The sequence below is a fragment of the Rousettus aegyptiacus genome, unplaced genomic scaffold (genome assembly GCF_014176215.1).
Source record: "Rousettus aegyptiacus isolate mRouAeg1 unplaced genomic scaffold, mRouAeg1.p scaffold_m13_p_2, whole genome shotgun sequence".
NCBI classification, from domain to species: Eukaryota; Metazoa; Chordata; class Mammalia; order Chiroptera; family Pteropodidae; genus Rousettus; species Rousettus aegyptiacus.
Genome location: NW_023416295.1, coordinates 169,430,926 through 169,500,073, shown reverse-complemented (window position 1 = coordinate 169,500,073; position 69,148 = coordinate 169,430,926). Strand labels below are relative to the sequence as shown.

Below are 69,148 nucleotides of genomic sequence, written 5' to 3'. Positions count from 1 at the left end.
CCCCAACCAGGGGGTTCCCTTGACCCCTTTCTCCCCTTCCCTGCCGCACGGGGTTAGGCTGTGACATCCTCCAGTTTGCGTCTTCGATGCTTCTGAAGCTGATCCCCTCCTGCGCGGCCTCCTCAGGCCGCGTCTCTCTTGCGATGGCTAGCGGAAGGCGCAGCGGCACGGGAAAGTCCACTCATTGATTCTCTACTGGAGGCACTCTCCAAAGTCCCAAGGCTTCAAATACCATCCATATGTTGATGACTCTCTGCTACATATCCAGCCCAGACACCCCCCCACACACACACTCGGGCGGCACCCCGACACTCCTGCTTCCTGTGTGAGTGGCGCCGCGCAGCTGCGCAAGCCAACGCCTTAGGCGGTCTTTCCTGAGCTGTCCCCTCGCTCCCACATCTGATGCTGCAGCATGTTTGTCCTATTGACTTCACCTTGAAGCCTAGCTCGAATCTGACTGATCCTCTCCATGTACGCCATTCCCCCTGTGGTCTAAGCCACGCCACTCTCCACTGCAGCAGCCTCCTAGCTGGCCTCCCTGCCTCCTCTGTGAGCCCGGCACTCTCTCGGCAGCGGCCCGAGGGACCTCGGCGGGTATGCGGCTAGTCGTGCCCTTATCTGTTTAACTAATCTTACTGCTGCCTTCGGTCGGGCTGAAAAGGCCCTTCGCCCAGCCACGCACGTGGGCCTTTGAACCTGCTGTTTTCTCTGCTGGGGGTTTCCCACTAAACCTCTGTTTCTTCCCTTTACCTTTCTGAAAAGAAGCCTCGTTTTGTTCAGGCCCGCTCTCCCCGACACACAGCACGGGACGGTCCCACCCCGAGCCCCAGACTGGATTGGGCGGAGCTAGTCATGGTGGTCCTCCCCCCCTTGCCAGTGATTGGTTTAGGAATGGCCACGTGACCCAGTTCCGCCCCTGAAGGGAAACCTCTCCATCAGTTTCCAGGGAAGGGTCTGTCTTCCTCCGGGAGCCTTGGCGAATTTAGCCGAAGAACAGATACTTGGACTGCTGCAGCCTCGTGGCCACGAAGACCCACTCTGAGCAAAGTTGACACACTGGAAAGGCCAAGTGGAAAGACAATAAAGCTTGTATTTGAAGAAATGGTACGACTGGGGATCCCACCTGGCCTGGACCTGCGGGCCTCCGCCTTCTCCTGTGAGATGATGCCTCTTTTGCTTGAACTTGAGTTGGGGTTTTGTGTTACTTGCAACCATATGCAGATGCACACCATCAACGTGTAACTCTGATTCCAGGAGACGGCGGTAGATTTGGGCTCACTGTGCTTTCGTAGAGTGACAAAGCTGCTTCGAGGGCCGATGGCAGCCATGGGCCACAGGGGTCAAGGCTGGGGGAAGTGACGGTTTTATACTCTTCTGTTCTGCCCAGACCCACCTGGAGAAGCTGTGGTCACTTTGGGGTTGACTCTTCCAGGAGGGAAGTTGACCCACCTGGGTCGATGTGCTGAGAACAATACCATATGGAAGAGTCTGAAAAGCCTGTCACGTAACGGACAAGTGAGAAAATGGGGCTTTTTAGTTCGGCAAAGAGAAAGCGCAGGGGAGGCCTCATTCGTCCCTTTGGGACACGTGTGGGGCAGCTGAATGGAGGAGACACCAGCCCATGCTTGTGCTGCTCCAGATGACAGTGACAATACGTCAAGTTAGGGCGTCATTCTCTCCTGTGGTATTTGGTAAAACCACAAAGGCCCAGGCCCTGGCTTTCCATGAGGCTGGGCCTCTGAGTTCTTAGCACTCCGGGGGATTCCGATGTACTCTGGGCGGCCCCGACGTAGGGGAAGGAAGCCAGCTGCGGGGTACCCAAGACAAGCCGGGTGCTGAGCTGCGCCCGGCACGGCGTCTCCCATTTGATTGTGACACTAATCCTTGGAGAAGCATTGTTGTTACAGATTGTTTTGGGGAGCCGTGAGTTCCCCATAAAAAGCATCACTAAAAATAAGAAAGGGATAATCAATGCAATAGAAATAGGAGAATATGAAAGATAATTCTTAGGCAAAGAAATAAAAATGCCCAAGAAACCTATGCAAAGATACTCCTCCAGTGTGGCAGAGACCACAGCTGTTCTGCAACATCCTCCTTCCCTTCTTCCATAGGAGCAGAACCCTTGATTTTGGGCTGGGCACATGGTCATCCAGAAGAAAGACACTCCCCAGCCTCCCATCTAGCTAAGGCCATGTGCCCCAGGTTCTGGCCAATGAGAAGTAGCAGATACCAGGAACCTTCATGAAAAGATAGGTGGTAGGTGCCCTTCGTCCCCTTTTTCTTTATTCCTTCTTTCTTCCCGTGGATGGAAGACAGGAAGTGATTGGTGGGGGGTGGGGGAGGGGAGGGGCTTCAGTAGCCATATCGGACTGCGGACTGCGAGGAAATCTTAGGAATGGAGATCACACCCAACAAAGTAACAAGAGAAGGAGCCTGGATGATTGACGCCATCGAGGGGAGCTGTCATACCAGCTCGGGACTGCCAACCTCAAGATTTTACTTGAGTCATAAACTCCTGGCTTAGATTTCTTATTTGTACCCATGCTTAATCCTAACTGATAAACTGACGATAGAGAAATGCAAAATAAGACAACGAACTGTCTCTTTTCTCTCATGACACTGAAAAAGATTATTATATCATTAGAGACAATGTGGCAGTGTAGTTAATATCCCAGGTGAGTTGGACCCTGCCCTGAACTTACCATCCAAGCTATGGAAGCTTGGATGAAGTATGCAACCCCTACGCCTCATGCCTTCTTCAAGTATTTCCTCACCTGAACAAAATGATTGTAAGAACCATTACTAGTCTGTAAAGTCATGATGAGAAATTAATCCTTAGAGACCAGGGTCCGGCACAGAGTACGCGCTGAAGTGCCTTGTTGCTCTTTTCCCTTAGCTATCACATTGGCTGTTGGGGTGCCGGCACGGCTAGGGCGTGTTCACAGGTGGTCCGAGGGAGTGTAAGATGTAGGCGGTCATTTCAGAGGGATTCTGGCCATATCTGGTAAACCTTTATGAGTAGATCCGAGACTCTTGCCAATGTGTCCCCTCTAACCCAGCAATTCTACCCCAGGAAGTCTTGGGGCCACACGTGCTCCAGATGTTAGGAAGATAATTTAGAACACATGCCACATTTTGTGTTCTTCTCCTACAGGGTCTGGGGTGCCCCATGCTGCAGAGTCCTTGGGCTTTTCAGCCCGCCTCTTGATTTCAGCCTCGTGCAGACAATGCTGACCTCGGCTGTAGCTGGGAAATTGCCTTTGGGCAACCCTTAGCTGGGAGGGCCTGGGGCAGGTGGGTAAGTGCTCAGCAACCCGCAGTCCTCCAGGAGAGCACTCCAGGCTTCTCACCAGGTCCCAGAGGAATTGACCTTCCTCATTGCCCCATTGTCCTTCGCAGTGACCTTGACAATGACCCTTTTCCCTATCCCTGTCTCACTTCGCCTCCTACTTCCTGGCATCACCTTCCAAATAAATCAACTGCACCCAAGTCCTGTCTCTGGCTCGGCCTTTGGGGAGCCCAGCCCCAAACAAACCCCCTAATGAAACACATAAACATTTCTTCAGCAAGTTGCATACATATTCACAGTAAGTGAGATAAACAGAGACTCTAAATAGCCCGACTTCAATTTGGATCAGGTTTGCTGTTAAATGTGTAAAGAAGAGGGGTTTGGTTTTCTGAGCATTTGAACTTCATGGCTGTGGAGAAGGGACTGACCTGTATTGACCCGGTGCACAGAGGCGCACTTTCTCATGCTCGGTGCAGTCAGTGGTGCCACAGACTGCTCCCAGAAGGCCCCAAGGACATAGCAGTGACCATGATGTTGCAGCCCTACCCTCAGGAAGCTGACATTCAAACAGGAAGAAACGGTTGATAAACCTAGGTACATAAGGGGCGAGGCCTTCAGCAACACAGGGGAAGGAGATTCCAGGGTTGGGGGACAAGGCTGCATTCCATGGGGTGCTCAGGGAAGGCCCATGTGCAGTGGCGATGTCCAAGCAGGGATCTGACTGATGAGATGGAGCCGGGAATGCTGATCCAGGCACAGGGAATAGCAGATGCGAAGGCTCTGAGGCAGGGTGGAGTTTGCCCTGTTTGAGGAAGGGTAAGCAAGCTGTAGGGGGAGGCACAAGGCTGGCGGGAAGGTGGGAGCAGGCCCAAGTGAAGAGTTTCTAATTTTTACAGCAGAGAGGTGTGCTGACAAACTTCAAGGGGAAGGGGTGTGGGCGGAACCACCACCTGGTTTGGAAGAGCCTTCTGCTTGTTGCTAAGGGAGTGGATGCAAGCATCGGCGGCAAGAGAGCAAATTCAGAATCAGCAGAGCCCGTTTGCTGTCCGCCCGGCACCCACGCCACCCCTCGTGCGCTCACCGCATCCATGGCCCCCACAGAGCCAGCGCCCCGAGGAACGAGAGCTGCCGCAGCTGCGGCGCTCCTGATTGGTCGAAGGGTGACCACGCCCCTGCCAGCGATAGGTTGGGAGCGGGCATGTGACAGTCCTGGATAATGAAACGTCAGGGAAAGTTGGCGGGAAGGGGCTCTGCCACGGAGTCCTTGGACACAGCTGGCTTGAGGGTGACACCTGTGACACCAGTGAGATTGGGGGTGGACAGAATGAGGGAAGAAGCTGGAACTCAAAGCTCACGCCCTGCCTCCTGCCGCACGGAACCGGAGAGTTCCTTGTGGTCCACGCCAGACTGAGCAGGGGTTCCGGTCACTTGCAGCAGGAAACCTTTGGATGGCTAACGAGCAAAACGGCCATCAGAAGGGAAGGCTTAACAAGCCAGGGCATGTCTGCACTACGGAACACTCCGGAGCATGTTGCACAGGCTGAGTGGAGGCCTTGTGCTCTGAGAGGGAACCAGCCATCAGAGATACTGCTGGTTCTCAACTCGGATGATTTCCGTCCCCCACGTAGGTTGCCACATGAAGAAAATAAAAATGCAGGAAACCAGGGTACATTTGAGTTTGAAATGGCAGATAATTTTTTAAAGTAAAAAAAAAAAAAAAGCCCCCAGATAGTGCATATTGACTGGGTGTCCTGTATTTTATCTGGCAATCCTACCCCCAGGGGACATTTGGCAATGTCTAGAGACATTTCCGGTTGTCGCACCTGTGGGGAACGGCACTGGTGGGTGGAGCCCAGGGATGTTGCTGAACACCCTACAGTGCAGAGGACAGCTCCACCGCAAAGAGCGGCCCAGCCTAAAATGCCAGTAGTGCAAGGTTAAGAGCCTCTATGTTAGATGAAAGACAACAACCCAATAAGATACGGTAGAATCCCATTTGCCTTTTTTTTTTTTTTTTAATCCCATTAAGCTACGCGATTGCATAGAGGAAAATACAGAAGGTCACACTCCAAAGACATGCGGGGCAGGGGATGGATAAACCTCTCACTCTAAATCCTTCTGCAGGGTTTTATTATATTTTTAAAGTTAATATATTTGAAGTAAATATATAGGCGTGCACACACACACACACACAAAGTACACAGATCAAAATGATAGATTTTTCACAAAGTGAAAACACCCACGACACAGCCTCAGAGGATGACTCAGAAGGCGACCAGCACTCCCGGAGGCCCCTCGGGCCCTCCCAGTCTCCGGCTGCCTATCAGGATCACAGCTCTCCTGCCTTCTATCCTGCTTTGAACTCCACATAAACAGAAGGGATCGTGCAGTATGTATTCATTTGTGTGTCTGGCTTCTTTCCCTCGACAGTGTGTCTGTGAGAGTCATTCATGTGAAGTGTTAACAGTAGATTGTTCTCATTGCTGTGAAATATACCGCCACTTACTCATTCATTCCGCCGCTGATGGACATTTGGGTTATGTCTCGTTTGGCACTGTGACGAATCAAGCTGGGATGCACATTCCTCTGCAAGCCTTTCTGTAGGCACGTGTACTCATTCCCGTCCGCTACGTACCTAGACGCAAATAATTGAGTCATAGGGTGCGTGTGAGCTCAGCCTTTACCAGATATGACCAAAAAGTGTCCAAAGTGCTTGCACCAATTTACACGCTCCCACACCAACTGTGTACCAAAGTTTCGGTGATGCCGAATCCTCGCCAACACTTGACGAGGTCTAGCAATTTTATTTTAGTCCTTCTGGTGGGTGCGTAAATTGGAAATCCCTGTGATTTTCATTTGCATTTCCCTGATAATGAAGTTGAACACGTTTTCATTATTGACCCTTTGGTTATCCTCTTTTGTGAAATGCCTATTCACACTGTTTGTCCATTTTTTCTCTCAGGGTATCTCCTTTGCTCTCATTGATTTGTAACCGAGTCTTATGTGCAAATCTCTTTTCTACTGTGCAGCTTGCCTTTTCCTTCACTTACAGTGCTGCATCCTTTCCTGGAGCCTGTCATCACCCAGGCTCAGATAATAGAAGGCGGACTTTTAGTAAAGTGACTAAAGGCTGAAAAGGTAGCAGACACTCTTTGCATAATAAGGTGCAGGACAAAGAACAGCCAGAGGTTAATCTTTGCAGTGTGGAAGGTCTGGTTGTCTTTTATATGTGCCACTGTGGGACTAGACCCAGGGAGGGCTCTGCTCCTGCCCTCCCCTGAGGACCTGAGGTCTCCCTTCCCCAGGGGGGCAGTCACACCTAGATACAGCTGCGAGGGATTGATGACAGCCCATGCTGAAGGCTGGATGCAAGAGGAGATGGGGCTCTGGTGGCGAGAAGGAATTCAAAAGAACCAGGGCGCAGAGTGGAGGGAAAAGGAAATGTGAAGCGGGGAGAGGGTCCCAGGAAAGATTTTTCTGCTCTCATAGGCGAGACATTCTATTCGTCAGAACCACTTCTCTCCACGCTGCCACCATGCCTGGGCCACCAGCGTCTCCTGCCTTATCTCTGGCCTCCCAGCTTCTCTTCTTGCCACGCCGTCCTCAATCACCCATTCAGTGACAGCAGCCAGAGCATTGAGATCATTTAAGATGAACAATAGACCACTTTTCTCTTGTGCTTAAATCTCCAGGGGCTGTTTGCTGTGCTTAGAATGCATCACCCACAACTCCCAGGGCTAACCAGGCAAGACGCGATCTGGCTCCCACAGTATCTCCCGGCCACTCTCCTGGTCCAGCCGCACTGGCCACCTGCTCCTCAGATGACCATCTGTCAGCCTTGGGGACTTTGCACTAACCTTTTCACACTGGCTTCTTCTCATTCAGCCCCCATCTCGGCGTCAGCTCCGCCGAGGGGGTCTTCCCAGAGCCCTCGAATGTGGCCCTGCCCTGAGTCCCTTTCCCCTCACTCCGTTTTATTTCCTTCTTAGCGCCGGTCACTGTGAAGTAAGCGATCTACTTTCCTATTTGTTCGTTTGCTGACTGTGAGATAAGAAAACTTGTCTGTCGGATTCCTCGTTGTGTCCCCAGAGTCATGGCATGCACCTGGCACACAGTAGGTACCTGATGATGATTCTTTCCTGCCGTTTGCTGGGATCGGGATGACAGGAGGTCCTCTGGGACCCTGTGTAGGCTCCACCAGCGGAGGGAATGTGTATCCTGTGCGAGATGCTAAGAGGCTACTTGTTGGGGTTACTTATTACCTGGGTAATTAAAAAATAATTACCTAAAGTAATAATTACAAAAAAAAAAAGCTATCAAGCTGGGTGAGACATCAGTGTCCTTGAGCCTTGCCAACTTATGACATCCGCAACGTCTGTAGAACCGACACCGAGCTGGACCCTGCAGCCTGGGGATGGCTTTTGATGGGAACAGGTAGGGGACAGGGGCAGGTAGGCAGCCACTAGATCTGCCTGGGAGGAGGCAGAGGTGGGGCTCAGGTTACCTAAGCGCCCTTCGGCCTAGGTGGCCGCCGGCTCAGTCAGGGAGCCCAGGGCCCCAGGAGGATAGGGATGCTGCCCGTTCAGGGCCAGGTGCCCGCGAAGCTGAGTGAGGAGGCCTCGGCGGCAACAGAAGAAATAAGGGATGAGAGGGTCTGTGAGGTACTGGAACTCTGTCCCCGGCCCAAAGCCATTTGCAGTGAAAGCAAAACCAAGACAAAAAATGTGGCCAGCCGCCAGGACAGGCGTGGAGTGAACTGCTGGCCGCCTGTTGCTTCGGGTGAAAAACTAAGTCCTGGGGGCCACACGGCCCGAGCCGGAAGGGCTCAGGGGAAGGGCAAACTGAGGCCCAGAGAGGGGGACTGGCCAGGACGAAGGCCTCCGGACCACCAGCTCAGGGCCCCATCTTCCAAGCTTCAAATTCTGCCCATGGCCAGAGCGCAAGGGAGGGAGGATGGTGGAGCATGATGGGTGGGGGAGCTGGCTCCCACTGGGGAAGTGAGAGGAGCCCGCAGGCCCGGGAGGAGGGGGAGCAGCAGAGGGAGTGGGGTCATCCCCAACCCCGCACCCAGCCCTGCTAATGGCAGGGAGAGGCCAGGGAGGAGGAGGGTAGCGCCTGGGCCATTAGGATTCTAGGCAGCTCCAGACACCCAATTTTCCAGCTGGGTGCCCTAGCAGGCTCTCTGAGCATCCTGCCAGAGCCTGTCTAATTGATAGGGAGAGAGGAGGCTGCTGGGGGTGGAGGCAAGGGTGGGAGAGGAAAAGGGGGGAGAGGGACAGAGATGGAGGGGAAGAGGGAGAGGAGGAGGGGGAGAAGAGCAAGAGGGAGGAGCTGGGGGGTGGAGAGGAGGGGGAAGAGGGCCCAGGAGGAGACAGAGAAGGAGGGAGGAGGTGCGGAGGAAGGTAGGAAGGAGGGGGGCAGGAAGAGGCCGGACCCCTTGGAGCGGGCAGGTGGACGCGGACACTGGTGAGAGGAGGCTTTACAGGGTGCTGCAGCTGGCAGAGCGCGGAGAAATGCCACCCCCTGTTTCAGGAGAGGGGGCGCAGCGAGAAGCACTTACCTGGGGCCTCGCAGCCAAGCAGCCGACGGGAGGCAGAGGCAGGATGAGAGGAGCCAGCGGGTCCTGATTCTCAGGCTCAGGAGGGAGGAAGAACCCTGAGGGGGCGGGAAGGGGGCTTCTGGGGCGCCTGGAGGTGGGGTGGCCCCAGCCTCCGCCCTCGGTCACGGCCAGGGTCACGGGAAAGTGCTCGGGCTCCGGCTGCCTGCCGCCTGCCTCCCCGCAGGCCCTCTCCACCTGGAGTGGCAGAGTGCTGTGGAGAGGCATAATTGGCACTTCTGACACTGGGTACAAGCCGGGGTGGGTGCCAGAGCCGCCCCCTCCCCCCTTCCCACGGTGCTGATTGGAGTAATTAGCACTAATGGCAGGATTAGGGGCTCTGTTATCACACACACTCAGGCCTGCTGGAGCGAAACCCCAGGGCGGGCAGGCGAAGAGGCCTGAGGTGGGGACAGGGTGAGGGGGTGAGGGGAGCAGGGGAGGAGGGCCGGCCAGCTCGCTGCAGCCCCCGAGGGGCCCTGGGTCTGTCCCACAACGCTTCCCAACAGTGCTGGGTCAGTCGCGGGCGTTTTCCTCAGCCAGCTGGGCCCAGAATGTCCACCCTCCCCTCAGACCCCACGTCCCCAGCAGCGGCTTAGCTGAGCGGCACCCTGGACTGTCCCTCAGGTGGCGAATCCAAATGGAGTTCACAGGAACAAAAGGTCACCTCTTCCTTGGACCCCCACCTCATTCCTGCTTTTTATGTGGTTCTGCTCCTTAGCCCCTCCTAGACAAACTCAGTCCCCATGGGGATTCTCCTGTGACCCACTTCCAGGGTTCTGTCTGGGTCCATGGGCTCTGGCTCATGGATATGGGCTGGACAGTGTCCCCTGGGTTGGTGCTGCCCGGTCCTCCCTGTCACTGTGTTCTTCCCCAGGGAGCCCTCTCTGTCCCCCTGTTCCTCAGCCCAGGCGGCACCCACACCAGGAGCACCCTACACTGCAGGGTACCGTACATCCCACTCCTCAGGCAGAACTGGGGGTTTCTCCTCACCCCGGAACCCACGGGGGCTTCTCGCTGGGTAGGAGCCCCCCCTCCCCCCCCCCCCAGCACTGAAGCCACATCAGCCCTTACTCCTCCCCGGCCTGGTCCCCAACCCGGAGGATCCATTGCTCACTCTCTTTTGGCTCGGTGCTGCTCGCTGACATAAGTTTCAGATTTTTATTTCGAAACTCAAAAGCCGAGCCTTCACTCCTGTGGACACGGCTACGTTCTGCAGGCGGCGAGCCTGGAATGTTCTGAGCTGGAGAAGCCGGCAGCGCAAGTCGGTTGTGGCGACAGCAAGGTATATGCACGGCACGGGCTGGCACGTGTGCCTTGCAGGGTCCCCCATGCATTCGCGCCCCCCCGCCCCAGGCGCCTGGCGATTCTCTGACAGATGTGGATGGCGGGGGAGGGGGGAGGGCTGCGGCATCCATGTACCTGGGAGGGAGGAGGGTCCACGAAGGGGGTCCCCACGCTTGAGCTCACCTTGTGCGGAGCTGGGCGTTGAGTGGGTGGGTCTAGGACAGAGCTGAGGCTGGAGGTGGGGGTGGGCGGGGACCCTGGGGGCTTCTCAGGAACCTCCAAGTATCCTTGAGCAGAAGTAGGCCGGTCGGCTGAACTGGGGCAGATGCGAGGAATCTGGGCCAAGGACCTGGCCGGTCCCCGGGGCTGCGCCTCGTGTGCTGGTGGCTCTCTGCTGCTCGTCCCGATGGGGGTCCAGGGCAGGGCCGCCTGGCCACCCACTGGTCAGTCCCTGCCCCTCTCAACGCACAGCCCTTTGCTGACCCGCGGCTCCACCGTGAGGGAACTGAGGCTGGGATCTGCACCCAGGCCTCCTTGAGTTGGGGCTTGGCCTTTTGCAGGCCGCCACATGCTGCAGAGGAGCCAGGGACCTGGGACTCCCTTCCCTTGTCTGGTGAAGCCACTCGCCCCTTCCCTCCTCGATGCAGGGCCCTATGTCCCCTGTCCCCTACCCCTGTGCCTGTCTCTGCTGAGTGTGGAAGGCTCGAGTTAGGACACGTGGAGGAGGCTCCGTCCGCGGTTTTGGTTGTGATTTTTGTCCAGCCAGGCACTAGGGAGCCCCTGATGGTTAATGAATGAGGCAGTGATGACCAATTATGAACACCTGCCACTTCAGATCTGGAATGGATCTTCAGAGCAGGCCTGGAAGCAAAGCGCTCCCAGAAATAATGAAGGTGAGGTTTATGCCAGAGCAGGATTCACTGGGGTGTTGGGGGTGGAGGCAGAGAGAGCTGGGGGTGGAGGTAGTCCAGCTGTGCGCCCCCTGCACTGCTGAGGGGGCAGCAGGGAGAGGGCCGGGGATCCCGGAGGGGTGTACAGCCTGTTCGCTGAGTGGAGGGTTGTGTGTACGTGCGCGCCTGTGCACGCCCGTATGTGTGTCGTGCATGTGTGACGGCGTGCCTGTGGTGTGTGCGTGTGGTCTGTGTGCATGTGATGTGCACGTGTGGGTGCTGGGGACCTGTGCCCTCCTGTGTACACCTGTATTCTGCTGTCGCAGAGATGCACGCAGGCTCCACCGTCCCTGGACAAGGGCAGAGGAATTTTTTATTTCCGTGGCCTTGCGTGGTGATTAAGTCTCCAAACTCTTCCTTAACCATCATTTCTTCAAAATGAAAAACCAAATTGCATCTTCAAGCAGCTTGAAAATCGATTTCTTTCAAAATGAACTTTTGGAGAAGTGATTCCAAAGAGAAATAAGAGGAAAGAGGTTGGGAGGGGTGCGAGGTGGGGACAGAGTGGCGGCCAGGGCTCCTGAGGGCCAGCAGGAGGCGAGGAGACATGGGGCGGTGGCCAAGAGCGGGCAGGAGGCGCGGCCCCAGGCCCGAGGGCGCTCCGGGCTGCTGGGTGGCTCGGCTGGTCCCTCCTCCCCAGCACCAGCCAGGGCACTACCTCCACCCCTGTGGGTCCTCGGTCAGGACCCTCCCCCAGGGCCCTGGTGCAGGAGACTTCGGAAGTGACCCCCTCATGCACAGGCGAAAGGGGTCCCAACAATACATGCAGGAATGACGGCGGCTGCCAAGTTTTCATGTGATTCTTGTATCAGTTCCGGGTCAGCACTACCATCCCATTTTAACGATAAAAGCAAAACGAAATAAAACACCATGGCCCAGAGAGGTTAGTGGGAATTTTTTTTTTTTTTTTTGAGGAATTCGCAAAGAAGGTTCTAGCGAGGACAGGTGTGGAATGCTTAGCACGGCATGTAGGATCAGTACGGAGGAGTCGGCAGATGAGGGGGCCCTCTGTGCCTAGGAGTCACAGCCAAGTCCAGGATAAAAGGGAAAACGGGATGGCCCTTCCTGGGGGAGAAGGCGTGTGCTTCAGGGTTTGTTGAGCCCCTACTGTGTGCCACGGACGTTGGCATTCATCCGTCCATTTTACACATAACTAACATATAAGGCTCAGAGAGGCGGAGCAACTTGCCTGAGGTCACAGACAGGGAGAGAGCCCAGGTTGTCCTGGGTCCCAAGCCAGTATGCCAGTCAGGGTCACCCTACAGAGCATGTGGGGAGGGCTTTCTGGAGGAGGTGGCATCTGACGGTGACAGGGAGTGAGCAGTGGAGTGGGTGTTCCCTGCGAGGGATCAGGATGAGGGCCTGGAGAGGCAGGCAGCTTGTTTCGGGGCGGCAGAGGTGGACTCTAATTTCCTAGGGTGTGACAAGGGCACCCTGAAACCAAGCCTTGTCTGTCTGCTCCCAGCGCATTATCCGCCTGGCGGCTGTGAGCGGGCAGTGCCCGGGGCTTTTGTGGTGGGCTTAGACCTCCTGGGTGGGCGGGGCGTGTGTGAGCGTGTGTATGTATGTGTGCGTGTGTAGATTTACATGTGTTTGATGTGCAGGTGTGTGTACGGACATGACGCAGCCAGCCCAGGACAGGGTACCTGTCTCTCAGGATGGGCAGAGCGTGGTAGGCTCCGGTGACTAGACAGTGGGGGTGGGGTGGGGTGGTGGCTGTGCCGCTGTAATGTAGGAACTGAGAGTGGCTCTCAGAGACCCTAGTCCTGTCAGGTGGCCCGTGGCTCCCCTCCCCCACCCAGGGCAGGTAGTGCTCGGCCCTCCGCCCTCCCTCCCCCTCCCCCCCCTGCTCTGCCCCACCTCCTGGTTAACAGCCCTAGGGACCCAGAGAACTGAGGTGGGAAAGGCCTGGAGGGGATTAGGGTTGAGAGACCTGGAGAGGGCTAGGAGGCTGGAGAAGCCTGGGGGTGCCAGAGGGGACTGAGCATTTGAAAGGAGGCTCTGGCTGGAGGATGCTGGGGACCGGAAGGAGCTGAGAGGCTGGAGGGGGCCGGGGGCGGGGCAGTTGGCGAGGCCGGGGCGGGGGACTGGGGGACCATGGAGATTTCCGAGCCAAGACGGAAAGTGCCGGCGAGGCTGGCTGCTCGCTGTCGTCTCTCCTTCCTCACTGGTTGGCAGCTGGGGTTTTGATCGTCTCCGCAGCACTGAGCAGCAGGAGCACTGGGGAGGGGGCACGCGGGGTTAGCGGCGGTGCGGGAAGCCCGCCAAGGTGGAGGTGGAGGAGGCAGGAAACACAGACAGGGAGCCACGGGGCCGGCCGAGAGACAGACAGGATCGCAGACTGGAGGCGGGCTGACAGGGGTGAGGCGAGGTGGCAGGCGTGTCCTTACAGCAGACGGAGAAACGGGCTGGCGTGGTGGCCAGCGTCTCCGGGGAAACGGAGGCTGGGGTGGCCAGGTGGTCTCCAAACCATCTGGTCAGAACTGGGATTGCAGAGTCCACAGTTTTGGTGGGGGGAGGAAGAGGAAGAGGGAGGAGTGGGGAAGGGGATGTGTGGATTAGACTTTGGGCTGCGGACAGACACCTGCCTGGGGATTCCTGAACAGGGGAAGGAGCCCTCAGGCCAGTCCCCATCTTATGAGGCCTCACTGTGTGTCCTCAGCAAGTCACTGCCTCTTGGTGGGCCTCAGTCCCTCTATCCGAGAAGTGGAGGAGGCCTAAAACTAGACCGTCTGCCATGTTTTTTTCAGCTTTTGTGACCTAAACCCCAAGAGACCCACCTTGCCAGTATTAACGGGAGTGGAAACAGCTAAACTCCCTACCCAGGACTGTCCCTTAGCTTCTGGGGACCTTGGACAACTCTTTCAATCTCTCTGTGCCTCAGTTTCCCCTTGCTCTAACGGGGGCTTGAAAGGGACCTGTCTGCCCAGGCCTGGCACAGAGTAGCCATATGGATGCGGCTTCCTTCCCCCCCCCCCTCCTCCTCACCCCCACCCCCACCCCCTCGCCCTGCCTCCAGCTCCCCCAGCTCTTGAAGCCTCTGCAGGCTGGCTCTGATGAAAGGTTCATTTTCCTTTCATTGTGCAGGTGACAAATTCTGCCGCCAATAATCACTTGTGAAAAATCAACAGTGAAGCCCAGAGGCTCCTGGGCCCCTGGAGAAATTCGAGTGGATTTCCGGAGGAGCGGAGTGGAAAAAACCCAGGGGCGGCTGTGGGATCTGGGGGAAGGGGGGCTGAGGAGAGACAGCCACAGTCAACAGCGTGCTCCCTGGACCGGGCTGGCCCTGCAGAGGGAGGAACCCTGACCTTCTTGTCACGCAGGGAGCCTTCGCACACACAGGCTGGACCGCATAAGGGGATGGGGCGGCCCTCGAGGCTGGGGAAGGCCCTAGGGTGGTATGATTGACAGTGCTCCCAGGATGCTGGGGAGGCAGGCCTGGCTAGAGGGGAGGGGAGGGAAAGGGGATGAGGGGGGAAGACAGAAGGCAGCTGGGGTTCTGCTCGGAGGGGCCTGAAAGGCCAGAAGGAGTTCGGCTCATTCGGAGGACAATAAGGAGCCACAGAAAGTTTTGGAGCAGAAGATGGATGTGAAGAAAACTCGGCCTCGCCCGTCTTGTCCGCACCCCTTCGCAGTGGTGGCCATCGAGGGAAGACTCGGCCTCCAAGGACCCAAGTCCGAGTTTTCTCCTGGGGGAGACCGGGGGTGGGGTGCATGGAGCAGAGGGAGGGAGGCTGGGGGTGGCACCCACCTAATAGAGGGTACCACCCTCGTGCTAGGGCTCCCCACACGCGGATGTGAGTGGTAGCTAGCCGAGCCTGGCTTCGGGTCGAATCTGTCTGACTTCAGAGCCCTGGCAGGAAGAGGATCTTGGCTACGACCCATCTAGGGAAGGAATCCCCCTAAATGGCCTCATTTGTGCCTCTCCCTCCCACATTGGCCCATTTTACAGATGAGAAAACCAAGATTCAGAATTGTCAAGCGTTAGAGGTCACCACGGACACCAGTATGTCTGACTTCTGGACCAGTGGTTGGCACATAGTAGGTGCTTAGTGTCTAGGTAAAGTCAGGATTCGAACCCCCGATTTGGACTCTGGAATCAGTGCTCTTCAGATGGCACCAGAGAGTTTTCTCTGAGCTGGTGCTGGCATCAGACAACGCGAAAGCCCCAGAAACAGAACCATGCGGGAGATGTCCAGCCATCTCGGAAGCACAGCCCAGAGAAGGAAAGTGCCTTGCCCGAGGCTACACAGCAGCGGAGCCCGGACCAAGACCCAGGTCTTCGGACGGTTCCCCCAGCTCTGGGCCCAGGCGGGGGGGGGGGGGTGGCGGGGGCGGGTCCCGTGGACTCGGCCCTGAGCTGGGCAGGAAGGGTGGACACTGCCTGGCTCCGTAGCTGGATGGGAAGGCCCAGGATGGGCGGGGAGGGAAGAAGGGCCAGCGCCGTAGCCACGAGCCGCAGCGATGGGGCCGTAGTAGAGCAGGATGCTGAGTCCTCTTCAGCTCTTGGGGAACCCCTCAGCCACAGCCAGAGCCCCCAGAGGCAGGCCTGGTTCCCCCAAGACCACCTCTGCCTCCTCCTCGCAGCTCCATCGACCCACGCAGCACCGAACTTCCATTTATATCGCTGGCCCCTCGGCTGGGCTGACGGCGAGCGACGGCTGCTCTCATGATCCCTCTCGCTCGCCCTCTCCTTCTTTCCATTCCTCTCCGTCCTTCCTCCCTTTCTCCCCCCACCCCATCTGTCCTTGTCTCTCTCAGACGTTCGCCTCAGACAGACGTGGTTTCGAGGCTCCAGCCCAGGCGTTGCTCAGCTGCGTGACCTCCGTGCCGCCCTGGCCGTGTGCCCACCGCCTTGCCCACGCCTCACTTTTCTCATCTGTGCAGTGGGGTCAGCACCCGCGGCGCGGGTCTTTCAAGGTTCCCCCTGCCTACAAAGGCTCCTGAGCATTCAGCAGGTGCTCCCTCAGCGGGAGCTGCCAGACGGCGGCGATGGGGACTGGGATAGGAATCATCGGACTCCCAGCGCCTCCCGCCCACCCGCCGCCCTCCTTCTGGCTCTCCATCACTGCCAGCCCCCGGCTCCCTGCTACGTCTCCTCCAGAGCCTCCCGGGAGGTTAATAGCAGCTTCTCACGGGGATATTTAGCTCTTTCGGAGTCTCTTCTACCCCTTCCTTCTCTGTGGGGGAAATTCTCAGAGAAGGAGGGGACACCTGAGGCTTTTGCTGATTGAGGGGGCACCTAGGAATGGGAGGGGGGCTTGGTCCCGGCTGGACCTGGACCAGGCAGGGCTTGTCCCATCAGCTCCTAAGTGCTGGGCTGGGCTTAAATGCGGCAGAAGAGGCTCGGGAGTGGAGATGCGGGCGCCACCCGCCCCGGCCCGGGGTATTTGGCCTTGGGGGGCTCAGCCTGTTGGGTCCTCGGTCTCCTCTTCCGGAAAATGGACCTGATGATCCATGCTTTGCCTCCAGAGGAAATGACAGAACTCTGCCGAGCCGCAGATGGAGGTGCAGACCAGGTGACGAGGTGACATGCCGGGCGACAGGCCTGGCTGGCAGAGACCCCAGGATCTCTCTGGCTCTTCACTGGGTCCTTGGGCCCCACCCTGTCCTGAGCTCGGCGGGCCCTACGCCCAGCAGGAGGGCAGAGCTCCTGGAAGCATTTCTACTCTGCTGGCCCAACGCAGGCAGACCCGCAGCTTGTCTCCCCACAGCCTTCCCGCTGTGAGCCCCAGCCAGCTTCCTGCGGTGGGGCTGATCCCCCTTTTTCTGTATTTTTAAATTATAATAAAATGTACTACCTTAACCATGTTTAAATGCGCAGTTCTGTGGCACTAAGTGTATTCACAACGTCGCGCAATCATCGCCAACATCCGTCTCCCAAACTTTCCACCTCCCAGACAGAAACCGTACCCACTGGACGAGAAGTCCCCCTTCTCTCCTCCCTCCCTCAGCCCCTGGAAACCAGGATTCTGTTTTTTGTCTCTATCAATTTGCCTCTTCCAGGTACCTGATGTCAGTGGAATTAGACAATATCTGCCCAAGCTCGCCCTGTGCCAAATCCTTTCCACCTCCTCTTCACCGTTTCCCCTCACCCCTGTGAGTGTTTCAGTGAGCCTGTCACTGAGGAAGAGAAAGCTAAGTGCTCCAAGGCCCCTGGGGGTAAGAACCCCTGAGCTGAGGGACTCCAAGAGCAGTGCTCACACAGTCAGGGCAGCTGCTCACCTCTGCCTGGGAGGGCGGGGGGCGGGGGGGGGGCGGGCTGGGCCACTCCCAGAGTTCCATGGGAAACACGCCAGGGAACATGCTGTGGCAGGTCCCAGTGCCACTGCAGTGGCCTCCGGCTGTGCCGGGCGACACCTCTCCCTGGAGCTCTCTGGACAAGGGCCTGGGGGGAGGGGCGGGACAGGCTATCAGAGCAACATGGCTCGAGGAGTCGCTCTGGGCTAAGCAGAGTCTGATCAGGGCCGTGGGCCCCCAGGTGACCCACGCTGCCTGCTACGGTCCCCGCTGCCCGCCTCCCTCGGGCGTCCCAGGCTCTGTGTGCTTGGAGAGGGCCGGGAAACCCATTTACCGTGCTCTTCCGTGCGAGCCTGAGGACGTAAGTGAGTCGGGCATCTGGTGAGGGAAGGGGGGTTGGAAAGGTTTCCTTCAGCTCCCACTCACCTTCTCAGTCTAACACTTAAGGCCTTTTGCCATCTGGCCCGTCTGTGTCCACCTGTGAATGCTGCTGTCCACTGACCCTTCCACAGGTTCATTCACTCACTCACTCCTTGGGCAACTGTGGCTACGGCCACAGCTGTGCGCAAGACACGTGTGCCCTGTTTGTCTGGGGTTCCTGAGCGTGTGGTCCAGGGACAAGAGCCACCATTATGCGAACCCTCAGAAGATGTGCGACCTCAGACCTCAGGCAGTGCCCAGGGCTTCGAGGGGCGGGCGGGGGTTGGCGGCTGTCAGGGCCTTGCCGGGGCCTAAGAAGCGAGCTGGATTCAGGCTGGGAGCTGGAGGAGGCCTTCCCTGCGGGCCGCTGAGCAGAGGGATGGACGGACCAGCCAGTTACAGCGTTTTAGGAAGTATCCCCAGCAGAGGGAACAGCGCGTGATGTGACGTGACCCAGGTGCAAGGGAACTTGGTAAGACTGGGGAAGCAAGGGAGTGAGGGAGCAGCAGCCATAGCGGGGGGGGGGGGGGGAGCCGGGGGCCTGGGGCCTGGACACGGGACTCACCGTAGGGGACAGGGTGATAAGAGTTAGAAGGGGACAAGGAGGGGAGATTCCCCTAGGCCAGGGGAGTCTAAAGATCATGGAACCAGGTTGAACATTTCAAGAGGGAGCTGGAGCCTTGGAGGAGACGGGGCTGGCCCAAGGCAGGCAGAGAGGGGAGAAACACCCTGGCTTCTCTCCTCCCCCCGCCCTCCAGGCTCTCAGCAGTGTCTCCCATCGGCCTAGCCTAATCGATCTAGAAGCCAGTTGATAGGGGAGCCCAGGAAGCTCCTAATCTCTCCGAGCCTCGGTTTCTTCCTACGTTAAAGCGGCCAATCACACTGACCTTGCGGGTCTGTGGTAAAGGGGGCTGGTTCTCTGATCCTTCAGGAGTCACTCTGTCCCAGAGGTCCTGGAGACGCAGATCAGACATGGGTCAGCCTGCAGCCTCTATGTCCTCAGCCTGGGGTCTGGGCTATGGGTGCAGATTGCACAGACGGATCTCACAGAAGGTGGGCAGGTCAGCGCATTTGGCTCCCAGAAAGGAGACAGGAGAGTATGGGGGGGGGGGGTGGAGTGGGGCTGCACCTTCGCAAAGGCCTTCTGGGGTAGGAGCTTCGCCTTAAAGCGCAGGGAGGATCATCGCAAAGAGAGGCTGCGTACGGCCCTCCCTCTGGTTTGTGTGGGGACAAGGCCCCGGGGACGGAGCTGCGGACAGTGTGAGGGAGCCCAGCGGGGCCAGGTCTGAACGGCCTTGAAGGCTGAGCCTAGGCGTTTGACATGCTCCTCAAGGCTCTGGGAGTCACCGATGGCTCTGGAGAGAGGCGGAGACCCAGACCCAGCAGATGTGCACTGGGGAAGGCATGTTAAGACCCAGGCCAGTGTCAGGCCCCTTAAGACGTGCCTTGTGGAGAGTGGCCTGTAGGGAGTGAGGCTAAAGACAGGGAGACTATTAAAGATTTTTCTAGGGGGTCCCAAGACCCAGTCCCCTGGATTCCCAGCCAGCCTCAGCCCTCGGGCCAGCTCTCCGGGGCTGCTAGGGTGAGCCCTCTCCCCTGTCCTGGAACCCTGGGAGATGCTGCCACCTGGATTCTGTAAAGGGACCCAGTTCCCTGGGCCAGCCCTACTCTGCCATACCACCAAGCGGAGGCCATACCACCAAGCCTTGGACTGGCCCCAGGTACTGGTTACTTGTTGCCTGTTTCTGGTTATATTCTTGCCCAGAATGTGGGGAGGCGAGTGGGAGGAGGCTGGGGAGGGGCGGGGAGGGGAGGAAGAGGGTGTCAGTGAGAAGGGGGACATTAGTGGGGGCGGGGGGGGGGGCGGGGGGAGCTCTGCAGTGTGCAGTGCGATGGGGTTTTGATGATGCTGTCATGAGCTGTGTGTGCACTTGAGGGCTTGGAAGGGGGTGTACCAGGGATTCTAGTGGTCCACCGGGGGCTGTACCCACTGTTTTTACTGTCCTCTCCTTTACTGTCACCCATCAATGATTCAATTGGAACCCTATAAGCTCCAAGAGGGGAAAACCCGGGAGTTGGGCTGAGAACCCCCTGCCAAATGGGGGTCCTGGGGGCTGGCGGGAGGCACAGCCGTCCTTACCCCTCCCCCGGGCTTCACTGGGGCGCAATTTCACTGTCCTCACTCCATCCCAGGAGATAGGCTCCGGGGTGGGCTGCAAGGCACTTCAGCACAGGGAGGGGCTGCAGGGAGGAGCAGAGGCGGGGAGAGACCCGAGAGGCGGCAGGGAGAAGGTGGGGGAGCGGGCGGGACAGAAATGGAGAGCAGGCGAGCGAGCGAGCTAGCAGCGACAGTCAAAACAGAACGGTTCCCTGCAACTTCTGTGTCTGCTTCACATACTTGATTCCTTTTAATCCTCACAACAACCCCCCCCCTCCCCCAGGGACTAGTATTATTTCTGAAGTTTAGTTGGGTAAATGTTTGCAGTCTTTGTATATTCCGATATTTAAGTTAACCGCGTGTAATAACCGGACCTCCTCTCTCCCCGTCCGTCCGCAGGGACCAGGCTCCGCTCACTGGAGGCAGCCAGCCTCCCCTGCGACGCTCCGGCGCGTTCCGGCGTGTCTGCGCAAAGACAAGCGACAAGCAAACACACGCACGGGAACGCGAACGTGCACACACACACACACACACGCACACGGCCCCCGCCTTGCTAACCCATTAAAGGTAGCATGCCATCTCCGGGGTCGTCTGATTTTTTTTTTTTTCTCCACTTAAATCAATGTATTTTGCGCCAGAGGGCCACCGCTAGGGCCCAGAGAGGTTAAGACATCCGTCTGGGGTCGCAGAGCAGGGGCGGAGAGGTGGGCGGCGCCGGCGCAAACCCGCTGGGTGGGAAGAGGGTCGGGGGCGGTGGGTCGATGCGTTTCAGGGAAGCGGGGCGGGAGGAGCGGGGGCGCGCGCCGGGAGGAGGGAAGCGAGCGGAGGCGCGAGGCGCGAGGCGGGGCGGCAGAGGGACGCGTCAGAGGCGCTGGCGCGGGCGGGCGGGATTCGGGCTCCTGCCGCCTCCTCCGCGGCGGGCGCGGGCGGCGCGGCCCGGAGCGCTTCCTGCCTGTGGTTCTCCGCTCGCTCCCGGATTCTCTGCTAGGGGCGGGCCAGGTCCTCGCCGCATTCCCAGCCGCTCCGTCAAGTCTGTCTCTGGTCCTACTGCGGCCTTGTGACCTGGGACAAGCCACCTGTAAAATGGGTGTGTAGTGGGGTGGGGAGGTCGAGGTTACTCAAGGCCTTTCCCGCCTCGGAGGTTCTGGGGTACGCTCTGTGTTGACACTGCGCCACCCCTATTTGCACACACACACACACACACACACACACACTCCCTGAACTCGCGCTCCATCCTTCCTCCCCTCCCCCGGCTTTGAGGAGGGGCAGTTCCCAAACTTAGGGAGTCCTATTGCCCTTCGCCCCCTTCCCAGTTGTTCTTGCGCCGACGCCATGGGTTGGTGCTGCAGGCGCCCAGGCGCAGCCGCCGCGGGCAGCCTCTCGGTCGCTGGGCTTTAATGAAGGCCTCTTGGCATCCAGCTAATGAGCTCTGGGCCCCCGGCCAAGCGTCACCCCAAGCGGCCCCTTTGCCCTGCTCGGTCCTAGAACGCTATGTCACTAATCCACCCTGGGTGGGAATCCCGACACAGACACGGCCCTTTCTCCCTGCTTGAGCTCCTGCGAGAGATTTCTCGGAGCTTCACTTTGCTCTTCTGTAAGGGTTGGGGGCGGGGTGGGGGGTGGGCTGGGAAAAGAGAACCCGTCTCAGGACAGTTGAGAGGATAGAAAAGAGCTAGCTCAGTGCCTGGAATGAGTGAATGCTCATTAAATGTCTCCAGGATGATAGTGATAGTGATGATGATGTTGATGATGATGATGATGATGATGACCATGACCATGATCACGATTCCAGCTGGCTTGGCCGGAGAATTCTGGAATCAGATTGGACCTGGGAGAGACCTCATGCATATTCCCAGCCCCTTCTACACTGGAAGATGAAGGAGCAATTTGCTCAAGGTCTAGAACCAGCGCTGGGGAGAGAATGTGGTCTCCAGGTGGGAATTTGAGGGTTCTTAGCTCTGGACTGCTCAGCAACCTGTTCGCCTAAAAATAAAAGGCCAAGGTGAGAGGCAGCAAGCAGTTATTTGAGATAGAAAGAGAGAGAAAGAGAGAGAGAGAGGGAGGGAGAGAAGGAAGGAAGGAAAGAAGGAAGGAAGGAAGGGTGAGTTATTCAGCTACTTGGGATGCACTGATTCAGGCAGAAGCCTGAATGTGTTTCGATTAGGAGACAAAGGCAGTTGGTATTTATGAGAAAGGGAAAGGGAACAATTACATCAGTAGAAGAAAGGCATTTCTACTGGTGCAGATAACATAACTTGGTGATGCAAATTCTAAAAAATGTTTTTAATTTCCAGTCTGATAGTCATCATATCTGCTTTCTTGTTATCTTTGCAAACAGTTCTTTGGGACACATTGTTGCTTGAGACCCAGTCCAAAAGTTATTTTGCTTTCTTTTAACATTCCAAAGGTTGGAGGCATAAGAAATACAAGGCAATTCCTCTGGGATGGCAGCTCTGGCTCCATCTTAAAGTGGTTCCATGTACATTGTTTAGAAACCTTTCTCTCCCATTAGTGGGTGCCACACCTGACTCCCCCTGACCCCACCCCACCCTTTACTCTTTGTCTTCACCCCTTCCTTTGAAGTGTCTGAACTGGAAAGGCTGTTAGGTCATCTGGCCTAACTCTCTGGCTTGCTGTGTGACCCTGAGGTAGACACTCAACCTCTCTGGGCCCATAGTCACACCTGTCAACTAAGGGGGCTGGACTAGTTTGGCAATTCCCAAACCCCAGCCGTATTTAGAGTCATCCGGAGAGCTTTTAAAAAGCTGTCAGTCGTGGGTCCCTTTTCAGTCCGGGTGAGCCAAGATCCAAGTGGAGGAAACTGCGGCCCCCAGACCTGGGCCTGGGAGGCACAGACCCAAGGGCCTTCCAGCTCTTAACTCTGAGCCCCTCCCCCACCGCGTCCTGAGACCCAGAGAGGGGAGGTCATCTGCTCCCTTCCAGTCTCTTCTCTCACTGCCCTCTCCCTGACCCGCCCCCTCCCAGCTCTCTGCCCATTCTCTTGGGGTGAGAGGAAGCATAGCATATAAGGACCAGGCTGACCTAGAGGGTGTATGGGGGGCGGGGCAGGCAGCCGCTACCTGCCTGTGGCTGACGACCATCCTTGTGCCCTTGTCATCTGCTTCTGACGCCAGGGCCAGGGACCTTGCCTAACTTTTCTGAGCCCACAATTGTAGGAATCTCTTGGGTGCTCCTGGAATACTTCAAGTGCCCACAGGACCCCCTCCCTGGGAAGCAGGGGTGGGGGGGACCTGGGAAGGACAAGCGTTAAGGTGGTGGGGGAAGGGCAAGACAGGTACGCAGGAAGTAGGCTCATCTGTCTGTGGCCTTGAGAAGCTTGCATTCTGGTCCTGGCTCCTCTTAGGAGGGATGGTTTGGGAGAGGAACTAATTGAAATGTACCTTTCATTTCGGGAAATTAAAGTCCTTAATTTGAGAGCATCGTGGCAATTAGTGTTCAATCACGGGAGGGCAGAGCATAGGAAAGTGTTTTTCATCGCATAGATGGGTGGGCTGATTATCAGCCATGCTTCCTCGAAGTGGGGGGCCGAGGCTCATCCCTCCCTTTCCCCAGGACAGATTAAAGGTATAATTTAATAAATCAATTTGTCTTCTGGAGGAGGGAAGAGGGAAACAAAAATATCATAGCTGGAATCAAACTGTTCCATCCTGTCCTGTAGGAGTCATTAGGAAGGGGGCAGGGAGAAGAGGCAGATCCGGGACAGGAGGCCCCAGGCCTGCCTTCAGGTATTTCGCCCACATGATTGGCTTTTGAAGTCTCACAGACCTGAGTTCAAATCTCGATTCCGGCACTTGGCATTTATCGGCTGTGTGACCTTGAGAAATCCACGTAACTTTCCTGTGCCTCCATTTCCTCATCTCTAAGATGGGGGCAGCTCGGCAGGGTGGCTGGGCTAACATTTGTAAATGTGCCCCATGCAGTGTCTGGCACATAGTAGGTGCTCAGTAAAGGTGACAGGAGAGAGAACACTGGGTTTGGAGACTGGCCAGCAGGGAGGAGAAGGAGGCTGGAGTCAGGTTGGGTAGAGCTGAGTTCATTGAGCCCTGCTGAGCTAGGCTCGGGGTACTAGGCCAGAGGGATCTCTGTGAAGCATCCTTTGGGTCCTAGCAGACGGTTCACAGTAACGGGGACTTCTAGGCAGAGGACAAAATCTCTAAACAATGGGCGGCAGGGGCAACTATGTGGTGCCAGGACCCTGGTTTGAGGAGCAAAAATAATCTCTTCCTTCCTCCCAGCAGTCTCCCCATCACCCTAAACCTCCCCTTGACTGCCATCCTGTTGCCCTGTGAGCCCTGGCGGGGCTGCGTGGGGTGGTGGGTGCCTCGTGTGCCAGGCGCACAGCAGTCCTCAGTCAGCGTCGAGCACCGTGGAGAGCTGGGGAGCAGGGGCACAGGGTGACCGACTGACTCTGGTGGCAGCTGGATTGGCCAGGAGAAGCTGGGCTGCAGCTGAGAGGGCTCAGACCGACCTGGGTTTGAATTCCTGGCCGTGTCCGGGGCGAATTGCTGCCCTTCTCTAAATCTCATCTGTAATTTACACTTTCCTGGGACTGGTTATTATTAATAGCAACATTTGCCTCCTGCCTTCTCCTAGCCCAGGTGCCCTACAAGAGCCTTAGCTCAGCTCCTAGGGACAGCTTTGGGCACAGAAAGGGGACAGCGGGGATGGAGAGAGGAGCTTTGCTCCATTTACTGAGTACGAGCCACATCCCGGGCCCTGCGCTAAAGTCTGTCTGCCCCTTATTTGACTCCCCTGTATGGCAGGGATAATTATTCCCACTTTCCAAACAGACACTGAGGCTCAGAGAGGTTACCTGGCTCTCTCAGGCCCACCAGCGAAAAGCCAGTTGTCAAACTTGGAGCTCTCTCACTCAGAGTCTGGGCCCTGCCCAATGTGGCCGGCACTGTGGGAAGATGGGGGACTGGGCTGGAGGCTGCAACTGGGCATAGGTGGGCGGGCGGGCCCATCGATCTTGGCTAATGGTCCCTGGTGGGTCTGACACTAATGGGCACTGAAAATGTCAAGAGCTGATTTAGTGAGAAGGCAGGTGCTGGCTGTCGTGGGGACAAGAAGGAGGGGGCAAGAGGTGGGAGTTCCAGCTTCCACGGGCTCTTTCGACGGCCTCGGATTTCCCTTCTGCCCAGTGGGCTAATGAGCCCCGCCTCGCAGGACTGTTTTGAGCACCAATGGCAGTGATGTCTGGGGACGAACCTTGTAAAAATCAGGCCAGTTCAGGTGGGTTGCTCTCCCCCTGCCCCAAAGAAAATGCTTTCTCTGGGGATCCCAGAGTCTTGAGGATGCAGACGGGTACCCTCAGATTATGCTGGGGCCCCCCCTTACCTCCCTCAAAGCAATCCTAGGTGAGAGACCGCACAGCCCGGCCTGAGTGGGTGGGTGGGTAGCGCTAGCTCAGCCAATAAGTGCCTGCTTCTGACTGGAGGGCTGGTTTCCATGGCAACCAATTGATTGCTGGAGCTGCAGAGACTCAAGAGGAATGAGCAATGGGCCTTTCTCCCAAGCCGGACAGCTTGGGCTTGGGCTGGGAGGCCAAGGCAGGGAAGATACCACGATTCTCTCACTGGGAACAGGAGGGCACCTCAGCTCAGCCCGGGAGCCACTGTTGGGCACCTGCTCTGTGTATGTCCTGAGCTCCCAACGGGATGGGCGGAGGGGGAGGCCTAGCATTTATGAAACACGCACAATCTGAAAATGAAGCTCCTGCGACTCCAACTTGGCCCGGCAGAGTCCCAAGCTCATGGGGCTTAACCACTAGGCTATAGAGCTTCCCTGTGACCTTTGTGAGGACTAAGCACATTTACGGGTGCCTGACACGCACCCTCGGCCGCCAGAATGTAACCCTGGTAGCAGCGAGCCTGGTAGCATTGAAGGTTGGGGCTGCAGTGTCTGAGGGCTGGAAGAGCAGGCGACACGGACTGGGGGTGAGTCGAGGCTGGGAGGATGGAGTGTTTGGAGCAGGCGAGTAAAGGCCTTGCTGGCGGGGGCACTGGCTCAGACAAGGGCGGGGAGGTTGGAAGAGCAGGGCATGTGGAGTCGGACCCTCCATCTGCGATTGGGACTTGACTAAGCTGGGATGGCAGTAGTGTCTCTGGTTCGTCTGTCCCAGAAGTCTGTGCTTGCCACACCCTACACCCCATCTCAACCCCTTCCTGTGCCCCTCCCTCCTGCCTCCTGTCCGGTCTGCGGATAGGCCCGCCTCGACTCTGCCTCCCTCTACTCTGCCGGGACTGGGTGAGTCCTTGGCCCTCTCTGGCCGCACCAGTCCCACCTGCTAAAGGAGGAAGTTGGCACAGGCAGACTGGTCCCAGACTCGAGTATCAGCGGCTCCCACCTCTCCTTTCCCTGCCCACACACCCCTCTTGGATTCCTTATTTCTCTCCAATTCCTAAACTGCTTCCATTTCTCCCCTGGCCTGGGATGACTCCTAATTCCCTCAGGGTCTCTCTTCCTGCCCCCCACCCCCGGAAGGGGGTGATTTTGTCCTGACCCCAGCGCCAGCCCCTCCTCCATCTTAAACCCAAGCCCGGCCTGGGTGTTATGATTCCTGCCCAGCCTCGCTCCTCCCGTCCCCGGTTTCGCCCCAGCCCTGCCCCAGCCCAGCTCCCATCCTATGCTTTTGCCACTCTGGCCCTGCCCTGTTCACCCCACTCCTGTCCAGCCCCTGCCCAAGCTCCATCCAGAAACCTTAAACCTAAACCTTGCCCCTCTCCTATGCCTGCCTCAGTCCCGCCTGCCCCCTGCCCCTGTCCCTGTCTTTACTCTGAGCCCCTGTCCCAGCCTCAACTTCCCAGATTGGCTCGCTTAAGTCGGGGCCTCATTGTCATTCCGTCCACGGCAGCATCAGTCTCTGACTGCAGGCGCAGTCGGGGTTGAGGGAGAGAATGAGAAGGAGAGAGGTCGTGGCTGTTGGTCGGGAGCTCTAGGTCTGCTCCCTGAGCCTCCTCTCTGGGCAGTAGGTCTTGGGCCAGAGCTGGAAATAGCTACTCCTTATCGAACGCCTACCACGCGCCAAAAACTTTAGACAATAGCGCCTTGAACTTCCCAGCAGCCCTGCGTGGCAGGTGTTAGTCTCCAGTTTACTCCGAGGGGTGCAGAGATGTCCCTATTGTAGATGTTGGCAGGATTCACCCTGGACCTTGGTCCTGTTGGTCGGGCCCCTGCTCACTGTCTTTTGCAGAAGGTAAGAATAGCTGGTCCCCTGCTTCAAGTGCCCCTGGGTCCCTGAAGCCCTGTGGAGCTCTAAGGATGGTCAGGGCTCCCATAGATACAATGGCAGTGAGTGGGGACACACAGGGAGGGGGAACCCCTTGAGCAAATGCTGGGAGGCTGGGACTGTTTAGGGAAGACGGCCTGGGGCATGCAGTTGGAGGCATGACCAGGAAGTGAATCAGAGCCACTTCATAAAGGGCTTGAAGACTTGAAGACCAGGCCGGGTGGCGGGCCTTTACCGAAGAGACCTGAGGAGCCACGGGAAATCATTGAGCAAGGGAGGAACAAGATCCCATCTGTATTAATTCCTCCCTTCCTTCACTGACTCATTTACAAAAAATTTACTAAATGCCTTCTCTGGGCCATGCCTTTGCTGGCACTGGTGATACAGAAATGCCATCACAGTCTTGGCCCTCATGGGGCTCGCTGGAAAATGCATATTCATGCCCTTATATTCATGCATATTCATAATGGCACTGAAGTCCCGCTGGGTGCTAGGATAGCTTTGTAAACTGGGGGCAGTGGAGGTGTGGGAGAGATCTGGAACGCTTTCGTAGAGTCGGGGCCTGCACTGAGGCTCGGGGGGTTGAGTAAAGAATATCGGGCCTATTGGAAGATAAAAACGGTTTTCGGCAGAGAGAGCAGCACGAGCAACCACCCGGAGGCCTGATGCAGCTTCTTGGGTTCAGGGAAGTGCAAGCAGTTTGGGTGTTTGCTAAGATTGAAGACAGGCGCTTGCTCAGCGCCTTGTGCGAGGCCGTGTGGGAGCACGTGGTCTGAATGGTGGAGGGGGCAGTGAGGAGCCAGCGGGAAAGGGGTGACATAGGCAGGTCACCCTGTCCGCAGGGTGGGAGGTGAAACGGAGAGAGCTTGAGGCAGACAGGGAGGCCTGGCAGGAGATGAGGAAGGTCAGAGCAAGGGGAACGGAGAAAAGGGAAAGACAGCAAGGCATCCACCCAACCGTCCGTCTAGAAGATGTTTGCCGAGCACCTACTGCGTGCCAGGGACTACGCCGGGCACTGGAAGTGGCACCAGCCAGGCTCGGTCACTCATCGGATTGGGGGCTCGGTGGGTGAGCATGGAATGAGGATAAGCAGGATTAAGCGGTGGGTGATAGACACTCTGAGTTCCAGGTGCCCTCGTCCAGGCGGGTGTGGTTCCAGACGGGGAAGCACGAGGGGCAGGGGCTGGGAGAAAATAAAGGTATTTCCGGTGGGGGAGTAGGAGGGAGCTAACCGTGCATGGTGCCGTACTGGTTTCCTTCGTCCAATCGGCAGTTAATATTATTCCCATTTGTCCAGATGAGGAAACTGAGGCTCAGAAATTCTAGCACTTGTCCCTTTAGTGCAGGGATGGGCAAACTTTTTCTGGAATGGGCTAGGTAGTAAATATTTTCAGTTTTGGGGGCCATACCTCTGGGTCAAAACTACTCAACTCTGCCGTTGTAGCAGAAAAGCAGCCATATTCAGGACCCCAAACGAATGGGCGTATCTGCATTCTAATAAAACTACTGCACACAAATGCACGTTGGAATTTGAATCTCATATAATTTTCACATGTCAGGAAATATTCTTCTTCTTTTGATTTTTTTTTTGAAAAAATTCAAAACTGTAAAAACTATGCTTAATTCCAGTTGTACCTAAACAGTTGGTGGACAGGATCTGGCCTGCAGGCCGTAGTTTGCCCATCGCTGGTTGGGAGGTGGTAGAGATGGGTTGGAACTCAGTTATGCAAGTCCGTGGATTTCCAGACCAGCCCAGTTCCAAGGGTTATGAATAGCCTTGGCCTCCCTCCCGTGGGCTCAGCTCAGTCTGTCCCCCTGTCTGTCCCCTGCTATCTGGTCGTCCAGGGATGCACATGCGCACCCTGCTCCAGGCTGCCTTTCTTGGGGAGGAGGCTGTGGGCTCTGGAGCTGCCACCCAGCAGGGGGTCCCTGACCACCACTCATCATCTGGGAAGACTCGAAAAAAAACCTCTCCAGGCCTCAGTTTCCCCATCTGTAAGGTGGGGCTTAGCAGAGAACCCACTCTCAGGTCAGGGTTGCTGTGAGACAGCAGAGACCGTGCCTGAAAACGTGCCTCCGCCATCGGCTGCCTCAGTTTCCCTCCTCCGCGTCTCGCCTCTGAGCCTGATCTAGACCCACGCAGAGGCCCGTCCCCTCCGCCTGCCTCCTTGAAGCGGAGAACGAAGTCCTGGGCGACTCCCAGCTGCCTCTCACGACATCCATCGATTTCTCCACAGCTTTTAAAATTGAGGCTCCCTGTGGGCAGCGGGCGGCGGGGCTAGTCCAGAGTCGGGTCTGGCGGGGGAAGCTTCCTCCATGGGTGGCAGCTGCGCTCAGCAGCCCCTTGCGGAGATCTGTGGCTGATTGTTATGGAAGTCAGGCCCAGCAGCGTGCCCAGGGGAGGCGCGGGAGCGGGAGATGGCACAGCTAGTCCGCAGGGACTCCGCGGCCAGCTCTGGGGCCTTAGGGGAGGCAGGACTTTGAGGTCCTGAAGTCCATTTCCTGAGACCTGGGGACCTGAGGCCGGGGGTGCTGTACATGGTTCAAACAGAAAAAGGCTGCGGGGCTCACGCCCTGCCCAGGAAATAGAACTGGGCACAAGACAAATCTCATTTATCGAGGGCATACTTAGCACCGTGCTAAGCACCCTGTGGCTGTTAATCTGTTTAAATCTCATTTTAGAGATGAGAAAATAGAGACCCAGAGAGGCAAAGCTCGCAGGGTAAAGCACCTGAGGAGAGATCTGAACTTGGGGCTAAGGCTTTATGGCCACTTCTTATAGCCTTGGCCATCTGGTCCCCGGCTGGAGGATGGACCACTGGAACTTCCGGTGGCCCCACCCAACCCGGAACTGCTCCATGCCTCTTCGGAGAGGCCTCTGCAGCTGGGAGACAGGCAACATGGCTTTGTCTGGGGCAGAGCTGCCAGTGCAGGGTGGTGGGTGGTGCAGAGAGAGAGGACTGTGTCTTTGACTGTGCCTTGCGCTGTGACCAGAGGTTTTGAGGTGAGTCAGGAGGGCACTCTCCCCCCGCCCCCCACCTGTTGAGGTGCATGCAATCCCATCATTCAAAATCCAATTCCTTTATATTTTTCACATTCTGGAGAAGGGAGACAATTTAAGCTTAAAAGTGATAGAGGAAATAAAAATGGGAAAGTCAGATGGATTTGGCTACTCGGTAAGATAGAAAAATGACCTCAGTAGAAAGGCGTGCAACAACCTTGGAAAATTCTTGTAGCAAATAAGACCGGCCATCGGGTCTGTCATCTTTGCTCTATAATGAGCCCAGACGGATCGTGAGGGGAGACAGAAACCTGCAGGTAATGGACAAAGGGCAGGAGCAGACATGTCACACTAAAAAGGAGAATCAGGTGCTTAACCGCCACATGGAAAAAAAATTAATTCCCACTCAGAGACATAACAGGCATAGGAACTTTAATAAATGCAATTCCATTCAAGTTAACAAATATTTTAAAACATAGAGTTATTTAATCTACCACTGAATAACTATAACGGTTTTTAACTGAACCCTCGTGACATGCCATTCAGATGTTAGCCGTGCTAATCTTCACAGTGGCTCTAGTTCACAGATGAGGAAACTGAGGCCGAGAGGTTAATTATGTAATTTGCTCAAGGCTACACAGCTGGTGAGTAGCTGAGCAGAATTTCCTGTTAGATTACAAAGCGAGGGGGGGCAGTGTTTAACCACCAGGCCAGTGGTTCTCAAAGTGTGGTCCTAGACCAGGACAGCCAACATCAGCATCACCTGGGAACCTGTTAGAAATGCAAATGCTAGGCGTCACCCCAGACCTACGAAATCAGAAACTTGGGCTGGGGTCCAGCAATCCCTGTTTGACAAGCCTTCCTGGTGATTCCGATGCTAAGAGTTGAGAATTAAATTTGAGCTCCAGTGAGTGTTCAGAAGCAGGCACCTGTTTACGGTGTGGAAGGCAAGGTGTGTTGGTCCAACCTTTTTGAAATAGGAACGGACAGCAGGTATTCTGAACCCAGAGAAGGGCCAGTAATTACACTTCTGAGAGGCCGGACGGACAGGTTTTATTCATTAAGACATTTAAGACAGCGTATTTATATGCAAGTAAAACTGGGAACGATTCAAGTCATCGACTGTAAGGGATTCGGGAAGAAAACCATGACTCATCTCCTTGATGGACTGTTATGCAGTTGTTGAGAAGCGAGTTTGCGAAGAGTGTATAACATGGCACAGTGAGGGTAAACAACTCGCTCCGGTTTGCCTGGACTTTCTCAGTTTCGGCTCTGACAGTCCTGCATTCCAGGAAACCCATCGGTCCTGATAAATGAGTCATCCTAGACAGAACTGGCATTAGAGCTGCCAGCCATGTATTTCTGTCTTCCTTCTCGATAGGCAAGTGGTAGGACGATACTTCCCTGCTCCCTCGACATCAGGTAGCCGTGTGGCTCACTTTGGCCAACAAAATGTGAGTCACAAGTGACGTGTCACATCCAGACAGTGCTCTTGGCGACCTGTGTCGGGCTGACATCTTTTCAGCTTGGGGCCCTGAGTGACTGCGAGAAGCACTGACCCCTGCCCAATCCTCTACTGGAACATACAGTAAGAGCATCACATAAAGTCTTGTGTGTGAAGCCACTGAGATTTGGAGCTTATTTGTTACCACAGCATAACCTAGCCTGTCCTGACTAATACACAGGGTGAAATATGGCTTTCCTGGTGTTAAGGACATGTTACAGACCTGCTTATGCAGTAGCAGGGCAGAGATGTGACACATGAAGCAGATGGGTGTGCCGGAAATAATCTGAAATGTTCGTAATGTCAGCTTGAAGAATTCTTGATCTAAGTAAGATTTTTTTTCCCTAATCATTGCATTTTCCAATTTCCTCCAATGGACGTGTTTTATTAGTATGTTTTTTAAAAGGGGACATTTTAGTCAAAAAAATCATTTCTTTAGGTCAAAGCTGGGTCATCCCCGGGCTCTTATTTATGAAATGCAAATCCCTTGGAAGAGGAAGGAAGAGAAGAAAGTTAAGCTTTAGCTTCAAAGGATCAAAGGGACTGACTGTAAAGGTCAGGAGTTAATCCTCCTCTTCTGCTGGAAACTGCCTGCGGTTCCTGGTTCCTGAGTCCTCCTGGCCTTGATGACTCAGTGGAAACAAGTTGATCAGCCGCCACTTCCTGGCTGTGCATGACTCTGGTTAAGTCGCAACCTCACTGAGCCTCCACATCCTGCTCTGTCAAGTGGGAATAATCCTTTCCGCCTGGTGGGCTGCTGGGAGGATCGGGTGAGAGGAGGTATGCTTCATGAGTGGTGCCGTCTTCTGCCTCTGTCTTTTTCATGGCGCCACCATGTCGAGTGACCTAGAATTTGTCTCGCGACCTCTGGGAGCCTCAATTTCCTCAAGAGGAAGGAGAAGGGAGATTTTACAGGCTGAGGCACTCTCGGACGGGGCTAGAGGACCCCGTGTAGAAGCAGAGAGAGGGGGCCGGGATGGTGAGGGTGGACTTCCTATAGCTTCCTATAGCTTCAGCTAGTCCTAGAGGATAGATAGTACGGCTGGTACCTGTGACGGTTCTTTCCAGAGCTCTTGCTCTCAGATCCACAAGGAAGACCCCATCGAAAATAAAATAGTGGCAGCTACCGTCTGCAGAGATGCTGAACCAGGCTCGCTGTACTCGTGACCAGTCCACACTGCACCCCTTTGGGTCAGGACTTGGGGAGATGAATAAAGAGGAAGTGTTCCTTGGAACTGGATGGTGGTAGAGGCCTGGATCCTAGCCCACTCTGGATAAAGTAGCTGCTCTTTGCTTCTTCAGGATTAAGCAGCGATGCTCACATCCCTGCCAGCTTGCAGGGCCACCTGGGATGTCCCCCTTTCCTTCTGGACTCTTGTAGATATGGCCCATCTCTAGGGTGACCATATGTCTTGAGGTGCCTGGGGCTGTCCTGGTTTACTCCTATTGTCCCTATATCCCCTCTAATCCAGCACTCTAGAACTCTCAGAGGGGTCCTATTTTGGATGATGACTTAGTGGCCATGCTAAATTTAGATAGTTCTCAAGTCAAACAGCCTTGGCTCCATGCTGGCTGAAGCCCTTTTAGCTGGACCATGTGCCCCTGCGGGCCTCGGAGTCCTTAGCTGCAGAGTGGGGATAATTGTGACCACTCTGGAGAGTTTTGAGAGCTTGGAAAGCAGCATGTTCGCAACAGCTCTGGTCCTAGTTAGTCCCCATGATTGCTGGCTTTTGCCATGACATATTGCTGCTGGGCATGGTGGGGGGCGGGCAGGGGTGTCCAGGTCAAATTTGGAGCACTTGCTGCTAAGAACTCACAGGAGACTATAAAGGGACACCTCCATGAGTATGTTTTCGAGCAAAGGCGGCAGGAGCATCAGCACCTCTTGCACTGTGGGTCCAGGGGAAGCCAGGTAGGCTTAGGAGGATAAAGGACTCATGTGACCCATAGAAGTGTCCTTCTCCGAGGCAGGCCTGAGGTTCGAGTAGCCCCGTAGGCTTCCAGGTCAAGATGGCTCCCAGCCTGTGCCATCCAGAGAGGCCTGGGTCTCCTCAGGCCATCCTGCAGACTCTGGGGACCAGGACTGCTGGTGGGAAGCCCCTAGTCTTCAGAAGTGGGAGTTGCCACCCACAGCTTTGAGTTGGGGAAATGAAGTCCAGGGATGGTGGGGTATTCGGCCCAGAGCCACACAGCCAAGGTGGGGGTGGGGGGTGGGGGTTAGTGAGGGGCTGGGATTCAATCCCAGCTCTGCAGGCAGGCCAGGGTCCATGTGCTTGTCAATATATCCTCAGGCCAGGACCGGATGACCAAGAGGGCTGCTGAACCCAAGGTTAGGTCACCAGCAAGGTGGAGGGAGGCAGAAGAGGAGGAAAATAGGGCGAGAGAGGGAGGGAAGGAGGGTCAAGTGCAGGGAGAAGGCTCGGGAGGGGGCAGGGGGAGGGCTTTATCTTGGGCCCATCTCTAAATTCAGGTTGCGCTGTCCACCCGGAAGTCCTATAGGCCCCTTCAACTCATTGTGACCCTCTTTTTCTCCCCTCTCCCCCAAAACCTTCCTACCCACTTGCCCTGCACACCTGCTCATCACTGGACTGTTGGGGACTACCCTCACCTTCCCACAAGTCTCAGCCTCGGGAGCCCATCGGGCCTTCTTCTTCTTCCTTCCCCTGCGCCCATGCTGCTTCCGTCCAGCCCCCTGTCCTGTCCCTTTGTGATTCTTCCGGCCCCCTGTGGCCTCTGTGTCTCCTTAATCCATCCCCGAGATTAGCCGGTGGGACCGCTGGATACAGGCCTCCAGCTCCGTCTCCCGCGGTGAGCCCTTCCCCAGCTCCCAGTGCCACTGGCTGGCCAGTCTGCTCCCAGTTTCTTTTCTACTCTGGGTCTGGCCTTTCCAGGGACGGGCCCCTCTATGCCGGCTGACGAGTCCACCACTTTCCCAAACGCCCTGTGCTGGGCTCCACGCATTTCCCTGCACCGTCCATCGCATCTGGATTGCCTCCCCCGCCCCTTCCCGACTTCCTGGCAGATGTCCCTCCCCACCTGGACGGCCCCTCCTCCTCGGCTCCTCCAACGCCCCCTGCAGGCCCCCTTCCCACACCCCTACCGCAGCCTCCAGTACTTTGCCCCAAGAGGCGATCATTTCTCCCTCCTCTGTCTGTCCTGCCTCTGGCCTCAGACTCTGACTCATCTGTGTTTCCCCTGGAGCCTGGCACCAGCCTGGAACCTGGTACTGGAAGAGCATGTTCTCCCCCAACTTGAGGCCCTGTGGGAGCTGGCTTTTCTCCTGGAGGAAAGTTGGTGGGTTTTAGGCAGAGGAAGCTGCGCTTAGGGCTGAAGGAAGCTGAATAGGGTGGAAATATGACACCGCCAGACAGGGAGGAGGAGGTTGGGTCCTGGCTTGGGAGGGATCCATCCTCTCCGGTGAATGTGAGTCCAGAGAGGGCCAGCCACTTGTCCAAGATCACACAGCAATTTGAGGCAAGGCCAGGACTTCGACCCAGATCGTCTCACTAAGAGGCTTTGCTCCTCAGCCATTCTGGGGAGGTCTGGCAGGGTGTGTGTGGGGCATGGCATGCAGGTTCGTGTGGCTGGGTGTCCGCTGCCCCTCAGAGACACTCACGGGGTGGGCCCTCCATCCCTGGAAGGAGGGGCTCGAGGCTGGCAGAGCCCTGGTAGGAGGAGGCCTGAGTTTTTGATGCTCACACTTTGTGGACCCCTGGGGAATGACTGAGTCATCGCTGAGCCGGCAAACATATTTAGCTCCTTTCATTGTCCCTAATAAATCAATTTCTCCAGGTCTCTCACACCTGCCGCTCGATTGCTGGCTGCCTGCCCCCCATCTCCTGCCCCTTGGCTTCCAGGTGCCTGGTCCCAGCTCTGGGTTACCTGGTGTGCCGCCGCTCCTCGGGCACTGGGCGGGGGACCCCCTTACCTTCTCAGAGCCCCCATGGCCTCTCCTACTTCATCCCAGGGCATCCTGCGCCACATTTGTCCTCCCTCGTTCTGTGACGGCCTCTGTTCAGCAGCCCTATTACTGAATCTCCAGTCAGAGCTTGGAAAGGGGCATAGTGGCCTTGGAGGTGCAGGGATTATGGTATTGAGCACACAGCTCGGGTCATGCCAGAGCCCAGCCCCCCTCAAACTTGCATCCTTTGGGCCCACTGGGGCTTGTTTTGGGGGCCCGAGGGAACCCAAGAAATACCTTGCCTTGTTATACATCCTTATCATGGCTCCTCTTGGCCCCTCTGGCTAGAAGAGCCAGGCTTCCACTTTGCTTATCTTGAATGGGCATCTCTTCCAAGAAGCCTTCCTGGATCTTCACCACCCCCATCCCCATGAATCTTGCCTCCTCCAATGGCCCCAGTCTGCAGTATTGCCATGAAGGCATGTACACATTCTGAGTAGTGAATAAATTAATAATGATGATGATGATGATGATGATGATGAAGAAGTAGCATTTAATCCTAAATAGGCGCTCAACACTGTTCTAGGTATTTTGTCCATATTTAATTATTCCCATTTTATAGATGGGAAATCCGAGGTTCAGAGAGTTTACGAAGTTTAAGACATAGGGTAGAGGTAGTCCCAGGCCCTTGGGGTGGTCCTCACAACTCTCCCTGTGGCCTTTCACAGCAAGAAGCTTTTGTGGCCCCTCTTCATGTGCCACCCCACCCCCTACACCTGTCTCAGTTCACCTCAGGGCAGGGACTGCATTGTACCCAGGTCTGAGAATCCCTTGCACACAGAAGTCCCTATTAAAGGTTGTCATGCAGGTCCTCTGGCCCAACTCTTCAGGGAGGAAGATCGCACCCAGAGAGGGTAAGCCACGAGTCCAGGGACCCACAGCCAGAAAGTGAGAGAGCTGGGTGTCCCGACTCCCAGACAGAGCCCAGCATGAAGGTGCGGGGAGGCCCGTGCACATCTGTGCCGCGGGCATCCCCGTTGGGCTGGTCGAGCCCGCAGGTGCTGGTAGACCAGGAGCCTCCCCTGGCAGGCTGCCCAGGCCAAGGCTCTGCTGCAGGCAGAGGTTCTGTCCCGGCCAGGGCTCCTGTCCCAGTCCCGCAGCGACATGGGAACGTCTCATTCACGTGCGGTGAGAGCCCCCTGCTGCCCAGATTGGGGAGTGGCAGACTAGCCAGAAGGTGAGCAGAGGCCGCCCAGGGGAGAGGCAAGGGGGCCTGGGCCAGTGAGTCAGAGCCCACCCACCCGTTCTGGATTGTGCTGTGGCCCTGTCCACCTCACCCGCCCCCCACTCTTCCCACAGTTCCTACGTCTCCAGACATTTGCACCTGCTGATGCTGAGGCTCAGGGGTCATTTCGTTGGCTTCAGTCTAACCAACAGTTATTGTGTAGTAGGCACTGAACCTGTGAGGAATTTTCAGTGTGTGTGTGTGTGTGTGTGTGTGTGTGTGTGTGTGTGTGTGTGTGTGTGTGTGTGAGAACAGACATGAGTTGCACCCAGTGAAATCTCAGACGTGTGTCTTTTTGGCCCCCTGGCTGCCAACGCTCAATCAAGCACAGCGCCTCTGAGAAGTATCCCCGGGGTGCCCCGCTGCCCAGGCCAGGCTCCACAGGCCCCTGCGCCCCCGTCTATAACAGCATGGGTCGGCCTGGGCTGTCACTGCTCTGTCCCACCTGTCTCCCTCACCTGATCTGACCTCCTTTCGAGGGCAAAGGCTTTGTCTTAATCATCTATGGATCCCTGGCTCTGTGTGAGGAACTGGGTACACAGTAGATGCTCAATAAGGGGGGCTGAATGAATGAATATAGGGATAAGGTGGTCAGTCCAGTGCCTTAAGGTCTTTAGGAGTGACTCACTGGTGGAGTTTCAGGCAAGGGGCTGGGTTAGGGGGCGGGGGCCACCTGGGTGCCCTACACATCCAAAGGGGTGTAGAGTCTTAGAATTCAGAACTACCAGAGCATAGGCCCCATGAGGGGAAGGACTTCTGTCTTGTTCCACAAGTGCCTGGAACACTGATGTTACTTAATAAATATCGTGGCAAGTACAGATAAATGGAGGTTACTGAACTTGAGCCCCTTTGTGCTCATCGGAGCCAGTCTGTGCTTGCATGCCTCCGTGGACAGGGAGCTTATTACCCATCTCCAGAGGCAGCATCTCTTTCTCCAACACAGTGCTGCCTTGGGCAGTGTTTGCCTGCCCCTGGCTCTCTCTGCCCTGCTCGAAGGGAACCCTGTGGAAAATCCAGCCCCCCAGGGACATCTGTCCAGTGTCCTGAAGAGGGTCCGGGGCCCTTTGAGTGCTCACTCTTCCCTGTTTGGCCCTTCCGTCCTCAGCTAGGAAAGTGATGAAGGTGAAGGGCCAGGGCGGGGTCCAGGATGGTCACAGAGGACAGAGCCCCGCTCAAGGGGTGGCTCACGAGCTTTATTTTCTCGTCTGAGTGATTCCCAAACAGCCACTCATGGCCAGAAAACCACCGATTCTACCCCCTCAGTGACAGGGAGGAGGCGAGGACCAGAGAGGGGCAGGGGGTGGACCAAGACGACACAACCACTGTACGCCTGTGGCAGGAGAGGACCTCGGACTCCATGAGCCCCAGGTCCGCGCTCTCTCTATGACCCCTGGCTGCCCCTTCACGGGCCAGCGTGGTGGCAGAGGCGGCGCTCAGCTCCCAGGCTGACATGGGGTCTGCGGAAGTCCTGAAATGCCCTGCAGGGCCTCCTCCTGCTGTTGCCCAACCCAGACCCTCTTCAGTGCAATGTCATTACCAGGCACTTGCGTGCTCCCAGAGACAGGACCTCCCTGCCTCGCAAGGCAGCTACTCCATCCTGACCCCGTGGAAAGCGTGCGTCAGGGGTGGGGGTAACGGGGAGGAGAGGCTGCCTCCCCTCCCAAGGGAAGCCACTCGCCTGCTGAGGCTGGTGGTGGGGCAGAGGCAACCTCATATCCGGCTTTTCTGCCAGGGCGCTGCCCTCCGGGGCCTCCCCCAGGGCCCACGTGAGGGGGTGAGAAGTGCTTCTCAGAAGCGTGTTGGTGGACTCCTCCTCCATGTGCTGAGAAGTCAGCTCAACCCTTGATGGTGCTGCCGCAGAGGGTCTCAGGATACAGGGACCCAGCGGGGCCGCCCCTCACTACCGCGGGACCCGTGCTCAGTGGTGTCACAGGAAAGCCTCGGCCGAGACTCTGCCTTGAGCTTCTGTGCTACTCGCAGGCGTGGCCGCTGCCTCCAGGCAGCCCTCTTGGTCACCACACCTGCACAAGTCTCTCTTCTTGGCTTCTTGATCGTATCACCGGTCTTGCTGCAGCACGTCTCTCTGGGGTTACTCTGCCGTTTTCCTGAGGACGCTTACCCGCTCCTCCCGCGAAGTGGACCTCCTGAGGGTGGAGCCCTCTCTGCTCTCAGTTCTCTGGCAGCTTGAGGTCCAGAGTCCCCTCCAGCTCAGTAAACAAGTGCAGACACCTCCAGTCCAAAGCTCCTCAGGGAAGCCCTGTTCTGCCCCAAGGAAGAGTCTGAGAGGAGGGAGGTGGCCAGCTCACCGGTCCCTGGGACCTGCACTGGGGCCGTGCCTGCCGTCACCCGGCGGGGTTGCAGGGAGCACAGTCCGTGGCCCCACGACATTTCCCTCCAAACGCTGTAGTTGTCCAAGAACAAGGGGAGGAGTGTGACTTGGGCAGAGGGCACACAGTGCATTGGAGACAGAGCTCAGGGGCCCATGGCCCTTCCCGCCGTGAGGACCGACGGCATTTCAGAGTGCAAGGAGATGTTCACAGAAGAGGAAACTGAGGCCCAGGGGGAGGCTGAGGGGCCGGGTTCTGGGGCTGGTTTCTCTCCGCTTGCTTTCCTCAGGCCTCTCCTGGCAGCGGCTGGGTGCCGAGGGGCCCCGTTGCCCAGTCCGAGCCCTCGGCAGTTCCCACCCACCCTCCTGAGCTCTACCTCCCCCTCCCGTCAGCTTGGAGTCACGGGGGAGGGGGAGGGCAGCTGCAGGTGAGTCTCCAGTCACCACCGTCAGGGGGCACCCCAGATGCCCGGCCCCCAGCACCGCCTCCCAGGAGGCTCACTGCTTGCTGGCGATCTTCTTCTTTCGAGCAGAGACCAGATCATAGAAGGGGACACGGGTGATGCTGGCCCTGGAAGGAAAGGAGGTAAAAAGGGTTCAGGGCTCAGCCGACCATCGACAGGGTCTTATCTCCCGGGGCTTGCAACAGGGCTGTGGGTGTCCCTGGGAGGTGTCAGTTTGCCCCACTGCAAGGGAGAGGCCAGATGACCCCAACCAGGACACGGCCAAGGTGAGTCCAGCCTCCCTGGCCTGATCCAGAGTTCCATGAGCTGGAGAGAGCTGGGAGGGAGCTGAGAGCCTTAGCAATGCTGCCTCCGAACGTCCCTGGACCCCTTTCCAGGCTCTTATCGGACTCTTGGAAGAAGATGGAAAGAGCCTGGGTGGAGTCAGCAGATCCGCGTGCTCTGTCTCTCACTGGCTGTGTGGCCCCGAGCGAGTCCCTCCCCTCCCTTCTCTGGGCCTCAGTTTTCTCGTCTGTAAAACGAATTAGGCCTGGCAGCCTCATAGGGCTGCTACAAGGCCTGAGCGGAAAGACCCTGCAAATCTCTGGGGCACGGTCCAGGTCCAGAGACTAGTCCCGTGTCTTCCTCTGGCCCACAGGACGTGCCTTTGCCTGCATCTTCCCGCCGCTCAGAATCAAGGTTGTCACACTGCCCCTCACCTGGCTCCTTTCCAATTGTCCCTCCATTGCCCATCTTAGTAAAACCAGGCCCTGCACTGCGGCCTTTCTCACCTGGCCACATCCTTTCTCTATTTGTCAGTCTATGGCTCCCCAGTGCCCCCAGGAGAAACCCAAGCTCGTTGCTATGGTGACCAAGGCCTTACCATTCTTTGTAGCCTCATCTCCCACCGCTCAAACCCCACAGTGTCTGACCCTGCACAGCCAGGTCCTTGAACCGCCCAGCATTTCCTGGTCCCACACTGCCCAACACCAGCTACGCAGGACCCTGGGGTGCTGTCCAGGTAGGTCACACACTGACTTGCCCTCTCGTTTTTGCCTGCACTGGTCCTTCCACCTAGAAAACCCTTCCCTTCACCTCCACCAGGTCTTTCCAGGGTTAACAAGAATGCCTGCTCCTCCCACCAGCCTCACGAAGTTGGCATCTCAGTCCCCTGTGTCCCGGGGCCTGGCATTGTACCTGCCCAGAGGAGCTGCTGACAGGTTCCGGAGTTAGCCCCCTTTGCAGCCAAGGAAACAAGGCCCCGAGAGAAGCAGGGGCTTCTGGGAAGTGACGGGAGGCCCAACCCCAGCAGCTGGCCGCTCCTTACCGGATGGCCTCGATCCATTGGTCCCTCTCCTCGGCGCTGGAGGCTGAGATGCGGTAAGACTCGTGCTTGCCCTCCACCACCTTGCCGTCGCCATCTGTCTTACAGGCTTTTATCTTCTGGCCCCGGCAGCTGGGGTTGTAGAGCTCCAGGCAGAACTGTGGGGAGGCGGCCAGGTGAGGGCAGCTGAACTGGGCTCTCCAGAACGCTCACAGAGGACTAGATACTCAGGCAAGACCCGTGCTCAGACAAGCAGTAGCATAAGCCCCGCCCCAGGCCTGCCTCCTGTGAGACGTGAAGAGGCAGGTAAAGGGTCCATGGCCTCAGGAGGGAGACTGAGGCAACCCTGGGCCTTCCTGCCTCTCCCCCTCAAGACCGGCTGGGCCTGACCTAGCTTCCTGGAGAGCCCAGCCCAGCCACCCTCTCCTCCCATCCTGTTTCAGAAACTTCCCCAGCCCCTCCCACCTCGGGCCCCACCCCGGCACCTACCGGCTTCTTGGGGTCGTTCACCTTCTGCACTGAGAGATTCTCAAGGGGTATGATTCCCCGTGGCTCCTTGTCCTAGGGAGGAACAGCAGGGAAGTTCAGGACCAGCAAATGGAGCCCCGAGGCAGAGGACAGGGAGTGAACAGGTGGGGCGCCCCAAACCCAAGAGGAGCGCACCCATCTTTCCAGATTCTGTCCAGCCCTGGAGGCGGGCTGGGAGAGCAGCGTGGGAAGAGCTGTGACTGGGAATTAGGAGACCCGACTTTAATCCCTTGGCCCGGCCCCTCCGCCTCTCCGTAGCTCAGTTTTCCCCATCTGTAAAATGGGTGTGGAGGTGGAGCTCGTGATCTCAACGGGTCCCCCAGCTCTGTGAGTCGGCTGCTTAGTGGGAGTCCGGAAGGGGCTAGCGGTGGGGGCGAGGGGCGGGGCGGGGGCGGGGCGGGGGCGGGGCCAGGCTCACAGTGGTGAACTCAAAGTAGTAGAGGCAGCTGTCGGTCAGGATGAACCAGCGCCGTTTCCACGTCTTCACGCGGCCTCCTGCAAGAGGCCCACCGCGGTCAGGCTTCCTCTCTGCGTCACCAGCACTGCCCTCCACGGAGAGCGGGGCCTTGGATGGTCTCCCCCGGGCCCCCGCCTGAGCCCCTCACCCCCGAGCCCGCCACGCTGCCCGCCCAGGTGTGTGTCCTTCTCAAACATCTCAGCACCTCCCGTCGCCCAGGCTTCCCCTGAGCCGCGAGACCCAGTATTCGAGGCTCCTCCGTGACCAGGCCTCAGGATAGCCGCTGGCCTCTCTGAGCCTTCCTGACGCCCTCCCCCCTCGGTTTGCTCCCTGCCTGGCACTGGGCCAAACATTTCATCTTTCATTTGCCCGGCAACGTTCTAGAGGGTTCAAAAAATATTCACTATTAATCGCCATAACCACCTACGAGGAGGGGACCATTATTAATTCCACCTTCTGAATGAGGAAGTCAAGTCCCTGTCAAGGTCCAACAACAGAGCTGAGATTCGAACCCCAGTGTCCCAGCTCCCGAGCCAAGCGCTTGTCCATTTCGCTACACATTCAACCCAGTGATTATTTATTCTGCCAATTTCGCAGCTGGGGAAAGGGAGGCTGAGCAACCTGACCACTTGTGCTGGCTGGAAGATTGGGGAGCTGTGGCTTAGAGGCTCCCTGGGGCTGAGAACAGTTGACTGGGCAGGAAAGGAGGCCTCACGGGCTGTAGAAGAACTAGAATGAAGGCAGACTAGAATGTGGGCATGGAGAGATGCCGGGCCTGCGTGGGCCCCCAGGCCAAAGCCCCTGCTCCAACTCAGGTGCCCTGCTCGCCTGCCTCTGAAAGCCACTGTGCCTGGCTGGGCGGTCCCTGCTGACAGGTGTCCAGGAGGGAGAGTCGGGTCAGGGGCAGATGGCTGGGCCCTGCTGCTCCTCAGCCAGTTCTGCAGCTGCTGCCCCCACCACCATAGCACCCACCCACAGCTCCTCTCTGCCAGCCTCAGGCCCTCCCTGCCCCCTAGTCACGTTGAGGGAAGGCTCCCCTGAGCCACATCCTGTCACACGCCCTCCCCCATCATTCAGGGACACCCAACTGTCTGCCCACCAAAATCCGCCACTTGCTGCCTGTGTGGCCTCAGGCTTGTTGACAGTTGGATTCCTTAGAAAGCCTCTGGGAAGAAAGACAGAACTGCAGTCGAAGCTTCTGTCTGTGGATCGGTGAACCTCTAGTCTCCACCTCCTGCTCACCCCTCCCCTCCCTCACTGTTTCCTTCATTCCCAGGACAGACAGGTGGAGAGATCGGGCAAGCAGGCCATTGCCCTGCGAGTCAGGACACCTGGGACCATCCCGACTCCACCCTGAGGCTGCATGTCAATGCATGTGCGTGCCTGCGTGTGCCCGAGTGTGCGTGCATGTGTCTGCGTGTGCCCGAGTGTGCGTCTCACCCAGCTTGAGCAGCCAGCCCTCGCGGTCGGGGTTGAAAAAGGTGTGAGTGAGGTCGTTGCCGTCGTCCTCAGGAATGGAGAAGGGCTCGCTCTTGATACTGTCGAAGAGGTTCTGCCCCAGTAGAGAAGGAGAAGAAAGTCTTAGCGGTGACGTCCCTCCCATTCTCGGGGTCCCGGGCCTGGCCTGACCTGTGTGGCCTCGGGCGGGTCGCTGGACCTCTGGGCAAACTCCTTCCTCTCCTTTTAGCTCATCATTAGCCCCCGGCCTTCTTGGTGAAACCCTCCCCGGTTTCCCCAGGTCTGTGGTGCTCCCCGCCCCCACGCCCCTGACACGCCAACCCCTGTGCTTCCCGTGGGGCAGAGCGAGTGGGGCCAGAACCTCGGGGATCCTGCACCTGCTGCCTCGCCCGCGGCCCCCATGCTGTCCGTATTTCAACATCAGTTGCTGGTATTGAACTCCCCAAACCGGGGAGCTCCTCCAGGGCAGGACTGGGTGTCATAGTTCCCAAGCCCCCAAGGGCCCGGCCTAAAGCACGTTGGCAACTGTTTGCCGACTACGAGTGGATCATGGTCCTCCCCAACCCCCACCGGAATTCCAGCCAGTGGCACGGACACTCATGGCGGGGCAAGAGCCCTGGCTACGGCATCAGGCCATCTGCGTTAAAACGCCAGCCTAGTCACTCCACGGCTGTGTGACCCTGGGTATGTCTCTCAACCTCTCTGAGTTGCTGCGTCCTTACTCCATAAATGGAGAGCACAAGGCTGACTGGCCGGGGCTCTGGGGGGAGTACGTGGACTAAACAGGGTCAGAGCCTCACCTCTCCAAGTCAAGAGGAGGTGCTGAGGAGTGGGCAGTACAGACCCCGTCAGCACCTCGACCACCCAGTGCCGTACTTACAGGCCAGGTGAGCGAATCGAAGACTGTCATCCTGTGCCTGAGTGAGGATGTTGGAGGCAAGGACATTCAGCTGGGACTCGTACACTCTCTCTCACACACACACATGCACGCAGACGCACACATGCACATCTGGGGCACAGCAGCCGAGGTCAGAGCCATGGTGGGGGGCGGGCCTCTCATCTGCTTAGGTGCAGTGGCAGAGACTTCCAGGTGCACCCTGGGTGAGGGGCTGGCTGGAGGACAGACTCAAGGTAGGGTGCTGACTTTGGATCTCAAGGGCAAAGACCTTTTCTGGGTGGGCTCTGATTTTAGGCGTGGGGAGTTCCCAGAAAGCAAATTTCAGTTCTCCACGGAGGACAGTCTAGCAGTTAGAGCTGCTGAAATATGGGAGGAGCAATCTTCTAGGGTAATGAGTTCCCTGTCACTGGAGGTTTGCAAGCCAGGGCTGAGAGCTCCCCATGGGCAAGTCGTGGATGCCAGCGACGGATCCCCCCTGTGTGTTCTGAATCCTCTGGGGGCACCGTGTTCCATGAAACACATTACAAACTGTCTGTTTCTGCTTATTAAAACCAGACACAGTGCTGGGTCTCCATCTTTAAGATAACTAAATAATGTCTTTCTGTTGCATTTGTGTGCGCTGCTATTCAGATGGCTTCCTTGACATTTTTAATGAAAAATTTCACAAGTACTGTTTGATACCGCCCCCCCCTAAAGTTTTAGGTGAATGGCGTTTGCTGATTTTTAAAGGTCTTTTCTGACCTGAGAGCTCAGGGGTGGGGGTGGGGCAGGCAGAAGCGGGTTTTCCTGGGCTTGACAGAAGTGTGTTACAGCCGCAGACTCCAGTACCTGGGCTCAGCCTGGATGTGGTGGGTGGGCATGGCAAAGGGCAGGGACCACGAGCCCTCTCTGGAGCCCGTGCCTCCCCTGGAGCAGTCGAGAAGCCCCATCGCCCCTCCCGCCCGAGCCCAGTCTGGCCCTAGGAATTCCCAAGTGGCACAGGCTGGTTAAACAAGGGCCTGTGGTGGGAAGGCCTTGTCAGCAAAGCTGTCAGCACAGACAAATATTTGGAAGGCCCAAAGAGGCGGGCAGGAGAACAGACCGGCCTCGGCTTCCACGACACCTGCAGGGGGCCCTGTCCGCCCCTGCGGGCGCCATATCAGCCTGCACATTCTGCCCCCACAAAGAAACCAGCTCGGCTCGCCCACATTTCCTGTACCTTGTAACACCAGCCCACTGCCCGCCCCCGCCCGCCCTGCTACCAAACCGCTGGGTCAGGCTGCCTTCTCCCAGCCGGGCAGTCGTGATCAGAGAGACAACTGCCGCCTTCCGGCGGTTCTGCGGGCCTTGCATTCGTCCTTCTCCACCCCCTCAGTTTTCCTCTGGGGAATCACCCTAATTCAAACACACACTTTCTGTTCAGGTTGCTCGGGAAAGGGGGGGTTGCAGGAGAGGGGTGGGGGGTGGAAGGGGCAGGGAGGTTAGCCCTCACTGCCCCCTAACCCCAGGCTCCAGGGTGGGTGCGAATGAGTCTCATCTAGCTAATCAGAACGTTTCATACTGCTGGCCACAGTGACTGGTTTAGGGAGGGACATGTGACCAAAGCTAGCCAATCAGCCTTAATTCTGGGACTTTCAATTGCTAAACGAGATGGAAGCCTGGAGCTGCCTGAGCCACCTCTGCCACAGCTTGGGGACATCCTGTTTGAGAGGAAGCCAACATGGAGGGGAAGGCTGCCGAGAGTGGGGAGACCAGACTGAGGCCTGACCTCACCGAGCACCTGGATCTAGCCAAACCTGAAGCTGACAGACCTGAAGCCAAAACTGATCCCTGATCTTTTCCATTACACGAGTTTAGAGTCCTCTAGCTAGGAAACAACTGTCTGCAGAGACACACAGCCAAGTTCTCTGTTCCCAAATTGTGCTTCTGATCACTGCAGAGGGAAGGGCTCTGCCGTCAGACAGAACGTGAACTCACAAACTATGAGCCCCCCTGACCAGCTATCTCCGAGCTCAGTTTCCCTCACTGTAAACTGGGGATGGTACCTTCTGCTGAAGGTCATTGGAGGGATTTAGTGAGAACATGAAGTACCTAGAACTGGGCTCAGACAAAGTCAATTCTGATGGAGTCATTTGGACAAGGACCCAGAAGGTCTGGGGCAGCCCACAGCAGAAGATGCTCTGAACTGGGAGACTGTTCCCGTGCCCAAGCCTCAGTTTCTCCACCTGTAACCCTCCTCCCTGTTCCCCCTCCTTCTCCCCCTCCTCCCCTCGCTCCCTCTCCAGGCAGCTCTCTCAAGGTGAGAGATTCCTCTTGGTATTCCTCAGGCGCCTGCCAAGTGCCAGGGACTTCAAGGGCATCATCTCTGCCTCTCAGGAGGATGACATGAGGTAAGCGTCAGCCCACTTTGCAGACGAGGAAACTGAGGCTTACACTCAAGGTCACACAGCCATAAGGGCAGAGCTGGGATTTCGTTTAATGCCCTCTGAGCCCGCCCTCCCACCTCGTACCTTTCTGAAGCCTTTCCCCTTGGCTCACCCTCACGGTCTGCGAGCCCTTGGGGTGACCTCTCTTAAGGTCATGTATCTGCTTCAATTTGCTTTCATAAATCAGGCCACTTAGAAGCACATTGTCCTTGGCAGAATATCTGAAGGTGCTGAAAGCCAAGTGCTTGCTTTACATGTGGAGAAGACGAGGCCCGGGGGGAAGGTGAGAAGACACCCCCCCCCCCCCACGTCCCCAGCAACTACCTGTGAAAGCTTTGCACAGCAAGGACCGGGCCGTGTGGCTCTCTTTGTGCCCTGCAAGGCTTCTGGGTTAGTTTAGCCCCTCCAACTACACCAGGCGCTTTGCTAAATACCTTACTTTTTTTTCTTTTTTTCTTTTCTACACTAATCCTATGACCTGGAAGCTCAGAGGGGTCAAGCCACTAATGCCACACAACCAGAACGTGGGGGAGCCAGGACCTGGATGTGGCTGTGACTCCAGAATTCTGTTCTCCCCCTGCTTGGTCCCTGCCTCTCCTGGCTGCCAAGGAGGATAATAAACCCTTTCCAGACCTCCCAAGCAGAGTTTGAAGCTAAATTGAGATAATAGACCTGAAAACCCTATGAGGAGAAAGTTACAAGCTCTATACAAATGCGGCACATTGTTATCAACAAAAGGCTTAAATTGGGAAAAATATCTAAGGAGGGAGATGCTGAAGAAGGCTTCACTGGGGGCTGGAGCAATAATGTGGCACTTGGGAGATCCTGCAGGACTGGGGCCGGCTCGTCATTAACTCGTAAACTGCCAGACAAGGTGCGTGCCCGGCTTCCTGCTGTGAGTGCCACAATGAGATGAGTCAACAGTTCTCAAGTGCCTTTTATGTCGCAGGCATTTTACTAAGTGCCGGCATTTTTAAATTATTATTAATTATGCTTTATGGTGACACAAGCCACCATTTAGAGCCTGTGCTATGTACCTGGCATGGACTATGCCCTTTACGTTTAAAAAAATTACCACTCATTACAGCTCTGTGACGCAGGCATCATTGTCCCAGGTGAGGGAATAGTGGCTTAGAGAGGGTGAGTCATTACCCAAGGTCACCCCAGCAGGCAAATGGGGGGTAAGGGGGATCGGATTTGACCTGAGCTCCCCACCATGATTGATCTTCTCTTCTGGGGACAAAGGAGGGTAGTGGGCTAAGGTGGCCCTTCTCAGACGAGGGAGGGGCCACCAGAGTCATTCCAGACGCAGGCCCCTCACCCCCAGACTTCTGCAGCAGGGTGCTGAGCTGGGAGGGTGGGCTTCATACCCTCTCCCCACTCCTGCTGTGCTCTGAGCAGGAGAGGACCGAAGCTCTGTTGAGCTCTGGAGTGTCTCTAGTCCTAGAAACGAACTGTCCATTCATTTTTGCTGAGCCGGGCTCTGACTCTCACTCCCGTGTTTATGAAGCTGCTTCTGGCTCCCTTTTGTCCATGGGAAACAGGCGAACTCCTGAAGCCATCATTCGAAGCTCCAGACTCTCCGGCCCCACCTTGCCGCCCATCGCTGTGGCACTGTCCAGATGCGCCCACAGCCCCCGCAGCCGCTCTCGATGCCCCTCCTCTTCCCATGCCAGGCCTGGGTTCTGGCCACTTCCTCTTCCTGGAATGTCTTCTCCGTGCCTCTCTGGGGTAACCCCTACTCAACCTTCAAGGCCCAGTTCAAAAGTCACTTCCTCTGTGAAGCCTTCTACGACGGCTCCTTTCCCTACGTTCCCATAGTGGGCACAGCACGAATCACCCAGAACCGTAATTCACACGTGTATCATTTTTTCCACCAGACCCTGAACTTGGCCTGGCTATGTCGATTCATCCCTGGGTGCCCCTTGCCGGGCACAGGGTCTGGCGCAATGTGACAGGGGTGGCGGCCGTTTGATAATGAGACGACAGGCCTGGGTTCAGCCCTCGAGCTGACGCACAATCTGGTGGAAGACCTCAGTTTCCTCCTTGCTAGAGGAGGGTGGGGTTTGGGCACAGAGTGTGAGGGTTTTCAGCTCTGACACACTGAGAACCCCAGAACCTGGGATTCTAAGAAATTGAAACTTCCTTTCTAGGAGATGTGAAGGGTAAGTGCCCAGAGTCCCCCAGGGCTTGAAATCTGGCAGGACCTCCTAGGTGGTCTGCCTCTGGACATCCTCCTTAAGACAGGGGCTGCTCAGAAAGGGTCATCTCAGGACCGACCTCTATTTGTGGTGGTCCATCTCAAGACAGCCACCGACTCTTGGGCGGTTCACCTCACAGGGGTCCACCATTAAAGTTGTCTATCTCAGGGAAGTGGCCCTCGGGCTGTCAATCTAAGACAGCCCCCCCCCCCTCCGCCCCCGTGCCTGGGGATGGGGACTGGGCTGGGTGGGGCCACACCCCTCTTACCCGCAGCAGCTCCTCTGGCAGGTCGCTGCCGTCATTGATGCCACGGTTCATGGACACAAAGCGCTCGAAGGGCGGCCTGTCCCGGACGTTGGGGTTGTGGAGGCTGGTGTTGAGCATGATGATGGAGAAGGACAGGACGTAGCAGGTGTCTGTGGTTGGGGACAGCGGGTCAGAGTCCTGGCCCTGGTCTCTCTTCCCTCCTCTGCCCTGAGCCCTTTTAGGGATCAAGGATCAGCCATCTCACAGCCCCAAAGATCCACTCTGTCCTCCTGGCTTGGCATTCGAGGCCCAGCCTCACCTCCCACTCTTAACTGGACTCCCCGCTTCAAAGAAACTCCAGCTGTCACGTGCCGAGCCCCTCCGTGCCTTCCCACCCCTGCACTTTTGCTCCAGCTGGCCCCCCCGCCAGGCACGTCCTCCCCTTCCCTTTTCCGCCCATTCGAACGACTCCTTCTCTTCCAGCTCCAGCTCCGGCCCTCCTCCCCGCCGAGCCCTCCCAGCCCCGCTGCCCACTCTGTTCTTTGCCTCCTCGGATCTCGGAGAACACTTATTGTTGGCACCACTGTTCAGGGCTTAGTCACGTGTTGCTTGGTAATCTGGCTGGCATTGTGGGGCTTCTGGAGCCAGAGCGACTGTTCTGTGATTCACACATTCACGTGCAGGGGGCAGCGAGCCTGGGTGGAGCACTCGGGAGGGAGGTAACTGCTCCGCTGTGGTGCACGTCCAGAGCCAGGGAGGTAGGTCCTACTGTGTCCCCAGTTCTCCAATTGACCTTGGGAAAGTCCCTGACCTCTCTGAGCCTCGGCTTCCCCATCCGTGACACTGGGAGGTTTAACTTTGAAGTAGCTTCATGTTCTAGAACATTAGCAATTCTACCTCTGATAACAGTGTCAGCTAACGTTGTTGGCGCTTGCCCTGGGCTAAGCAAGTCCCACCTGCATGACAACCTTGTGAGGCAGGTATGAGGAAACTGAGGCACAGGGGGGTTCAGTTACATGTCTCAGGTTACAGAATTAAGATGCAGTTGCACTATGATTCAAATCTGGTGCTTTAAAATTCCTGTCTTCTTACAAATATTTATTGAGTGCCTACTAAGTGCTGCGGGCTGGGGCCTCACAGGTGAATAAATAACTCTGATACGGCCCTGCCCTTGTGGGACATTTAGACTTGTGGAGCTGGCAGATAAAACAAGCAGGCGCTAAAATCATCATCTATCACGACGAGCCGGGGCAGATGCTCTGTAGGACTTGTCCGTGGACATGCAGCCAGGGAGCGGTGTGTCCCTGGACAAGTCACTTTACCCCTCTGAGTCGGTATTGCATGCTGGGATGAGAGTACCACAGACCTCATCGAGTAGCTGTGAAGATGAAATGACTGCACGGGTACAGCACTTAGCACATGGGGAGACTCGAGAAATAAAACTGGTTACTGTCGTTATGGTAACTTCAGATCCCGAGCAGAGTCCAGGACCAGTCGGCCATGATGGCTTCTCATGCACCCTGTGCTAGAGAGTAAGGACTGACCTTTTTGATATTCTTCTGTGCGCCTTTGCCTCCTATGTCCTGCTCAGGCTGTTTTATGTCTCTGGGTCTTTTCTTGAACTAGAACTCCTGACCAAAAGGCCCTTCCACCCTTTGACTTCCTGGAGAACTCCTATTCATTCTTTGAAACCCCATTCAGATCCCTCTGCCTCTGGGAAGCCATCTTGGACATGTGGACTCCTCTGGCCCTGCCCTCAGACAGGTGCGCGGCTGCCCTGACCCCCTATGCCATCGTTTCCTGACATCTCTCGCCAAGGGTCAAGCCCTGAGGCAGCCCTGCCCAGCAGGCGCCCAGCAAAGGGCCTGGCACAGGGCTCCCAGGTTCTGGGTGCTTGAGGGAAGCCCGAGGGGGTGGGGTGGCCATGGCACTTTGGGAAGTTAATCAGTGTCTGACAATGCCAAAGGGGTTCCGGAGCCCCAGATCCCACCCCACACTGGCACCTGTGGACTGGAAGACGCCTGGGTTGCAGAGGCAGTATCGAGTGGCAAAGGTCTCCATCATCCGATCGATCTTCTGGGCCTCGCCAGGCAGCCGGAAGCTCCACAGGAACTGCCTGGGGAGGGAACAGGGCTGTGGGCAGTGGGGTGGGTGGGGACTCTCAGGGACACCTTGAAAAGCTACACTGCCGCTCCCACACGCTTACTCTCTTTATCCTGTAGATGGGCGAATCTGCACCTGTCATTCGGCTCATGGGGCATTTGTCCTGGTGAGCACCAGGCATGCAGGAGGGTTCCAGAAAATGCCTTTTTTTTTTTTTTTTCCAGAATATGAGAGTAAGTATGAGTGTCCCATTGCCCATCTGAGTCCTATCACCTTTTGTGGACCAGGACACCTTAGCCCATGAGGAACCTTTGCCTGCCCCGGGTTCCCCCTTCCTGACTGTGGGGCCCTGGGCAAGTGCCTTCCCTCGGCTTGGACTCCTTTTCTTGGAATCTGAGCTTCCAGCCCTGGAAGTTGATGACTCCCACAGCTTTACGTTCTACCCCTTGAGGTCACGTGCTGTGCCTGCTCCCCTCACATCTCCTGCGGGGACTCCCATGGGCCCGGGCACCCAGGAGCTGCTCTGTAAAGCATGTGTGAATGAATGAATGAATGAATGAATGAATGCTGGAGCCTACCCCCTCTCCCTCAGAGAGCATGGCAGTTAGAGGGAAGGCCACGTTGCCCGGGGGGTGTTGTCTTCTTTCTTTTCTGCCTTGAAAACTCCTATTCAGCCTTCAAAGTCCAGCTTGAATGCCCCTCTCTTGGGAGCCAATTTTTCCAGGCACTAAGCAGCAACAAGACTTCCTAAACATTTGCTGTGGGCCAACCCTAAGCACTTTCTCTTTCAGTCCTCAGAACTGTATGAGGTTGGTGCTATGATCCCCATTTTTACAGATGGGGAAACTGAGGCACACAGAGTTTTGTGTGTGTGTGTGTGTGTGTGTGTGTGTGTGTGACTTGCCCAAGGTCATACTGGGGGTCAGTGGCAGAACTGGGATATGGACAGGGCAGTCTGGCCCCAGAGCTTATGTTCCTAACTGATATGCTATAATGCCTCCTGTAGTCGTAAAAGTAAGACTAGGAGCTACGATGCAGTAATTAAAAAATAATAAGTAATAATAATGTAATACACACCAAGCTGTATTAATAGAGTAAATAAAGCAAGCTCTATTCCGAAAACTGGTGGGACTGGCAGTAATCACAGCGATACCAATTACGATGATTAAATATTATGATGATAGCGCTGGGCTGTGGCAGCACCAGCAGGGGAGGCAGCGGTGAGCCGGGCGCCGTCCCAGGCGGCCCGCGGCTCTCATCTCTCTCAGCCTCGGCCGTATGCGGCAGGGACTGTCATTCCTTAAGTTTTGCTCCTGACACTTTGTGGCCACGTGGATCGTGACGTCCCCGACCTCCCCCAACTCCTGGCCGTGCCACCCTCGAAGGCCGGGGCCCTGCCCCCTGGACCTCTCACCTGAGGGCCTGGACGAGGTTGAGGTTGGCGAACTCATGGCAGTCCACGAAGGCCTGGAGGACCTGCAGGTTGATGGGGTCCCTGGGGAGGGGGCAGAAGGGAGGGTGGGGTGCACTGAGGAACTTTCTGGTACCCACCTCCCAAAGAGGGTCGAGGCGAGGGAAGGAGAGGAGGGGGTAGCTGTCCTCCTTCTGGATCCAGCCGCTGTCTGGTCTGCTCACGTTAGGGTCACCCACGTCAGGGTCACCCACGTCGTTCCCTTTGGCCACTGCACGCACATGCCCTCCCACCGGTGAGCAGACCCCCAGCACCCCACGCCTCACCAGCACCGTTCTCACCTAGGAGGGGGGTCCGGCTTTGGAGCGGCTTGCCCTGACTCGAATCTTTCCTCTACCTGAATGAGTGACCCAACTCAAGCCGCGTGACCTCCCCAAGCCACAGTGTCCTCATCTGTAAAATGTAGGCAATCATGCCTAAGCCCGTGCCCCCCTCTTCTCAGCTATTAAATCACGGAGTGGCACCTGTGTTCCCCACTTGCTCCGGAAAAAAAAATGTGTCCTCTGGGGAGCCTGGGGGAAGGGTTGCTGGTGCGCTGGCCCAGCTCCACCCTTGTCCCTTACAGTCCAACCTCACCCTCAAACCAGCAGCCAGAGGGGTCCTCTCAGGCCACGCCTCTGCCCAGAACCCTCCCATGGATCCCCACCTTGTCACCCACTAAACCCTCCCTCCTTCCCTCACTCCCTCATCTCACTAGCCTGCTAGCGAGTGCGCCTCTGCCGTGGGGCCTTTGCACGGCCATTTCCCCTGCCTGGGATGCTCTTTCCCCAGACCCCTACTCTGCTCTCCTCTAAGTCAAACGTCGCCTTCTCCGTGAGGCCATTCCTGTCCACACTGAAGTCACAGCCCTCGACCGTGGTCCCCAGCACTTTTCACCCCCCTTCTCTGTTTCATTTGCATTCCAAAGAATTTATAATTTTCTTACATGTTTCACATATTTGGGGGTCTGTCTTCCCCACTAGAATGTGCCCCCCTGAGGGCAGGAGTTTTGTCTGTCTTAATCACTGGTGTAAATACAGGGCTTATGACAGTGTCTGGCATAGAGCAGATAGTAACAAATATCTATTTGTTGGAAGGAAGGAAGGAAGGAAGGAAGGAAGGAAGGAAGGAAGGAAGGAAGGAAGGAAGGAAGGAAGGAAGGAAGGAAGGGCAGGCTTTTGTTCAGAATCTGGAGGGGCGTGATCAATTTGCCCCCTCGAACCCCAGGAGTCATGACTTTCCTAATGTAATTCACTCCCTCATTCACTGTGCATACACAGATATCCACACTCACCTCGCACACTTGCACACCCTTATTCCTTGCTTCTCCAAAGCCCTATCTCCTTACCTCTCCCCCAGGTAGGCGCCGATGGCCGTCTTGTTAAGGCCCTCGCCCTTATACAGGAACTGGGCGATGTCCTGGGCATCCGGGGTCAGCAGCTTGTGCTCAGTGAGATACTGGATGCCCTGGAGATGGTACACAGAGCCATGAGCAGCCCCTGCATAGCAGCTGGCTCGGGGGCAGGAAGGAAGGGAGCCCCCGTGGCCAGAGCACAAAGGCCTGGCATTCTGGTGCCAACGCGGCCTGTTCAGGAAGTTGTGTCCCTCCCAAATAGAAGCTGCCTTTGTCAAATGGTGAGTTCCCCATCACTGGAGGTATGCAAAGAGAAATGGGGTTCCTGCACCGAACCAGGTGCTGACCCCAGGGTCCCCTCCAGTTTGACACTCTTTGATTATGTGCTTCGATGATCCCATGAATTCTTAATTTTAAGTCAATGATTCAGCCATTCCTTTTGTCCTCTTAAAGGTCACATTATTTAAAAATAGCATTTCATTTTTTTTCTCTCGCTAGTAATCTATGTCCATTGTATAAAAATTAGGGAAAAAAACAGCTAAATCAAAAGGAGAGGAAATTGCCCAAGTCCCACCACTTGGAGGTAGACAGTTGCTATGGTGGTGACTTTCGTTGAAAGTGGGAGCACGCCACGCCCGCCACAGCGAAACCCGCCTTTCTGATTTGACGATGTCACAAACATCGCTCCCCACCACTCAGGCACACTGTCATTTTAATCTACGCGTTTTGGGAGTTGGCCTCTGGTTTTCTGTGATGGTTCCTTTGTGCCCTTGTTTGTTTTGGAGAAGAGGCTTCTGAAAGATGGGGGAGGCGTCCGTTTGTGGGGGGCTCTGCGTGACAGGCAGAGGGTCCTGGGAGCCCCTCAGTGGCCCCTCTCAGGTGCTTGGGTGGGAGGGTGAGTTAGCGTGCGAGTTTGTGTGTGTGCGTGTGCGTGTGCGTGTGCATGTGTGTGTGTGTGTGCGTATGTGTGTGTGGATGGGGGCGGGGTCTGATTGTTGCAGCTATGGGACGTGAATTGGTATGTGACACTGGGCCTGGGTCGGGGAGGGCAGTCAGCCTTCTGAGCCAGAGCAGGAAATTTCCAGGGCCCCTCGGCTGCCCTGACCCACCTCCTTTGTGTGTCAGCTCGTGGCTTCCTCCTGTCTCTGTTCCTGCAGGAGAGGAGCCCACGGCCACCTCGCGGGGCAGGGGAGGGGGCTGGGGTTGCTCTTGGGCCAGTGAGGTTGTTGTTGGGGGGGAGGGTTGTCAGGGTGGGGAGAGCAGTAGCTGAGCTCTCAGCGCTCTGCGCTAGCACCCCAGATCTGCCTCACCCCCCGCCCCCAGGCGGGTAGCTGGAAGACACTTCTGGAGACTGAGCTCCAGAATCTAAAGTCGCCCCTGTCCAATGCCCCGCTCCCAGGGGAGGAAACAGAGGCTTAGCACCAAGGGACCTCAGGTCCATGGACATCACAGACTCCACCCATCCTCCGGGCTCCCGCCCCATGCCTGGGGCTGCTGTGCTGGGAGTGGCAGAGCCCCCAGCTGTGACTGGCTGTGGGGCACTGGACAGAGGTTGAGCCCTGCTGGGTCTCGGTTTCCTCATCTGTAGGGCAGATTGTTGTATCAGCTGAGGGTACCAAGAGAACACTGTGGAGGTGCCCAGCGTGCAGCACCCCTGACCCCATGACCCAAGTTCCCCCCCGCCCCGACCAGCTGCCTACCTTCACGGGGTCCATATTGAACTTCTTGCGCCCAATGCATAGCTCCTTCCCCTTCTGAGCCATCCGGCTGTAGAAGTGAAGAGGTCAGTGTGGGCTGCCCCAGGACCCCAGGGCACGCCCTCCAACCCCCAAGGGCCCTCGGGGACCATGAGTGCTCCCCTTGGCTAGAGCCGATATTCCCTAGGGGCCTCCAAGTCGGGAGAGGGGTGTCCCCAGGCCGTGTGTTGAAATCACCTGTGAGAGCATGAGAAATTCAGGGTCTGGGCTCTCCCAGAGCTACCACACCGGACCCGCCACTCCAGACCCTTCCAATGGGCCCAGCGCCACGGCCTGGGGAGCCCAGCGAAGCCTTTGGAGGGTCCCTGTGCTGGGAGTGCGGGCAAGATGAGGGGGAGGCTGGGCGGAGAGCACAGGCTCTGGATCTGGAGCCCGCCTCCTGGTGCGGATCCTGCTCTCCCACCCACGGGCTCCGGGCTCCGGGACAAGCCTCGGCACCTCTCCGGAACCCAAGTTTCTTTGTCCATGAAGTGGAGCAACATCGCCACCTGCCTCCCAGCATTGTTGGGCGGTGAAGGCACTGACAATAGCTGGTGGTGGGTGCTCTGGCGGGCGATGTTACCGTTGGGGCGTGACCGGAGACTCTGGGGACAGGGCCACGTGGGAGTGCACGTGTGTGCGCCTGTGCGCAACTGGGGGTGGGGCCCAGGCCAGGCGGGTGGAGGTCAGAGGCATCCGAGAGATAACAGGGATAACGGGCAGGGTGCGATTTCCTGGGACACGGGATGTAAGAGTCGGTGCCCTCGGGCCCTTAGTGGACTGTGTAGAGAGCAACGTTCTCATCTTGCGAGTGGGGAAACTGAGGCCCAGAGAAAGGAGGCATCAGCCCAGGTCACAGAACCAGAGGGAGTTTTCCTACAGAAGGGGAATGGTGAATGACACCCTGCAGGTGGGACGAAGTGGACCGGCCTCGGTCCAGCCTCGGGCTCCTGTCCCCCGGAGGCCCTTGGCTTCTCCGTTCTCATCCTTCTCCCTGGCGCATCCCATGGTGCTCCTGGGTGGCGATTATTCAGGGGCTGTGTCAGAGTGGGTTGGGAGGGACTTTGGATGGAGGAAATGGGAGGATGGGACGGTCTCTCCAGACGGAGCCGGCCGTCTGGACGCAAGGACGGAGTCTCAGGATGCGCTACTCCTGTCTCGCCACTGCTGCCTCCTCCTTCTCCGGGGGGGCCCTGATTCCTGACTGCACCAGGGCCCCAGCCCAGGTGTGTCCCCTGCTCATTAACGATGTGTGACACCCTTAGGAAGCCACCATGGCGGCTTCCTAGGGTCCCCTGGCCAGGACCCTCACCTCTCCTGTGCGATCTCGAAGCAGTCGATTTGGGCGAACACATCTGCGATCTCATCCTTCAGCTTCTGCGGTGGGGGGTGAGGGGCGCGTAGCAGGGAGGGAGAGTCAGAGGGCGGAGGCCAAGACAGAAAGGGTTTCACGGCCACCACCACCCCCAACACACGACCACTCTCACCCTTGGGCGTGACTCCCAAACCGCTTTGTCTGGAGGGTTCCCCTCATGTCCTCAAAATCCCAGGCCAAACTAGTGCCTCTGTCTGTACGCTTTCTTCCACCACCTCTGACTTGGTGGGGGGCAGTCCCCAAGTCCCCACCCTTTGCCCCGCTCTGTTGCCAGCCTTCCCAGCTCTCCCCTCTGCAGCTGTGAAGTCTCCTGCCCTTCAGCCAACCAGCAGACAGGCCGTCCTCCACCCGGCTGCCATCTTTCTGAAGCACACTTGGCACCTGCCCTGCCCCTGTTCAAACTCCTTCCGTGGCTTCCTCCGTCCCCCTCCGCGCCCCCGCCAGGAGGCGCGGATTCTGGCCCCGCGGGCAGGCCCCCGCTCTGCTTCGGTTTCCCTCCGTCCGTCCGTCTGCTCTGCCACTTGCCCCTGACTCGGTGCCTGCTGTGTGCCAGGTACCGTGGGTACACCAGGTACCAGACAGCGCACGCCCTCTCCTCAGGGACTTTGCAATCCCAGTGGAATTTACAGAAGAGGACACTGAGGCACAGAGAGGTGAAGTGACATGTGCAAGGTCTGCCTTCAGGCCTCTGCTTCCCCTGACTCCTCCAGCCCTGTTTCACCTTGACCCTGCAGGGGGCTCCCGGTGGCAGAGGAGGGTCCCCTAACTCTGCCAACTGTCACCACCAGACAGACAGAGCAAGGTGGCAGCTCCTCCAGCACCCCACTGCAGGGCAGCAGCATGAACATTGGCATGAGACCCCAAAAGGCACCCGGCTCTCCCTTACCTCCCCCGAGATCCATGGCATGGAAGCGGTTCCGGGGGCCTGTCCCGGGCTCCAGGGGACAGCATGGGGCCTGGAGCCTGTGTCTGAGTTCAGTCAGCTCCTATCCGTGTGACCTCTGCTGAGTCACTGAGTGGCTTCCCCACAAATAAAGCGGGGTTCACTCGCAAATATTAATTTCAGTACCTACTATGTTCTGGCAATCGGGCTGTGGATACAGTGATGGGCGAGACAGACCCAGGCTCTACTTACACGGAGCTCACGGTCTAGTGGGGCTGGAATCATGGGAAATGAAATGGCAGTGCAGAAAATGATCACGGTAATGACATGGAGAGAGCCTGGCACGTGGTAGGTGCTCAGTAAAATGCTTGCCGAGTGAACGCTTTGGCATGTTCGTCCTTCCCTGGAATCTTAGGGGGACGTGTGTCGGCGGAGGTGGCGGGGGGCGGGGGGCACTTAGTAACTGCAGCCAGGACGGTCAGGGTGGCCTCTGCAAAGAGGCAGCATCTGAGCTGAGAATGAAATAACGAGAAGGAAGAGCCACGACGAGAGCTTGGGAGAGTCCCAGGCTGGGGCGACGGCGGGCGCAAAGGCCCAGGGGCAGGACTGAGCGGGAACGGACCCGGGGCCTGTCTCCGAAGAACCAAATGTGCTGGCGTCTGAAACACCGGTGAGCCGGCAAGTGTTGGGCGCGTGTCGGGGTTATGATGGCCCGTGGTCTCCACTCAGGGGGACGAAGCTGAGATCCACATGGGATGAGAGCTGACCGAGGCCACCCGGGTGAGAGTAGGACCTACTATGTGATGAGGTGTGTAGACCCCCTGGCGGGCTCTATAACACAGTAGGGGCTTAATCCATTGCTGTCCTTCCCTCCCCCACTCCCTTGGCTCTCTTCTGGAATCTAAGCCCAGGAGGGCGAGAGGAGTGGGGGGCGTCCCTTGGGAATTCTGTTCTTCCCCATTCCTGGGGGGCTGGGGCCGAGGCTTGATGTGGAGGGAATCTGGCCTCCCCCGTGACCAGGCTGGGGTCTGGGGTGCGAGCATGTGTGAGTATCTGTGAGTGTGTGCTTTGAGGGTACGTCGGCATGGATACATGTGCGTGTGCAGACACGAGGGTGTGCATGTGTGAGTGCGAGTGCTTGAGTGTGCGCTCACCTGGATGTCCTCCAGAAGCTGCTTCCGGTGCCACTTGATCTGCTGCAGCTCCTCGGTTTCCACACTGCTCAGCTCCACTGGGTCTGGAGAGAGAAGAGCCCGCGGTCACTGGCTCGCTTACCGCCCTCCCCTCTGTCACCCAGCCCCAGCCGCAGTGGCCAGCTCTCAGGGCCCTCGTCCCTCCAGAAACCCATCACTTGCTCGTCCTTTTCACTCAGGCCTTGGCTCAGATGTCGCCTCCTCCAAGAGGCCTTCCCTGACTATTCTGTCTAAATTGACCCCTTCCCCATCCTCGCCTCCTACCCACCTTCCCGTTTCTTCTACCTCCTGGGAACAGATTCTCTGAAATGATCTTGTGCATTCGCATCTTTTCTGTTACATTCATTACTTCCTCGGCTCCATGGAAGCCGCCACTTCAACTATCTCGTTCACTCTCGTATCCTCAGTAGCTAGAAAGATCCCGACTACGTAGCAGGTGCTCAATAACATCCTTCCCTGGAACTTTAATTTACTTCCTTATTGAATCATATGTCTGTCATCTATTCACTTATTTCTTTGCATGACCAGGGAGTGGTGTATCACTTCCGTCTCACATCCCATTGGCCAAATGTAGTCACATGGCCACACCTAGCTGCAAGGGAGGCTGTAATAGAGGAGACTGGATTTGGGGAAACATTTTGCATTTTCTGCCTCAGATATCGAGGTTCAGAGAGGTGAGGTGACCTGGTTAGGGCCCCAGAGGGACAAGATGCTGAACCAGGGCTGACCTTGAATTGGGCTGACTACAAAGCCTGTGCTCTTCCTTCTTTACCTTGAAATGAACTAAAAGAGCTGGTATGTGCTGGTCGGTCTTCTGCCGTTCCTACGCCCAAGTCAGATGGCCCACCTCTACCTCCCGTTGTGCTTCCTGTTGTATCCACAGCACTCTCCTGGTCAAAATCTCCATGGACTCCCTATTACTTAGATGAAAAAGCCCTCATCCCGGTCCCGTATAGTCCCGCTGGCCTCTCCAACTAGCCTTTCCCTCACGATTCTAAACGAGAGCCTTCCGGTCCGGCTAGCCAGCTTCTCCCTGCTCCTAAATTGCCTGACGCTCAGTCTTACTACTCCCCCACCTTTGCCTATGCCGTACCCCCACTCGGGGTGCCTTCCCCCGTCTGCCTATCCGACTCCTCCCTGGCTCTCAAGTTCTAGCTCTGAGAAGGGCCTGGTCACGTTTCTTAAAGGTTTTACAAGGACGGACATTATCTCCCCTGAATGAAAACAGAGAGACTATCAAGTCCTCCATTTCCCTACTTATCCATCCTGTTGACTGAGCAGCCAACCTGGATTTTGAGATGGGAGCTGGGTACAGAGATGGCAGGTCACCGAGCCAGAAGGCGTCTGGGCCCTGGGCGACTGTGTGGAGAAGAGTCATCATATTCACCTCGACCAGCTACCCACTCGGACTTTTCGATGAGAGATAAATAAGTTTTGAGAATGTCTCCGTCACCATTATTCTGAGTCTCTCTCTTTTTTTTTTTTTACAGCAGCCAGACCTGAAACTTAACTGATACAGTGTCCTTATCTATGAAACATGAACCATAATCCTTACCCAGGATTGTGTGGTTGTCAGTATTAAAAGAGCTGAACTTTGTCAAACACCCAGTAAATAAATATCTGACACACGATAAGGATCCAACACATGTATAACGGATGTTACGTTTCGTCACCCAGCTTTCCTCTCCAGGACCAAAGCACCCACTCCCACAGCTGCTGGGAGTATAGCCTGCTGATGGCTCACAGCTGAATCCCTCCCCAGGAATGCGCCTCAGGCGAACGGATCTGTCTCACCCAAGGACACGCCCCTAACAAAGGGCAGTCTCTGAACCTGAGCCAGTTTCCAGACCCAGAATCTACTGACCGAAGGACAGGCCGGATCCCCAGAAGGAAGAGTCCTGTGACTCTTTTGCAAACGTACATGGCAAAGACTCCCCTGGTCAAATAGCCAAGAAGGATCTGTCTGACCTACCAAGTTAAAGTTAAACAAGCCCAGTAGCGATCCTTTGTACATGGTTCACCTAGGGACAGGCGTGAGCAGAGTCAGAAGTCTCCAGTCAGCCCTATGGATAGGCGGCCAAGAACCCCATGTCATCTGTATCTGTTGCACCAGGACTTGTCCCTTAGCTCATACCACGTCTACATGAAAGGGTTCCTGGTGACCTTCTGACAAAGGAGGAAAATGTTTGCGTTTGGTTCTGGCTTTGGGTACAAGTTAAAACCAGACAGCTATTGCACTATATAGCCTTGCTCAAAGGTGCCCTGGAAAGAGAGTGGTGAGAACTTTGGGCAGGGGACCTGTTAATCCATTTCATGTGGAAAGAGAAGTGGCCCGAAGTAAGAATATACATATATTCATGGGCAGTAGAGGATGGCTTGCCTTCTTGTCCAGAGGCTGGAAAGAAGAAAGGCTAGCAGATTGGGAATGGCGAGGTCTGGAGAGGAGGGACGTGGATGGCCCTGTGGGAGCGGGCACCGAGCGGGAAGATTTTTGTACAGCCTGCTTATGCTCCCCGGCAAGCATCCACCACAGGAGAAGCGCTAAACCACAAAGCAGCCAGGATGACACACCCAGGTGACTTAAGCCAGTCTCTGAATGGCCAGCCCGGTGCCGGTACAATGGCGGATGAATGAAGCAGCCGCGCGGCACGGGCGGAGGCGATGTGCAGGCCCCTCACCCAGGCTCCCTGTGCTACTGCTGCTGCTGAGTATCTGACCTGTCAGCAGCCCATGTTTCTTGAGAGAGACCCACTGTTTCTTAGTGGCAACTTGGTAGCGACTTGGTCACACTGTATCCCTTCTATTCTGCAGAGGCCAGCAATTCGTCTCGACTGCAATCCACACGTGTTACGGATTCACAGGTGTGGGGGCCTTTTCTGCCCACAGAGCCTTGGCTGGCATCGGTACCCAAGGGTTTCCAGAGGGTTTGAGCTGCTGACACAGAACACTGCGTGATGTCACATTGGACTGAGGGGACCTTTTTAAAGGAAAGGAGGTGTGGGAGGAGCATGTGGCCACGGGACCCTCTGGTCCTCTCAACATTTCACAACCAGAAGATGCCTCTTAAAGGTACAGCAGAGGTGTTGGCTTGGAGACAGCATCCTGCTTGGAGGGACACTGGCCTCCAGGATGCACTCTGCGCCTTAAATCAATGACCGTTAGATGGCGCTCTGCCCTCAGTAGGTAATCCACATGGATCCTGGAGCAAGGAGGAGGAGGAGGAGAAGGAGGAGGAGGAGGAGGAGGAGGAGGAGGAGGAGGGGCTCCACCACGATCCCCCCCAATCCTCCTCCAGGTGACTCACTGGGGAGTTTCCTTTCTGTTCCTGCAACTCTGAGCTCTGCAGGTCTCGAGTTCCTGGTTACCAAGCGGTGGGAGAGGTGGCCCTCACACCAGAGGACAGAGCGGGCGTTCCATTAAGCTTTAAGTTCACCTAGTCCATGCCAGCAGCTCCATATAAATTGTGTCATTTAATCCACACAGCTCCATCAAGTGGGTCTTTTTCAGAAAGTTTAAGACACTGAGGCTCAGAGAGGCAAGTGATTTCCTCCCAGGTTACATAGCCAAGGAGTGGGAACCCAGGTCTGTTGACACTCAAGACTCTGTGCCGGGAGAGGTGGATTCTGCATGCTGTGGGGACATTCAGGGATGGAAGGCCTTAGGGGCCATCTACACGGAGACACTCTCAGGAACATGGCAGGAAGAGCAGCGCTCGAGGCCGGGCCGGGAACTCCTCTGTCAGGAGCGGCAGGGAGGCTGAGCGCTACCGTGGAAAAACCCAGGCACCTCTAGTTGACTTCGGGGGTGAAAGATCAGACTTTTGTTTTATTTGTTTGCTTCCCATTGTTTTCCCGTTGGCTGGGACTTGTGTCCTGAGACCAGTTTCTGCAATACGCTGGTGGGGGCCACATGATTTTTTCAGATCGGCTGATTGTCCAAGAGAAGCCAGGATGGGTTTTAGCCTTTCAGTGGATAATCCCCAGCGTCCCGAGATAAGCTGTGGGCTCCCAGGGCCTGGTTCTAGGCTGACTTCTCTCCTCGCCAGGTTTCTTTAGTTCTCAGCTCCTCTTGTGGGCCAAGGAGCCACCCCGCCACCCCACCCCGACGGCTCCAACCCCTTCCTGAGTTTCAGATCCTTCTATTCACTTGTCACTGCAGCTGGTCATTGTCATCAAACCGGAAGTCCTAGAATTTGCCAGTTTTCTCTGAGTTCTTGAGCTCTGGGATGGTCCCCTAGGTACCCCGGCCAGAACCCCCGGAGGCACTTGGACGCACACCTCCGTCTCACCCTCCCGTCTCCTCTTAGGCAAGCCCTGTCTGTGTTCTTTCTGTTCCCACGGCCCCCAGACTCACCCGGACCGTGGGCTCCCGTCTCTCGGGGACGCAGGACCTCCCCATGTCTCCCTGCCCCCCTCCACTCCGCCTTTCCAATCCAGGCTCCCACGGTGTCCCATAGTCCTGGGGATAAAGACTCCAATTCTTACTGCAGGTGTGCCCCCATCCTCACCTCACGCCGTACCCTGCCCCCTGGCCACGGCTCAAGGCCTCACTGGCTGCCCTTCATTTGCTCCCGTGAGCTCCTGCGTCCAGAATGCCCTGCCTTCTCCTCTCTACCTCCCGCTCTTCCTCGCGACGTCCTCTCGGGTGACTCCTGTGCGCCACCAGGGAACCGTCCTCTCCCTCACCTCCTTCCCGCTCACTGCAGCGGGTCTTGGATCCGCGTGGCTCAATACACGAGCCCTTAAGCCGTTGGTCAAGGAAAAGCGTGCCAGTTGAGGCCCTGCTGTGTGACAGGCCCCACGGGCTCGAGGCTCTTCCCGTCTACTATCTCATCTGATCCTGACGACAGCTCTGGAAGGAAGGTATTTCTAATCTCATTTCGTAGATGAGATACCTGAGACTCAGAGGGGTTAAGTGACCTGCCCAAGGTGACTCAGCTGCAAGTTGGTGGACGTGGGATTCACACCCAGGCGCACCTGGGCTTCTGAGGCCTTAACCCTGATGTTAACCATCTGAAAAGAGCCATACGAACTGCCCAAACCCCATCAGACGCCAACCCTGGATATTCGGACATAAAAATACTGGCCGTGGCCACATGTTCGGAATGAAGACAAGATGCGGAATGATGCCTACGGTCTGAACCCCTTTCTTTTTTGGGGCGAGAAATAAAACAATGCAAACATCTTAGAGCTAGGGACACTGAGGCACGAGTGTGGATGGAAACAGTTCCCCAGGAGGGTGGGATGCAGTGGAGGGAATGAGAGGGGCCGTTCGCATGTCTTTTCCTACAGCTCCTCTTGCGGCTTGACGGGTAGATTCGTGGGTCCTCTCGGTCCCCTGCCCTCTCTGTCCTGGTCCTGACCCCAGCAGGTGGCAATGGGCCAAGTGCATTTGAACCTGAGAGACAGTGCCAACAGCCCCAGAGACTGCTGCTCACCCATTATAGGGGGACACAGGGGAGCCTTCCAACCCTTCGCCTGTTTGTTGAAAAGTGGGGGTTTCCTCCCCATTTCAGAAATGATGAGCTGAGGTTCAGGATGGGTGAGAAGGACACATCCTGAGAGTGGCTACTTCTGATTCCCAGACTGTTTCAGTCATTGGCGAGGCTCACGGGGGGGGGTGGATTTTTAATAATAATAATAATAATAAAAATAATAATAACAACAACAACGACTAATAAAATATAAAAGATAACAACATGATAATAACAACTGTCACCCCACAAGCTCTGTTTACCCCTTACTTGGCTCTGTGCTTTTCACACCTCCTATCGGCCACGGTGGACTATGGCACCCAGGGCCGGGCTCGGGCTGCCCTCCGCCCGCAGTGCCAGGCCAGCCACGCATGGCCCGGCGCCCGCCCGACCGTCTCCCTGACTCCGCTCCACTTCCCCTTCGTCCTTCCTCTTTCCCATCACATTTTTAGCAGTCGTTCTGCTTACAGCCCCGCTTCCAGGACAGCTGGCTTCGCTTCCCGTTTTCCAGAGCAGGAGGAGAGTGCTCTGCTGAGGCCCGGAGGGCAAAAGCTCCTCAGAGCCTGGTGGGAAGGCCACTGGGGCAGAAGCGGGGTGTCTGGCGAAGCTGCTCCCCGCCCCGGCCCGCCCCGCGGGCGCACGGGGAGCAGCGCATCCTGCGGCTTCCTCCCCCCACCCCCCCTCGCTGAGCCACCTCTATTTTTAACTGCACCCATCCTCCCTGCACTGAGCCGTCTTTGGTCACGCTGGGGCTTTGTTGCCTGGACTTCTCACCTTCCTGGCAGGCCCTGGGGGAGGGAGGCTGACCTGCTTCTAGATGTCATACACCTAAGCCTGGAGGTGGGGAGGCAGCCCTGGGGGGACCTTTACCACAGACCTGCCCATTGTGCAGGTGGGGAACCAAGGCCCATCATGACTGTGGGCAGGTTGGTGCAGAACTGGGACCTGAGCCCAGTCTGGCTGACTCCAAATCCTGTTCACTGCCCAGGTCAGGCAAGGACAATGGTCCCCACTAATAGATGACAAATCTGAGCTCAGAGAGGGGTAGTCACCAGGCCATGGAGGCATTTCGATTAAGACCCAGTTTGCATAGTACAAATGACCTTCCCTTCCTCCTTCTGCCTCCTCCAGGAAGTCTTTCCAGGCCTCCCCTGCCCGGGTGGAAAGAGTGGCTTCCTCTCATGCTCCAGGTGCATGCGCATTTGCACATCTGCCCTGGGTCACTGTCCTGCAGATCTGTCTCCCTCTCCCCTACATCCCGGCCCAGCAGCTCCCCAGGTTGGTTCCTGCTGTCCCGAGCATTCCACAGCACAGGGCCTACACGCCAGAGGACTATTTATAGAATAAATGAATGAATAGAAGACCCAGTCAATGGAGACCTCAAACCCCGCAGCGGACTGCCTGCATTGACCCCACTGAATCCAACTCCTTCCAGGTCAGCCTACAGCAAAGCGGCGATCCCCCTTCTGGCCTCCCCTGACGCCCCCTCTCCACCCACAGCCCAGGCTAACGCGGGCTCTCTCCCCTCCCTGGAGCTTGCCCCTATTCTGCCATTTACTGGTCACCTGAATCTGGGCAAGTCAGTCCTCTCCTCCACTTAGTTCACCCCAAGAGCTTCGGTTTCCCCATTTGCATCATGAGGACAAACACCCCTATTCCTAAGCTCTTGGGGTGAACTAACTGGAGGAGGGGAGACCCCCAAAGGATGAAATGATAACGGTGGGAAGACAGGCATGCGGGAGGTCGCCTCTCGGTCTCATGTCTCCCCTGCACCTGCTGCGACTCTGAGCCAGAGGCTTCTCCTCTCCGGGTGTCCTGCCTTATTGGCGTCTAAGACCTGTTCACTGAGCCCACACTGTCTATGAATCCCCTGCCCCCAAAAGCCCACAGGAAAAGCTGGGAGGTCAGAGAGAGAGAGAGAGCACTGGGCAGGGCATTCAGGGGTGGGGAGCCATCCGCCCCAGCAAGACTCCTCCCCTCTCTGAGTCTCTTTTGTTCCATCTGTAAATGGGGCTGTTGAAATGGATGGATGGTTCTCTGTCTGTGGGGCCAGGCGGGCCCAGGGGGCGGGGTCGGATTGCTCTGTGATAGGTTTTGTCTGAAGAAAGGTTTCTGTTGCTTAACAGGGTTGAGGCCATCTGGACCTGAGCGCCCCGCCAGCTGCTGGCAGCCCTTGTTTTCTGGAATGCTAGGCGACATGGGCACTCGGGGCACGGAGACTTGGTTCCTCTTCTCTCCACCCCACAGGAACTTGGCGTTGTCCGTTCTCTGCCATACACCCCGTGCAGCCGTCTGCCTTTCCTCCTTTTCTGCAGACACACAGCCCTGCGTGCCGCGGAGGGTCTCAGCCACGGCCCTCTGCGGCTCGTTCCTGGCCCCCTCCACGGGCTCTGGGCGGCGTCCTTAGCCTTCCAAAGGCCACCCTCACCCCGCAAACGCCAAACATGGGCTCCAGGGCTTTCGTACCACCGAGACAGACGTCACCGTCACCAACACTGTCACCTTCGACATAAGCGACCTTTCTCAGTCTCACCTCTGGACCTATGCGCTAGCTGCTCCTTCCTCTTAGAGCTTTTTTTTTTTTTTTTTCCCTCAGAAACCCACGAGGATCACTCCCCTTCCTCCTCAGGCCTCTGCTCAAGTGATGTCTCCTCTTGGGGGCGTCTCCACGGCCCCCTCCCATCTTCCTCATCCTGCTTTACTATGCTTCGTCCTGCTTGTGATATTAATATAGTTGCTGTCTGTCTCCCCTCTGGAACGCGAGTTCACGAGGGCCAGAGCAGCACCTGCTTTGTTCACTGTGCTCCCGGCACCAGGGACACAGCTTGGCAGCGAGCGTGAGCTCGAGAACATCTGCTGCATGCTTCTGCAAGTTCCACCCTCGCCGTATCTGTTTACATATCGATTCCTTCCAGGATCCTATGATCTCCATTCTACAGAAGAGGAAGCTGAGGTCCAGAGAGGTTGGCCCCAGGTGCTTACCTGGGCGGCACAAGTCCATTCTGGAGCCCCTGGGGAAGGGTGGCTTGTGCTCCCGTTGCCTGCTGACCCGGCTGCTGCTTGGGCTGCCCAAGCAGATGTGTCACCTCAGCTACAGCAGGCCCCTTCCCGCTTGCCCCGCCCCGCCCAGCATGGGGAGGAAGTCCTGTCCTGCGGGTCTGGTGGTGCGTAGGCTCTTAGTGTAACAGCAGCACTTCCTAAAAACCAGCAGGGTTTTGAGTAGTGAGGGCTCTTTGCATTTCGGGTGTGAGTGAGGGAGGGATAGAGGCAAAAGGCAGAGGGAGGGGCGGGGTATAAAAAGAGAAAAACAACGAGACAGAGATACACACACATACACACGCACAGATAGTCACTGGAGGACAGAATCTTCTCCAGGGGATGATGGGCATTTAATCAGAAACCTCCCCATGTGTAAACAGAAGGGTCACTAACTTGGACAGTCTAAGCTGGGCTCAAAAGAGTCTAGCCCACAAGCTCTTTTTCATCAACTCTCATTTGGGAAAAGAAAATTAATTCAGTGCTAGGAAGGGCTTTGCTTTCCCCTTGATGAAATGTCTGGTTTTATCCTGTCTAGTGCCCGCTTGGGCAATATGTTCAGTTTCCCTTTTCCCCCAGGCTGCTAGGAAACTCACAGTCAAATCTGAAGCTCCTTTACAGCTGTTGTATCGTGCGGTATGGACTTTGGGGCCAGATTCGGCTGTGTGACTTTCAGGTCTGCCTTCAGCCCTGTGTGAACTTTGGCAAGTCACTTATCTGAAGTGAGTCTCAGTTTGCTTACCCATAAAGAAAAAAAATATGGAAAAAAATAGAGGGAGATAATGCGTGTAAAATCCCGGGACATAGTGGGTACTCGATAAACACTATCTTCTTTCTCTTTTTGGTTTTGATTTTCTTCTTCAGTTAAAGTTCACCCTTTTATTGCTTGTACCTTTTCTGGAAGGTTGATTCAAATCCTTTGTGGGAAAAAAAGTACGACATCAAGAAATGTTTATAAATTAAACGCTCATTCCTTATAACTTTGTGGCACATATTGGTTAGTCATCTGTTTCCCTATCAATTTGGAAAGGCCCCGTGAGGACAAGGTCACCTCTGTCTCCATGTCTGGTAAATGCTGCGGACATAGAGGGTATTCAAGTGTGAAAAATGAATGAATAAGTGACCGGAGAGTAGGGGAAATGGTGTGGTTAAAGCAAAAGATGGTTACAGTTTCCACACCTCCCTGTGTCCACATCCCTTTGCACTGTGACGTGGAGGCTTTTTCTTCTCCCCTTGAATCTAGACCAGGCCGTGTCTTTCTTGGACCACTATAATGTGACATTACATGATTTTCGAGGTCAGGCCTTAAAAAGTTTTGTAGCTCCCACCCTTGTTTTTGGACACCCTGCCCAGCTGCCGTGGAAAACAGCCTGGG

At 56.5% G+C, this 69,148-nt stretch overlaps 1 protein-coding gene and 1 long non-coding RNA gene across 3 annotated transcripts; one reads left to right on the top strand and one right to left on the bottom strand.

The window, feature by feature from the left end:
* Positions 1–17,477: 17,477 nt before the first annotated feature.
* Positions 17,478–20,450, top strand: LOC118613728. Its single transcript, XR_004955758.1, has 3 exons — positions 17,478–17,723; positions 18,116–18,254; positions 20,340–20,450. It is a non-coding gene; the product is annotated as an uncharacterized LOC118613728 (long non-coding RNA).
* Positions 20,451–39,146: 18,696 nt separating this feature from the next.
* CYTH4 (cytohesin 4) lies at positions 39,147–67,885 on the bottom strand. 2 transcript variants are annotated; one of them, XM_016161746.2, is made up of 13 exons: positions 67,720–67,885; positions 59,226–59,308; positions 57,126–57,190; positions 55,778–55,844; positions 54,072–54,190; positions 52,688–52,768; positions 51,174–51,286; positions 49,192–49,340; positions 43,402–43,513; positions 41,923–41,999; positions 41,466–41,537; positions 40,980–41,134; positions 39,147–39,780 (listed from the first exon to the last, which is right to left on the bottom strand). In XM_016161746.2, the coding sequence occupies exons 1-13, from the start codon at positions 67,736–67,738 to the stop codon at positions 39,708–39,710; spliced, it is 1,185 nt and encodes a 394-aa protein (XP_016017232.2). In that variant the 5' UTR covers positions 67,739–67,885; the 3' UTR covers positions 39,147–39,707. The 2 variants fall into 2 exon arrangements, with proteins under 2 accessions (XP_016017232.2, XP_036093349.1); XM_036237456.1 differs by lacking the exons at positions 54,072–54,190; positions 55,778–55,844; positions 57,126–57,190; positions 59,226–59,308; positions 67,720–67,885 and having other exon boundaries at positions 51,174–51,303; positions 52,688–52,753.
* Between the last annotated feature and the right edge of the window lie 1,263 nt (positions 67,886–69,148).

Bases quoted from the DNA above. Each gene is read 5' to 3' on its own strand.
- CYTH4 (XM_016161746.2), bottom strand. The intron at 57,191-59,225 runs GTGAGCGCACAC...CCCCCACCGCAG, and splicing joins AGCTTCTGGAGGACATCCAG to AAGCTGAAGGATGAGATCGC. The intron at 41,135-41,465 runs GTAGGTGCCGGG...GCCTCCCCACAG, and splicing joins TGAACGACCCCAAGAAGCCG to TTCTGCCTGGAGCTCTACAA.